The sequence below is a fragment of the Seriola dumerili genome, unplaced genomic scaffold (assembly GCF_002260705.1).
Source record: "Seriola dumerili isolate Sdu_G_001 unplaced genomic scaffold, Sdu_1.0 BDQW01000193.1, whole genome shotgun sequence".
NCBI classification, from domain to species: Eukaryota; Metazoa; Chordata; class Actinopteri; order Carangiformes; family Carangidae; genus Seriola; species Seriola dumerili.
The window spans coordinates 664,038-724,985 of record NW_019174448.1 but is presented as its reverse complement, the minus strand read 5'-3'; the positions used below and the strand labels follow the sequence as shown (position 1 = coordinate 724,985).

At 42.6% G+C, this 60,948-nt stretch overlaps 2 protein-coding genes across 2 annotated transcripts; both read right to left on the bottom strand.

Moving 5' to 3' along the window:
* Positions 1–270: 270 nt before the first annotated feature.
* Positions 271–11,189, bottom strand: fgf5 (fibroblast growth factor 5). The gene is made up of 3 exons (XM_022753769.1): positions 10,979–11,189; positions 7,974–8,077; positions 271–642 (listed from the first exon to the last, which is right to left on the bottom strand). Exons 1-3 carry the CDS (start codon positions 11,187–11,189, stop codon positions 271–273), a joined length of 687 nt encoding a protein of 228 aa, XP_022609490.1.
* Positions 11,190–25,464: 14,275 nt separating this feature from the next.
* prdm8 (PR/SET domain 8) lies at positions 25,465–32,014 on the bottom strand. The gene is made up of 4 exons (XM_022753777.1): positions 31,940–32,014; positions 28,392–28,616; positions 27,588–27,819; positions 25,465–27,348 (listed from the first exon to the last, which is right to left on the bottom strand). Exons 2-4 carry the CDS (start codon positions 28,608–28,610, stop codon positions 26,087–26,089), a joined length of 1,713 nt encoding a protein of 570 aa, XP_022609498.1. The 5' UTR covers positions 28,611–28,616; positions 31,940–32,014; the 3' UTR covers positions 25,465–26,086.
* Between the last annotated feature and the right edge of the window lie 28,934 nt (positions 32,015–60,948).

Below are 60,948 nucleotides of genomic sequence, written 5' to 3'. Positions count from 1 at the left end.
ACATTTTGCCAAAGTTCACCATGTTCAACAAAAAACAATCAACTCAAGTGGAAAGACAACTCCCAACTATGATCATAGCTTCAGCAAAGACAAGCTCAATAGTTGTACCTGGCAGCCCTTTAAGGTTTTCATACACTTCATAGATACCCGGAATGCTTTGAATGTGATAAATGACCATTGTCCGTTCTTTTGGGCACGTCCATGACTTATGGTACATGTCCAATGTTTATCAACCTTGTGTTCCACAGATAGAGCCAAACCCTGTGATATCTATCCAAACCGGTACTTGGGCCAGTACTTGACTTGCGTGCGTCTCGGTGCTGTTCCCGCGTGGACGTTAGCCTTCGCCAAGGGAGGTTTGGGCGGTGCTGGCGGCGGGGATTTCCTCCTCTCTTTGCTCCTGTCTGTGATGGTGAAGCCTCGCTCGCTCCTGTCATGCAGACTGACCCTTGGCAAGAAGTGGGTGGAGACATGCTGGGATTTGACCCGCGGGCTGGAGCCCATTTTAGCTTTCCCCCTCTTGTTGAGGGCCACAAACCACTCGCGACCAGTCCTGTGGTTCCTGTGGATTACTGAGGCGTAAGTGTTGTAGCTGTTCTCCTGGAAACGTTCTCTGAACTTACAGTCGTCTGTGAACCACTCCTGCAAAAGAAGGGGAAAGATAATGAATTAACAGGTATTACCTCTGAGCTTTTTCTTTTAGCTTTAAAGGTCTCATATTGTACAAAGGTAGATGTCCACGTGTAGTGTGATTATAGATCAGGTCTAGGTTCTATATTAATACTGTGAAAGTATCAAAGCCTCAGTCCACAGAGAAATGCACACAGCCTGTATTCAGAAACTGAGCCTTAAAACCAGCCGTCAGGACTTCCTGAACTTTGTGATGTCACAACAAAGCAGTCGCTGCTCTCAGCCATGCCACCTGGACCCACTATCCAACCTTGCAGGATTTGGTTTCTCTGAGAGTTTACATGAAATCTGCTATATTTTAATTAGATCATTCAGAAAACAGTGATCCAATCAGAAGAGAGGCTCAGAGCCTCCTCTCTTCTGATTGGCTCACCAACCTGTTCTTACTAGAGCTCCAGAGAGAAGCCTGAGAGACTGAGAGAAGGTTTTTGGTACTTAAAACCACAAATTTATCTCCTTATGGATATCAAAACTTCAAATAAAACACAGGAAAAAATAAAAATGTGTCCTTTAATGTAATGGATCTGTCACTGAGAGTATTTGTGATTAATTTTTTAATCAACAAACTCTGTCCACGTGTAATCAAGGCTCAGCTGCAGAACATGTGGGAAGTCTGTTTGCACGCTACCATGTAAACTAACCCTTTGTTTCTCTTGTTAGCAGCTTCTTAGATAAATGTCTTTAAGCCTGAGAGAGAGAGAAAACGTAGGGGCTCCTATTCCTTTACAAGAACAAGCATCTGGAAGAAGAAGAGCTCTGCCAGATTCTCCCCACTGACGCAATTTTATTTCCTTGTTAATACTGATCTGACACAAGGGCCCATATACACACATACTGCTACTGTGAGAAACCTTCTGTGATCGTCTAGGTAAACTGGGATGTGTTTCCTTCCCCTGAGGAGGAGCAGGAGACACACTGTGTCGTCCATCTAAGGTCTGCCGTTTGTTTTTTCGCTTTAAAATAACAATTAAAAGCTGGTGATTGGGTATTACTGTGTGCAAGTCAGAATCTGTGTGCATGAATGTCTCCTGTCACCTTTGTTCATCATGTGACAGTGTTTCAAAAATAACAGCAGAGATACCAAAGGGTAACAGAAAGAGAGGTTGATGTTAAACCCATTATGTAATGCCCCAAAGTTGAGGGAATTTCTAATGATGCAGAGCTGGATCATATATGTAATATCATAATTACAGCATTCAGCGTTCAGGATGGGAAAATGTCAAACTAACCAGCACAAGTGCCAGGCAACATGATATCATCTGATTGCGATCTGATTGGACGAGCTCCAGAGTAACCCGAGGGCGGATTTCAAAGTGGTCTAAATGACTTTCCTTATCACAGAGACGCTTTGACTGACAGCGGCAGAGCCTCCTTTGTGCTGGTCAGAAACTCATTACGGCTGGTGCATTAACTTCATCTACAAAGACCTTCTGAGTCAAGACACAGGCTGTCGATCAGTTTGTTTGTTGTAAGAGAGATTGGATTATGAACTGTTTTTCCCCTGAACTGTGTCTGTTCAATAAATCCTTTTGGTTTGTCGATTTAGGTTTTTTGGCTCTTTGTGTCGTAGCAAAAATTTGTGTAAATGTTGTCAGCGAACAAATGTGACACATCCACAATCAGACAGAGCTGCTGTTCATGTTGTTCTGACAAATTTAGATCTAAATATCTGTCTGAAGTCAGCTCAATGTTTTAAAACGAGACGTCGTCTGTGCAGCAGGTTGTTATGACCCGTGGTTACGTTTTGTTGCTAGGCGACAACTAGTGGTTGTAGTGATTATGACAGGGGCAAACGGGGGAAAAGTGTCGGTGACGTAGTTTAAAGAGCGACAAAGGAGCATGTTGTGGCGGATGGATGAGTCCCGTGTGTTCGATTCCCGTGTGAAAGTAACTGTTTATGTTGTTTAAATTATCCATGACCGTTCAACAAAGTCAACCATGCTGTTATTACTGTAACCATGACAACAACGATCGTGTAATGTTGCGGAGGTGCTTATTTTAACCCAAATTTATCTTTTCCGAAACCACCGAAAGCCATGACCGTTAATGCAGTAACCATGGCGCTCTCCGTGCAGTCCGTGTGTTTATTATTTGTAACCATAACAACCGCGGTGAGGTACGCCCGCCGCCGTATAGGGCTCTGTTTCAGGAGACACTCCTATGGGTCGTATCAGAGGGTTGAAGAAGTCGACCCGCATGGTTGTTCAGGTTGGAGGACTTGTTTAAAACATTCAACAAAGCTCTTTTTAAGTCGTTTATGCTTTACAACATCATCATCCATCGCCGACCATTATCCAAAGCATTCGGTTGATAGACTGCAGCTTTAATTTGACTGCAGAACTTAGCTGGAGGATTTTTTTTATGTGGTTACTGCATCTTTCAAATTGTTCTGATGGCATATTTTATTGTAGTCTGAAGAAAAAATGAAATAACCCGACTCAAAACTGCAGTCCACGGGTTTTTGGTTTCAACCCATTTAAGCCAGGATGAAGGGGCGGGGCCACGAGCCTGCTGTCACAGAGAGGAGCAAAATGTGATGAATTATACAAATGGAGATAAAGGAGCCTGCGATTCGCACACATGAGAAGTGATGACAGTTGTTATGTAACGAACGATAAACGAGAGCTTGAGAGAGAAGTTCAGATACAGAGGCTGAAATCTGACAATCGGAAAGGTGGAGGAACTGCAACCATTAAGGGGCTGGCTGTAATTATTTGGCTCACAGAGGCTGTACCGGGCTGAAACAGTTCTGGATGACATCCATCCTGAAAATGTAAAAACAATATGCTTGCGTTACAGCCGTATCTCGAAGTCAGAATCTGGAATTTTTGCTGATATTCATTAAATGTTCCTGTTTTGTATCTAAAAATACCTCGAGTGGGAAACTCTGACATGTACCCAGGGATGCCTGGTGACTTGCTGCAGTACGGCTTCCTTGTATAACCCTCCTGCCATTCTGAAATAAAACAAACTGTTCTGCTTTGCTGAAGAGTGCAGCATAGCAGAAAATGATGCCATTACAGCGTTTGGTAAACATGCCAGTCACAGGAGAGCGCACCGCGGCCGCCGCGGACAACTACAAACGGTTTAAGTTATTCAAAGTGACCCACTGCTCCTTCTGGCTGTTGTTTTTAAAGATGATTAGAAAATTGTACAGAGCTCCCGAGTCGCTGCTACGGGTGGATTGACATGATTTAACAGAACGCCACTTTTGAGCAACATACCAGCTCTGGTACCGGTCGGGGGAATTACACATTTGGAAACAAATCCACTGGAGCACGTACCAATGTAGTCTCTCACACACACACACACACACACACACATGCACGCACACACACGCACGCATACCAGGAAGAAGATTTGGCCCCTGCATGGTTTCATAGGATTTAATGGCTGCAGCCAGATTCCAGAGATCTTATTGTTAAAATCATAATGCTTGTACAGCTGTTTAACCTGGCTCTAGCCCTGCTGGATTGGTCACACTCTTTTAAAGGGACCTTTCCCATGATCCCCGGGGTTAGCTGTACTGAGGGCAGAGGTGGAAAGTTACTGATGACTAACTTTTTTTTTTTTCTTCCTCTACCCAAATAATATTTCCTCGCAAACATGTCTCTTTTTATTTTTACCACTTCTATAGACAGATGGATCTGAGATCACAGCCTGAACTAAGACCATATATAAATATATGCATAAACTTTAGAGAGTTTTACAGTCAAACATAAGACTTTTAAGCTACGATATATCTAGATAAAAACTCTCTGATGCGTGTTGAGAGATTTCACTGGATATATGGAAACGTTGACCTACTGGAGGTATTAGATGTAAAGTCAGGGGATCATCAAAGTTAGTAGGATTCATCCTCTGGGGACCACGGACATCTGCACCAAATTTCATGGCAATCCATCAAGTATTTGTGGAGATATACCTCTCAAAGCCAAAAAAGTCAACGGTAAACACATAACACATTTAATCCGCTACGACCAGAGTATAACTCTCCTCTTATAGTCTCTGAAATTACGGAGCTTGGCTTGTAATTAACCATTTGCAAAAGGAAAACATTTTATCTGACATAAAAAAGTGTGTTCAGCATAAATCATAGCCGGGAAAAGAAACTGCAGCTGAGAAACATCTCAGAAAATGACAGGAACTAAAAACACGAGGTGGTTTCACCAATCAAATCCTTAATATATCAGTATTCTCTGTCGTTTTTTTTAAGTCCTGTATTTCTATCTTGCTCCATTTCTCTCTCCCTTGTCACTCACTGTTTGTTCAACTAATGCAGGTGACCCTTTTCAACCTCTCATAAGATTATGTTTGTGATGCCTCGCTGCGCAGGTCAGGCGGAGCAAAGTGCATCTGTCTCCCCATCATTCAGCCAATAAATCGCCACTGTGAAAACATCGGAATATTAAACACGACAGACGACGCAACAAGATAAGTTTCAGGGTTGTCACCTGATACCCCAGCGTCAAGCCCAAGCCTCCCTGTGCCCCAACACCCCCCTTCCACAAGGTTTACATCCACCCCAAATCATGAAGGCAGTTAAAAAGCGCTGTGCAGCTGCAGCCACAGATTGGAGTTTTAGTTATACAAATATTTCTCCGAGGCAGAGCCGCTCCGGAGGCAAAAATAAGCTCCGACTGCAACGGTTGGAGCCGGAGAAGGAGTCTCCCAGAGTGCAAGGTATGAAATGTGGCAAAGCTGTGCTGCACAGAAAGAACCTGCATTTACTGTATTAAAAAATACAATCCACATACAACAATATATAAATAGTTTAATGGCCTGTTTTGAGCTTCTAAAAGCTGCAAGGTGTTTGAATTTCATTGAATCTAGTTAGCCAGTCTGTTAGCCATTTGTCCTGAATGGCGCTAGTGGAAAGGTGATGGTGTGGTGGTTCATCCTGCAGGGACCGTGAACCTGAACATTGGGGGGAAATATCATTAATTTGTGGCCATTTGTTTTGAAATAACTATGTCATTGGTGGGGTGTCAAGGGGAACTTGACCTGAGGGTGGAGCCAGAGATAAAAAAAAAAAAAAAGCAGCAGGTCCACCAACATCATTAATCTTCTGGGGAACATGAATACACCACATATACCACAGTTTAATTGCAATATGGCGATTAGCTGTCAAACTATTTGTGGTGTGGATTAAAAGCTTTGGTCGACTGCATGCTCCTTCTGCTGCTACGATTTGTTCGCACATTGATCAGCTATGTGACAGCTGACAGCTAACTAGCTAAAGTTTGATTAGAGCCACAAAAATCCAGGAAAAACGACCAAATCAGAAAGTGGTGGGGTATGAAACAGTGTGAAGGACGAAGGGTAAGGGCATCAAGCTTCAGTTTGATTGTGTTGCTTGAGGGAGTCCCGCACACACACAACAACACTACACACATAAACAGCAGATGCTCAGAGTGTACGAGGAAAGTTGGACTTTCATCGTTGACATTTTGACAGTTCGGAACAGGAAATGGAGGCAGATGAGACAGAACTGCAGACAAGCTGGACCACAAGACAGAAAATCCCTCTGACTCAGACCCTGGCTTTAGCATGAGAACAAAAATGATCAGGTCTTTAGTTTTGCGGCGACACCCCGCAGTGCGCTGTGTTTCGCTTTGTCGCATTGTTTTCTCTTATTATCCACGACCGCGTTGTTTTCGGTTCATATGTAAATTCTTGTTTGGGGACGCGCTTTGACCCACAAAAAGTCTGTGGTTTTCCTCTTGTGCGTACACAAGCTGGAACGACAACTGAATATGTATCCGCTGGTGGACAGAGCGCAGTCACCACGGTACATTTCTAACAAGCCGTGGCTGAGAATTCACTTTGATGAAAGATGCCACATCGCTCCCCCGCTGACACGGTTTCATGAAACAATACCGGGAGCTGAGGGGACATAAATCGCCGTCGCGCAGCGTGAACACCCGCAGCAGCTCGCAGACTCTCCGGCTCTCCCGACTGCTGCTCGCCCGGCTTGATTGTTTACTCAACATATTGATTTTCACTTTGTGGCTCACGCCTCTGTATATTATCAGCCGTCCCAGATAGGACTTAATCTGCTCTTCCCATTAACACATGCTAATAGGGGGCCGCTTCTATCTACACGCCTGCCAAGGCTCCCACAGATGACTCGTCGGTGGGGCTGGCCAGCCCTGCTTACAGCAGCAAGGCCAAGCTGCTGTGGGCAGATTTGGGTTTACTGTGTGTGTTTGGGGGGATTTAAAAGTCTTCAAAACTGTGGCTAAAGATTACAGCAGTATGCCATGACATGCTGATGCTTTTTAATGCAGAGCTGCAGAGACTAATAAATAAAACAAACATAGCTGCACTGGGCCTGGGTTTGACGGAGGACTACACCAGTTTCACGGGTCCGCATGAGGTCAGACTGCAGCAGAGAGGAGTATCAGATCAGCACTTAACGAGATGCAGATTCACAGTTTATGTGGCCAAATTAAACTGTGACGCTGGGTCAGGTCGTTGGCAGGAAGTCTGCTCAGCATACAAGAAATGGTCGATTCGAAGTCAGAAGTAAACATCATGAAACTTTGAGCGTGGTAGTCATTTCTTAATTTGAAAACTCTCCCTCTTCCCGCACCTTTCGTCCGTCACAACTGGAAACATCTGCATCTAACAAGATACCTCTGTCATTTTCACACGCGCAGCCAAGTGCAAACACCACTGATGTCTTTTGTGGAGAGACGGGTCCAAGAGAGTCGTCTCCCATCATCCCCATCTGTCCGTTAACTACCAGAACATAGAAGAAGAACGGTTCACAAACATTCACAACATCTAAGTATAAAAAATGTCAAATCAAAAGTCTCAAACCCACAAATGTATGAAACATAGGTGACGTTAATTAAGTCTGAGAGGGTTCAGGGCTTGGGCCTTCAGGGGGTTGGACATTGGGATTGCAGTTAGCGGCTAACAGGTGAACACAGTGGAGCGTTCACTAGCTACAGAGCCTGATATTTTTCTCTGGAGTTTGTGGAGACACCAGTGGGGTGATGACGTCGCTCTGTGTCTGCCTGGTGTGAAAATATGCAGCTGTTAGCTTGGTAGCTTGTTAGCGATAACAACCGTGTGTGCTAACAAGTTGGTAATATGTCAGGATGTGTGCTAAACGAATCCTCAGCATCAACTGTGAGACTGTAAACATCAGCAAAATGCCATAAGAGCCATCACAGCTGCACGACCGGACGACAACAGTCCAATTAAAACTCGTTATCAGTTCAAAAACAAAAGTCAGCAGTATGTGCTGACGGTGAAGTGAGCGGGATACTCACGGTGGCGTGGAGCCGTCCTCTTTTATTCATGGCCAGGAATCTGTTGCTGTAGACCCCTTTGATGCCGATGACCCCCTGAGAAACCGCAAAGAGCTCCAGGACACCTGGGAGGACAAACAACATGCTCTGATGACTGATGGGTGACAGAGTGTATTTTTACTACCCGTGGTCATTTCCTGCAGCTCGTCGCTTCTCCACCGCCGGGGTAACGTAGCGGACACGGCTCTCTGCTCTGCCGCCCTGTCAGCTCAGTTATACACACCTACAGTGAGTTCATTCAGATCCCTGGTGTTTGTTGGTAGAAAATGAATGACGTGACTTTTAAAAACCTTTTTACGGCAACCAAAGTGAATTTCACTGATGAAAAATGGTGGGCAAATGAGCATCTGAGATTAGCATCTCCACACTGAGTTACATTTGATTATTATGACCTTTTTGGCTGAAAGTGTGACTCAGTAGTCAGTAGGAGACTTAACACTGCTTGTGTGACCAGCAGCAGCAGCAGCCTAGAGTTCACAGAGGCGGGATGATGCCTCTGATAGGCCGGTTGATGTGAAGAGTAAGAGGCGAAGCTCCTCCTTCAGTTAACTACTCGTGTGCTCTTCAGAAAGGTCCCTACAAACTGCTTCAGAAGAGGAAACAGGAGTGGGGTTGCACAAATACTGTAACTCCAGCAAGTTTGATTCATTTGCATGTAACGTGGAATATCCATGTACGTCCAATGGCAGCAGTTTTTACCTCAGCAATATATATATTATGAAAAATATCACATATGGCCTGGCTATAGGTGCATGAAGCAGATACAGTGGCAGAGTAATGAGGGATGATGCATTCAGTGCACAGTATAAACGCAGTATAGTGCGCAGTATAAACACCCTGTCTTCTAATTTAATTAAAAACATCATCTGTGCAGCATCACTTTCCTCACAAGACCTACATTTGTGGAGAACATACCCCTAACCCTGAGGTTGGCCTTAACCCAAACTCTAACTCAGTGATACAGGATAATACCGAACATGAACGTGAAAGGTGTGCACTGAAAACCAGAGTGATGGCGATCAGTAGCATCCACTTGTTCTTCCATGGAGGTTGATATTCGCGCGTTCAGAGGCGCTCAGACGTACTTTAGGCCATTAAACTGAATGAAATACAACAAAATCACCATAAAAACTGCAGGGGGAACAAAGAAAAGAAACATACACAGGAGGAGAAACCAAAAAGCCATAAAACACTGCAGGTTGAAAAGGCTGATTATAAACATGAGACCTGCATCTTTGGCACATGAGAGGAAGATATGTGAAGCGCCAGCGTCTGTCCAATTTCTAATAATTAAAGAAAAGGTATAAAAGACAAATAAAATGCATCTTAAAGAGAAGTGTTTTCCCAGATCACTATTGTCTCTGCAGCCAGTGAACTGTGTTTAAACTCCTACAGCCACCACTGGTAAAACAATCTTCATATTACAAATCTAAGACGGCCAGTCTCCTGCTCGTCTCCAGTGCTGTCATGCAGGATTCAAAACCACACGGCTGCTGCGGTGAAATCCATGTAACCTGACAACTCTTCTAAAGGAGGGAGGGGAGGGGGGGGACCATGAAATGGAGGCACAAGTGCACTTTCACGGTGAGCTTCGGCTGTATTCTTTGTCGTTCATGTCTTATGTTTAGTAGTCGATTCTGATTCCTGGGGAGGATAGAGGTGGGGTGAGGGGGGTGGGTCGATTGTGTGAGTTTATAAAAAACTAAAAAATCTTTATTTATGGCTTCAGTCATTCACTGGGCCCCGGACGACGACACGGGACAAGACTCACATACAGGACAGTTGTAACTCTGGCATTTGAAATGATACTGCTGTATTTTTTTATTTTTATGAATGGAAATAAACTCATCAGGCTGAATAGTCCTGTCTGGACGCACCTGAGTTTGTGCCGCAGCTTAGTTTTGAATTTTTCTTATATTCTACTTGAGTTTAGAGATCGGGGTTTTCAAATGAAGAGAAATAATTTTCAGTTTAAATATCTCGTAAAATCTTTTTGTCTTATTGTAAGAAACTGTCACTTTCTTTTATCCATAAGTCATGTTTGAATTTCTCCACTTTTTAGAGGTAGACTGACCGATAAATCTGGGCCAATATTAACTTATTACCTATGAAAAATGTTTGTTTATGTTGTGTTTATGTATAAAAATGAATATTTGGGGATTTATAATAATCAGATTTATACTTTAAAATAGTCAAATATTGATATCGGTGCATCAAAAATCCTTTGTCCATAGGATGATGCTTCTGAAATGACTGGACCCTGCAGAAATGCATCAGATTAACACTATATCTGCACTGCAAAGTAACTCTTAAATCAGCTGAAAACTTATCTCACCACACACCACAGAGCATTTCACATCAACTTATTATTGCTCTTTATTTGTGACATATTTCTTTTCTTTTTTTAAAGTCAAATCATTGAATTTACATGTAAAACCAACGATTTTTTTCCAGCAGTTTTGAGGAGAAACAGTTTGAAGGTGCAGTAACAGGCAGTTAGGAATTTTGAAGCCGGATATTTTTTGCAGTGTGTGGAGTAACGTTGTTGTGATGACAATCGTGCTGATGGGCAATCCAACACATCCTGGTGTCTCGCTGCTGCACCTGTCACTTCCACAAATAGTCTACCTGCCAACATCCCGGAGAGACACAAACAAGGCTCGTCAACCAGATGGCCGCTGCTCAGATATTTCACAGGGTCATGCAGCCTAAGTTTAGGGTGCGCGCTCCTTACGATCCTCCCGTGTAAATCATTATTGTTAAAAACTCCCAAGGGGGATGGGGGACGACGACGACGACAATTTTTAAAATAGTAATAGAAGGGAATCAATTAGAGCAAATGCTGAGACGTGGATCCAAGTGCGCATTCTCAGCGGGACGCGCTGGATTCATCTGGCGCGTCAGACGTGTATAATTTAGTAGTTGGAGCGCTCTGTGCAGCCGTGAAACCGGAGTGAATGACTTACTCAGCTGGTTGGGCTCATGGCTGCCGTTCACTCTGCCGTCGGGATGAATCTGGAGGTGGAAGCCGATGCCAACCCTACAGTAGAGCCTGCAAGTCCTGCGTCCCGATCTGATCCCCTCCTCCAGAAGTTGGCGCTCCAAAGAGACGTGCTCCTCTCCGGCGGCGGCGCAAATCAAGTGAGCGAAGGTCAGAAGGTAAAGAGGAACATTCATTCTTCCAAAGAGGAGACGCTCGCTAGGCCACTTCTGGCATTTTTGGTGTCGCTCCTGAGGTCTGGGCACCAGAAACCGTGCGCACACACGCGTGCAGCGCTCCTGGGCATTACCCCGGCTGCAGTAGCTGGAGTTGTTTTGCTGGCACGGGGATATTTATAACGCCAATGATCTCATTACTCGATGCATGCCTGAGCTCTAAAGGACGCTCTTTCATCCAGATTTTGTCGCCGAGATGCCACTCCTGCTCAGCACCGATCCACGACAGCGGGGCGTGAAGGAAACGCGACTGACACCGCACATTTTCCAAGGAATCGTCCGCGCCAGGACGCACTGAGCGCGGCATTTTACGCACAAGGAGACATCGTTTCAATAGATCCGAGGGCGCGAATAATTAATTCATGAGAAGAAAAACAAAAAACAAAACAAACAAAAAAAAAACACGTGAAGAAGAACGACTGCTCTCAGGCGCCTCTGTCCATGCGGGAAGAGTTGAACCTGAATAATGAAACGTTCCGGACGCAGGAGGCTCAGACAGCGCAGATCCTCAGGTGTCGCAGGCAGCAGAGTTTAAGCAGTGGCTCACCAGGAGACTCGGGCAGCCGTATTTATAGGCTTTAGTCCACCTTATCATCTGATACGTCCACATGCTGACAGGAGAAGCTGCCTCATGCTGAGCTCTGGACAGGAGACATTTTATTGATCAGATTGTGGATTAATACAGGAAATGACAGCAGAAGAAGTGAACTATCTACAACTTTAAACACACAATGTTTCACTTCTTTTTTCTGTGTCATTTTATTTTCTGTATTTTTCCACACAAGTTGTATCCTGCCAGAAACCATCTGAATTACTCCAGGAAAAATCCCCAGATATGAAAGTTTCACCCAAAGTCACAATCAGTCCAATCGTCAAAAAAAGGTTCAACGCACTAAAATATTTTACTTATTCAATTCAACTCCATTTTATTTTGTTTAGCACTAAATCACAATCACGTGATCTCAACACAGTGAGCTCAAAAAAAACCTCACAACCATAATAAATCTGTCCTATTAAATGTGACTTTCCTGCTTCCAACTGTGGAGAAAAAAGTGAAGCGATCATTTGTGGTGATTCTGTCATAAAGCAGCGAGGTCACAGGTTCGATTCCCTCCTACAATGATGATATCCAGTCATCATCCACTCTGACAGACATGACGCTGCGTCGTCTTAAAACTGACCTGACAGAACTTCTTCCATCAGTTTTCTCTACGCCTTCGCACGGTCTAAAGGATAAATTCAGAGACCCAGTTTAAAGTTCGGCCATTCAGTCTGGTTTGGGTTTCATCCAGAAATGATATTTTAACAGTGTCAATGCGGTTCAAACAAAAATACCTGTTGGATTCTCCCGATCTCCACACGCCTTTCTGATGTCAGAGGTCGGCGGGTCAAACAGTGTCCAGTGTCACACTTTGCACAGCCACTGGACAGAGTTTTTCCTCAGTGGAGGTATTAAGATCTGAAAAACAAAAAAAAAAATCACATGGAATAAAATAATTCACACGTTTTTTTTTACTTGTAATATTTCACTTCACAGTTATATTAATAAAAAAAAAAGAGAGAAACCATTTCAAAACCATCCATCTGATGCTGCGGTCACTGTGGCACATGTCCAGTGTTAAGCTTATTAATTTTCTATCTTCACATGCATTCATTGTAATCCCGGCCCTCATTGTTTTCGGGGGCCCTGCTATGTTTGAATTTGATTACCTCGCGCCCGGCGGTGGATTACGGCCTGTATAGGGGCCTAATTGTCTCTGGCACACAGAGCCCGAGGCCGAGCCCACATCACCTTTTATGTAAACAGCGGGGCCGTGTTTAGTCCCACTGTTCTAATGGCCAGTCATTCCTGTGAGGCCATTCCAGTAACAGTGAGGTAATCCTCCTAAAGTCGTATAAACACGGATGATCCTGATTGATTCTCCCGCCCAATTGATCCCAGCTTTTAGCAGCTTTTTAGTCTAAGCAAACTGCAGACAGCAGGTTCTGCCGCGGCCCTGAAACGTCTGAGCCCGGAGACGGCGATCAATCTGAGGGGGTCGAGGGGCAACGCTTCTGGGAGCGTCCGACCGGGCCGAGGTCTCGACCAGCAACGGAACGACAGCACTCCTTTGTGGCGTCCAGTGGCGCTTACATAGTCCGCGTTGTCGTCATTGCTAGAAAAAGTAATTTGTGCCAAATGTTTAACACAAGTAAAACCTACAGTAGGAAAACTATTTTCAAGAGCAGGTGTGGAGAACATGATCTGGATCAAAGCTCAGACAATGTTTGTAGTATAAATGCAAGTATGACTTCTCAGGACTTCATGCGCACTGTGAAGAAAGTCACATTTAGAAAAGAACTAAAAGTGTCCATATCAGGGTCGTGTTCATGAGGGTAAACTTGAGACTGAGAGTTTATTGGACGACCTTCGTCACCTTCAGTCGTGAGCGTCAGGTGTGAGATTGTGCGCACACGTGGACAGAATGAGCTTCCCCTCGTAGGGTGGCTCCATTCACCCTCAGTGAAACATCCGATCGTCTGTGGAAGAACTGCTCTCTAACACAGGTGAGGACAACCCAAAAAATCAAAAGGTGTCGACCTGTAAGAACCTGCGGTGAAACCCGTCCTCACGAGAAAAAACAAAGCCCCTCTACTGGTCAAAACGAATTCAAGGTCCCAACTTTTACTGGAGATACAAATCTGAAGACGGGAAACTCACCTGAAGCAAACAGACGAGCTGACAGAGGGGAATAGAGCACAGGTGAAACACATCAGGGCCCCGCCCACAATCACTGAGGAGGGAAACAAAGACAGGAAGTAAAAACAAACACGAGACACACAGGGTAAACAATTTCAAAGTAAAACAGGAACTAAACAAAAACAGTCAAAGTCCAAAGAAAGTGTCCAAACTCAGACATATGGCAGAGGGCAGTGGCTGCTTTGTTGTGACATCACAAAGTTACAGGAAGTCCTGACGGCTGGTTTTAAGGCTCAGTTTCTGAATACAGGCTGTGTGCATTTCTCTGTGGACTGAGGCTTTGATACTTTCACAGTATTAATATAGAAGCTAGAGCTGATCTGTAATCACACTACACATGGACACAGACCTTTAGACTGGAGGAGCTTTAAAAACAACATTTAAAATGCTGATACTGTAAGTTTGTGCGTTTATAGTAACACTTCTTTATCTCCTTTATTAGAAGTCAACAAATTCACTGCAAACACATGATTTACCTTCAAAGAACTGAACTCTGTTTCTTCCCTCTGCAGCATTGACAGTGTGCAGGTTCCCGGTTTCATACTCGCACTGACGCAGGCGAATGAATCAGTATCAGCATTTGCTTGTCCTGAACGTATGGGTCAGAATTAACGAGCTGTGCCTCAGATGGTTGTATATTATTTTGCTCTGCGAGCCCTCTCGTGGGACTCCAGTAACTCGAGCACGCTCAGCCAGTGTGTACATATTCGTTGGCCACTTAATATTTTAAGATGGTTCATCGGGCCTTTCTGTGGCGGCCTGGACCAAACAGGTCAGCCAAGTTCCCTTCATATTCCTCAACCCTGCCTGTGTGTGATTTACAGTGTTTATACGAATGCTTTGTCCAGGAATGAAGACATGCCCCGCAGTGTGAAGAGGCCATTTTCATCCACACACACACACACACACACACACCCACACCCACACACACACACACACCCACACCCACACACACACACACACCCACACCCACACACACACACACACCCACACCCACACACACACACACACCCACACCCACACACACACACACACCCACACCCACACACACACACACACCCACACCCACACACACACACACACACACACACAAACAAATGACTGCCAGCTGATTGTGTTGACTTTGAGGATCGTTACGTCAAGAGTGTCACTGAATCCACAAACACATCGTGGGTCGTCCCCCCGTCAGCGCTTCCCACACACACCAGCGGCCGCCGTGGCGCCTTGCCGAGACGTGTCAGCCGGCGGCAAATATTGTTCCCCGCTCCGCCGACGGACTCTGAGCTGCAGCAGATCCCCGTTCGCTCGGAAACTTCCTAGAGGCCCCAACTGAAAGACAAGCTGCGTCTGAACGGCTCAGAAGTCGAGCGTTTTAACTAAACTTCAGACTGAGATAATAAGCAAAGCGCTCTGGCGCTAATTAACAGGACGGAGGCGCTGCTGCTTGTTTGTTGTTGGGGTTTTTTTTTCTTTTTCAGCTTGCTGTCTCTTGGCGGAGCCACAAAGAGACACCTGTTCACTTGTTACAGACAGACCACCTGTTAGCATGGAGATGAGGGAGGGTGTGTGCGTGTTGTGGGGTGTCTGAACCACAGTTAATAAGCATCACTGTTTATGGAAGAGCCTGAAAGAAAAGGGCCCCGGACCCTTTTATGAGTGAGAATCGTCATCGTTTCTTCTGCCGAGTCGCCGTGAGTTTGTTCTTTCTTCACTGAAAACAAAGAGATGAAATGAAGGTGAAAATAACAACGACAGCGTCGAAGCAGGAAGTGATGCTGTCAGAAGAAGAAGAGTTTTTTGATAATCTAATGGTTTTAAAATGAGGTGCAGTAGGTGATTTGATTCTTGGACGTCACCCATCCATTTCACTAAGACACAGGAGACCGGTCTGCAGGGAGGTAGAGGCGGTCGTGTGAAAAAGAGAGTAGAAAAAGGAGATGTTGACAGAGTAGTTCAGTGGCGGATGGTTCCAAAAACTGTCGGATGCACATGAGGGTTTCAGACGCCGTTCAGCCACTAACACTTTTAGTTTTGGTTTTATTTTGACAAGACTTGCACCTAAAAACCTCGACCAACCTTTGGATCAAATAGGAAAAGAGTTGAGCGTGAAACTGCATTTTGATCTGAGAAAATCAACCCAGTGTAAAGTGTTTTATTTTAAGTCCATATGATGCAAGAAAACTGTGCATTCCTCCACATACAGGCTGAACTATTCTTTGCAGAGGCAGGAGTTCAGGTGCAGTGGTTTTCGTCCTGGACTTGGTTCTGGTTCTGGTTCCTGCAGAGCTCCACCGCTGCTTGGATTTCAGGTGATGAAACGTCTCTTGCGGAGGCTTCGCTGAAGGTCTTCAGCTCCCGGTGGAAACAGCTGAGAGCAGCTGATCGCCCGTCCTAACCCTGGAGCCGATCCAGCGCGGAGGAATGGAGCCCGAGCTCGTCCGGACGCTGTGTTTGTGCGGTTCTGCTGGAATTTGACTTTGTGACATTAGCGCTGCAGAATATCTGAAATACTCGAAATACCGTTCTCTGCCGGTTTAAATATAAATATGAAACACGACGTACCGCAGAGGTTCCACGAGGATACAAGAAAACAAAAGAAACGCTACAGGAACCTGGACGTAGAGCTGATCTTTACCACTTCTCCTGCAACGTCTTGTCTTTGTTCTGTTCTGGTCGACTCGTGACGGTCCCTCAGTGTTTCCTCTCAGAAAATCCCCTCTGAAGATATTTACACATCAGACTTAGATCCTTCTGCTCTAAGTGGTCCCTGGGTGGCCGCGGGACGGACGACAGGAGATAAATCTGCTCTGTTTTCTCTCACAGGAAACAGCCAGACCGAGCAGCACTGATCTGCACTAATCCATTATCCACCTCCGCATCTGGCCCGACCCTGGGCCACGTACCATACGTCTTCATTGGGACCTTTCACTGGGCCTGAACACACACTCGAACTCCTGCCATATTTTGTATCTCACACACACACACACACACATGCGCGGATCCACAAAACAAAGGCAGAACAATCGGAGATGACGATGCAGCCTTTTCACTTTTCTTTTATTTTGATTAATCCCTCATTTTTACAAGAAGAAATTTCTCCTTGATTGTCGGGTTCATATTATTTTCAAACAAATAAAGTTAAAGGAAAAAGTGTTTTTGTGCTTATTCCTTCTGTTCTTGCCAGTAGATTTCTCACTGTGGCTTCTCTACCTCGCTTAAGCTGATGTTGCTGCATTTACAGAAGTCAGCAAACAGCAAAGCGCACAAGGCAGATGATCACAGATCGAATATTTGTAAAATAAAATCCAAAGCTCAAACGGTGTTTGGACTTTTGACGGCCCAACAGAGAACCGGTGCCTCGGATCCAGGTGGACTGTCATCTGTCTCCTGATGTAGGAAAGATAAATGTGTTTTACTCTTACAACCAAGGTGGTGCCAAACAAACCGAGCAAAGCTGCTGAGGAGGCGGACCGCCGAGCCGAGGCTCAGGAGCAGGTTCAGCCACTGACTCTCTCACTCAGACAGATTTCACACACAAAAACTTGTGTTTTACTGCAGTGACGCCTCACGAAGCACTACATGAAAAAACAAAATGGCGCTCGTGCCGACGTTGTCACAAGAATCCTTGCTCACACGCTGTTTCGTGCAGTCGCTTCCACACCCACGGTTTTATGTTTTCTCCGTCCATTAAAGAACGACTTGCTGGTGATACTTCTGTGCTCGTGTTAAAACATTTTTAAGGCGGCGCTCACGTTGCGTTTCCTCCACCACTGTCCGCCGCCGCATATCTACATCAGATCTGAAAGTGAGTCGCTCTCAGCTGCGTCAAAAAAGATCTCTTCCGTCTAGTTTTACCATGTATTTCCTCTGCGGTCTCTGTGGAGTGTGTGTGTGTGTGTGTGTGTGTGTGTTGCGAGCTTAAAGTGGATGGCTGTAAATAAGTAAGAATGTCCTTATGCTGTTTTAGCTGCCGGTCCGGAAACACGGACACATGATGACGGGCCAACGTTCAACCCGAGCCGCGCGGCCTCGCGGAGCGGCGGCGGGCGCTCGCGGTCAGAAATTGTGACTGATGAAGTTGGACCGACTTTTATGACACGAAGCCTCTGAGAAGACTGTACGCCACACGGCTGTAGATACTTCGGGGGGGGGGGGGCTCAGCAGTGGAATGTGTAACAAAGTAATACGAGCACATTTAGAGCCATCAGCTCCTGCTGCGTGAAACACAGTCACTACATCACGGATGTCAAACAGCAGCCGACCTGCTGTAAATACAGACGGAGCCGGAGTCAACAGGTGGAGACATGTTTCCTTTAAAAACCATTTACAGTGAAGTTTAAGTACAAAATTACAAAGGTGTGTTGTCTGTGAAGAGTTTTAACGGCTTTAATGGACGGGGGCTGAAGCGTTTGGTCCTGTACAAACAACTCAACTGATGGATGAACGTTCACCTTTACTTTCTTTAAGTCGAATTTAAAACGTACATGGAATAAAACTTTAATTGCATTGACATAAATTCTGTTTTATCACTGAGAAAAAATAAAACATTTGTGGCTGAAAAGTTACATCATCATCAGTTATGATTTTAAACATCAAGATTTATTTGTATTTGTTTTTATTAATATACAGGTTTTATTTAGTGTTTCTTGATGTTAACACACAAACATAAAACTATTTAGAATTAAATTATTTGTTTATCATTATAAATACCTGAGTAAATACTTGTGCTCATGCTTATAATTATTTAATATTATTTATTATGTAAAGTAATTTTTTAAAAATATAATTTGTTGCTTAAATTATTAATTTGAAACTGTGTCTTATGTAAAAATGTGTAAAGCATGTTAGCTCATTTCCAACCTGTAATTTTTACAAAATAAGTTCTTCCCATTTTTCATATTTATATAAGTGAATCCAGAAATTAGTTTATACAGTAATAAACTAGAACTAGGAAATTCCTGAAGAAGTTTTGAATGTTCCTGCTGCATTCATGTTGTAGAGAATTATCTGAACTCTGACCTCTGGTGTCCCTCAAAAAGCTCTTTGAAACTGTGAGGACTGTCCCAAAGTGACGTCACACTGATGGTTTCCAACCTAAACGTGTCCCCACAGCCACGGCAACACGTGTCCACACACACGTACATGCACGTACAGAAGCTGGCCTGCGGTAAAGCTGCTGTGGTTTCTCCTGCTATAGAACAGAGCAACACGGACAACAGTAAAACATTCCCTGAGTTAATCAGTCCAATTAAACAATCAATTAGTAAATGTGCATGTGTGTATTGTTGTGTGTTGCAGATAATATCTACAAGGTGGAGATGGTGTTTGTGTGTCTGTCTAACTGCAGTATGCAGGATAGTAAAATATGGCTTTAATGCTCTTTCACTGCAGGCACATAATAATATAAAGATATTGAGTATTAATGAATCATTGATTATTTTATAAAAGAAGCTTCTTGATACTTTAATACTATAAATGCACAAATGTACAAATTACAAAAGGAGGAGGAAAAGTCTGATTTAGTTTTTATTGAAACTGTTACAGAGAGGTGTTGACTAAGTTGAGCTGCTGTACCTAATAAACTGCTAACGGAGTGTATATGTATATATATATATATAGGCTACTGTATGTAAGGCCTTGGAATGACTCATTAAAATGTCACAACCCAAAAGAAAAAAATAGAGGCAACAGAAAACCTTGACATTTCACGAAGAGTGAGACGTTCATCCTTCTGGTGGAACGTCCAGCGAAGCGCTCTGAGCCGTTCTTCATCTTCCTCCGTACGAGGCAGAGACGCGCTTGAGGCCAGGAAACAGGTGTAACCTAAATATCTAACCTCCAGAGTCTTCGCCTTCGCCGCGATGCGAAGAATCCAAGACCCGGTCGTGCCCTGAATACAGGTAGAGTCCCGGAGGGAGAGAGGCCCGCGGTCGCAGGCATGTGGACGCAGGGATCATCTCCGAGCGGACATGATGTGTAAATTTGTCCCTGTCAGCGGACCTGTAGATTGAGTGCATTGTGGGACAGAAATAGTGCAAATGCACAGGGGACTGTGCTGTTTGTGTATATTTAGACCTTAAAAATTAATGACGTGACAGCGATATCCTAATCAGACGGCAGCAGAAGGAGCCGGCCCTGTGTAAACCCTGGATTATGACTTTAAAACAGATTGGGAGGTGTGCGAGCTGGGCTCCAGGCCAGGTCTCTCTCTCTCTCTCTCTCTCTCTCTCTCTCTCTCTCTCTCTCCGTGTGAAATTGATACTTTTGATCTGAACTTTTTCTTTCACAGCCTTGTTAGCTCGCTGTCTAAAACCCTGTGTGCACAGGGCTCGTCTGTTCGGAGCTCGCTGCACCGAGCAGACACTCGGGAGACGAGGTTAGTGGCTTTTTGGGAAAAGAAGCTGATTTTGAAGCTGAAACATTTTTTTTTTTTTGTGCAACTGGAACTTGTGGCACTGCGTGAAGAACATCCTAAACTTTCATTAGCATATCCACTGACAGTATTGGGTTTATACTTGGCACAAAGGGTTACAGGCCGTCCTGCTGTAGATGCCACGAGGTTTGATTTATAGTTCAGCCACTGATAGAACCAAAACAGAAAAAGTAACACCAGTGGTTTCCAACCTTTTCCAACTCACGTCCCACTTGAAAACCCAAAACTCAGCGAGATCACTCGTCCATTCACCGTCTGTCTCGTGACTCTCCTTCCTCTCAACTCTTCTTGTTGCTAACCAGATATAAACCATTTTGATTCTCCAGTTTTTGCCATGGATGTGATACAAGTTTATGCTGTCATCCGCCCGGCGACAACATAAACAATCACTGGTTGTAGTAGGTCTTAATATGAGAAAAAACAACAAAGAAAGGAGTTTTTAAATATTTAAAAACACTTTTTGAAGATAGTTTTAGTTTCAAATGTTTAAGCACATTATTTATATTTATATTTCTTTATAATTACACGCATCACTTCTTGTCTTGTTACTAAATATGAGACTGTGTTCTGTCGTACGTCGCAGTGAACAGAGGTTTCGCTGTGGAAATGTTTTTGTTAAATACACGTGAGTCACTGAAATAAAAGATCAGAAAGTGTTTGAAACTGATAAAATGACCATCACACTCAGTTCATAGAAAACAGAACAAAGGTTTGAGTTATCACTCATGTTTTTTCCGTGCAAATCAAAACCTCGTCATTTAAATGTTCATCTTTAGATTTGATAACCTTCAAGAAGCTGTTCCACAAAGGTGCGTTTGTGTGAATAAAGCCGACACAGTTCTCTGGGTCCACCGGGTGAACTCTGTTGAGATTTCAGCGGGACGCTGCTTCAGACGTTTACGACCTCCGTCCCTATCGGACTGACACTGAACGGTTCGGCCACCTGCCCTGAAATCTCACTTATGTCTTACCTCGGTGAAGGGGTTCGGCGGTGAATGCCACACCGGGCTCAGGTTTCTCAAAGTCATTGACCGAGCGTGGCACAAAACATCAGCTGCCCCCACCCCCACCCTCCGCGTCACTTTCCATCTTTGTCTCCACCCTGTGGCTGCAGGTCCAAGTGCTTCGGTTCCTCAGTTACATCCGGGGTACAACGGGGCGTTCGCCCTTGATTTCAGGCAGCAAAGAGAGAAGGTGCTTTCGTGACATCACTGCATGCCACCCATGCTGCAATCGACATAAGAGAACTTTATAGCACCGTCCCTCGATTGATTGACGGCTCATTGGCAAAATAATCATTTGGTGTCGGGTGCTGTGGAACGTCTGTGAATTTGATTTATTGCGACATTAACTTCCTGTGTTTCCAGCGTGGGCAGCTCTTACCTTCAACATGGTGGATGAAAGCTTCAGTCCAGTTGCTGTAACCTTTATTTATTTATTTACTTTATCCTTTTGGGGATCCTCACAGGTGCAACACATTAGGGGCGGGGCCAGGTAATCACACAGGAGGGCAGGAAGTGCAGGGACCTGAAACAAGACGACAGGTGAGTATCAAAATAAAACAGGAAACACAAATAGGATGAAAGAAGACGCTGTTTTCCCACAATGCAACGCAATTAGGACGTGGAAGTTCTTCAAGGTGTTTGTGTGTGTTTATAGTCGTAGTAAGTAACGTGTGTTTGGGACACAGTTGACGTTTTAGGTGCTTGAACAGGAACCAAAAAAAGCTCCCCTGGTCCGAGCCAAGCCACGGCGGCGGTTTCCTGTCAGAGGAAGAAGCCCCTGGATCTGTCTGAGGTTTTCTTTACCTGCTCGCTCATTTGCTTCGCTGCTCGTTCGCCCCCGCGGACCAGCGGCGTCAGCTAAATGCCTGAAATGTAAAAATGTAGTGTGACCCGGGGGCCGGGGGCCAAATGGAAGTGCCAGCTTAGCAGAGATATAAACTGTCCCACGCCGCCGCACGCTGAGTGATGCAGCGACAAATGTGTTGTGGGTGGGTGTGTGTGTGTGTGTGTGGGGGGGGGGCACAAAAGGGACGATGACACAAGCAGCAAAGCATGAGGGCACTAAATATCACGGGAGTGTGTGTGTGTGTGTGTGTGTGTGCAGAGGGAGAGAAGGGTGATGGTTAGCAATGCCTTCCTCTCTCCTCGATCACATGCCTTGGTGGTGAGATCGACCCGTTAGGATTGCTGACATGCGAGGTGCGTGTTGACGTGAGATCAGATGTAACGTGCGGACATGTGCACCGGTGCCGTAATTAATCATCATGTGAGCATCACGCCCGCCGCCGCTCTCAACCTCCACCTCTTTGTGTGTTTCTTATCTACCTATCTACCGGCTGAGCAGCAGGGACGTCCAGCACTCGTTTGTTTCCTTTAGTTTCCTTCTGAGTGCATTTTTTTTTTTTTGCTCTTAGTTCTTGCCGTCTCTGTCTGACGTCGTTTTTTCCTCATTGTTAGCTTGGTTTGATAATTGACCTCCAAATACTACACTACCCAAGAGCCTCAGCTGCCAGTGCCAGGGAGAAGAAGCTCATCCATTGTCCCAGGATGTGAAAGTGTGAAAGTTTAATCTTTTGTTTCACAGTCAACGCTGCATGCAACAGACTCTTAAGTGACTGAACCAGGTGAGAGTCACGTCCATCCGAGCTGCAGAACAGAACCGCTCCCACAGTGCAGGTGGATTCAATTTTATATGAGCAACATCTAAAAAAATAAATAAACATAAAAATATCTTTAAAAAAAATATCTGTATAGCAAGAGAAAAAAAATTAAATGTGGTTGAACTGACCCTTTAAATTCACTCAGTAAATTCAAGCTCTGTTTAATTATATTCATCATTATAGGATGAGATCAAGATTAAAACATGAAAGTTAATTCTTCACCCTGAAAATAACATTGTCACAAAATGAATCCCAACTCAAGATCCACTCACCATTTTTGTTTTTCTGGATTAAATTACTAATCCACTAATAATATCACTGATGAATCTCAAGCAGCACAGTGGAGTTTGCTCAGTCGTCATGGAGAATCAATCTGTTGACGCGCAGACCTCGGTAGCTACAACGCAGTCGATCCATCCGTCGCGCTGTCCTCGCTCCGATGAATACCATGTGATGTAACTGAAAGCACAGGAAACAGCTTGTAGGGGATTGTTTTGTTAAACTTGTATGTATGAGATGTGTCACATTCAGAAATGAAAGTGGAATAAATGGAGTGAGCGCAGGTTTAAATGATGTTTGAAAGCACTGAGAGCTGAAATGATCTAAGAAATATATATATAACTACAGCTGTGACCTTTGACCTTTGACCTGACTTGTAATTTTTTTTGTGTTATGTTACCTGCTTCAGGACTACAGGTGTAAATGACCATTTTTGCCACAATCTGTCGCGTTTACATTGTGTGTTTTGTTCTGATGTTCATTAATATGTATCAATTATATATATATATATATACCCTATCAAATAAACAAATAAATAATAATTAAAAAAAGATATTGATGATGCACAAATTGCAGTTTATTTATTTATCATGTCCTCGTGGAGGAAGAGCTTGGCTCACATAATTCTGCCCTATTACTTAAATAATAAAATATTTTTTATTTCAGTGTCTGTTGGTGAAGATGAGTTTAAATTCACTCCACCATAATCAATAATATTAGTCACGTGATGATTCTGATGACTTCGTAGCTTGTATATATCATTTTATTATATTGAAAATACAGTATATAATAGTATTTTCCAATATACTACTACATAGTTTTCAGCTGTAAAATCTCTCGGTCACTCACTGAGCTCCTGTGTCGTGCAGTTTACGTGTCGACCACGTGATGGCGCTGTTGAACCATTTTCCACGTTTCCTGTCGCCTTCCTGTCCGGACATATTCTCCACCCGGGTTTACTGATTCTTTTTTTTTAATTTAATTTTATTATTATTAATCATACAGTTATGTCATTAGCAGTAAATGTTGATTATTGATCCACAGACACAGACACGCTTGTATCGTCTTTGCTGTTAATAGAAAATCAATCAGGAAAGTGTTTTGTTGATTTTGCTCCTGTCTCGTGGCTTTCGTTTTAAAAAGATGATAACACACGTTAAGGTCACAGACAGACGGCTGGTAGATTATTCTTTATATTTATCACAGCGGCTGCACAGTACGGAAGCTCGCGGTGCTCAGCGCAGGTCGGAGGAGTTCCTCCATCAGAGCTTTTCTCTTCTTTTCAAGTGTTTGTGTGTTTGTTGAAGTGTGACCGGCTTTAAGACGTTGTTTGTCTGCGGTGGTATTTTTATGGGCTGTTTATTCTACAAGTGAGAAATAATCAAATCTGTTAATTAGAAATTAATCCCAAATGATAAACGACGCATGTTTTATTCTCTGTCATTTCTGTATTTTGTACTGAAAATCTGAGCGAATTACAAATCAATTTCTCCTCTTTTTAAACCTTTATTCTGAAAAATACCGGACAGTATTGTCTTTTATTTTTTTTTAAAGATTAAACTTATATGAAACACTAAATCTTCAGATATGGGAATGTTTTTTTTTTCTCTCCCTCTAATAGAGATAATTTATGCAGCCTGTCAGGGGAGGACTTCATTACGTATGTGGTCCACGTTTAATAAATCCGTATGTCAATAATAATAATAATAATAATGATAATAATGGTAATAATGGATCTGGTGACATCCAGTGTCCGTTTATGGATTATATTTATATTTATATATAACAGCCATATTTTTTATATTATATAATTTTTTTAATTATATTTCTTGTATACAATTGAATTTAATTAAGAGTGACTGTTGGCACTATTTGAAATTTATGTTTCACATTAAAATAATCAAAAATTAAAAAATTAAAAAAAAACCTTGATATTTGGAATTTATACACGTAATATTACCCTAATAAAAAATAATACTGATCTTATTTTATAAAAGCAAAATAAAGACGAATGATGATTATAAATAAATTATATATTTCAGCTCCAGTTGAAAAATAAACAAAAGATCCAGGAAGGCCAGAGTTGAAAATAAAGCTATTTTATTGTCAATGCATTCAACATGATTAGATAAACTATCAAGTAGTAAATTTCCGCAAAAGGAAGAAACACTGAAACTATTCCCCACTGACACAAAATATTACACTTTGTATTTCAAATAAAACAAATTATTTACATTGTAATGTATAGACTGCATCTTAAATCAATATCATTTAATATTACATGCACTCTGAAATATAGTCTGACATAATATCCCCAATTTTGTGTCCATATTTAACGTAGACATGAAAAACCTTGCTGCGTTGTAAACCATGACGTGTGACTACATTTGTATTTCTTCTCTATGTTTTGCATTTATATGATATAAAATACAACTTACTGTACATTTACACATATTTAAATCTTCCCTTATTCTCAAACTTTTTAAATGCTTCATAAATAGATTCATTTTTGAAGTCAAAACGCATTTGCATACACCCAAAAACATGACAATTTGTACAGGGGAGAGAAAGTAAACCGACCGAAAAGGAATTAGAAGATTAAAGTCCAAAGTGAAAACAAGTGCAAAGGGTGTTTTTAGTATTTTCATGTGGCCTATCTCCAGTCGGAGTGCTTAAATCCAGGCGGGGTCACAGTCCCTCTTTGTAAAAACAAACGCTCCTCCCTCGTCAGTCTTTAAAAGTCAGTTGTGGGAGGTCATGTGACGTGACAGGTGATGCCGCTCCCGGAAGGACTCGTTGCAAATCGGGCACTTGAGTTTCTCCTCGCGCCGCCGCTTGACCAGAGGCTCCATGGCATACTCCTTTTTGTGGTGGGACCGCATGTGGTAAACCAAGTCCGAGGTCATGCGGAAAGAGGCGTTGCACTTTGCGCACCAGTTCTGCGCCGGCAGGCAGAGGGAGGTGAAGGAGGGCGGCAGGAGGGTGAGCGCCGAGGGCATTTGAAGCTGGATAGGTCCCGAGTTCTTGGGCCAGAAGGCGGTGGCGTACACAAAGGGGTTCTGCTTGGCCATTCCGCCCGGCACGGGGCAGTTGGCGCCCAGTTCTGCACCCTGCAGCTTGGCGGCAAGGTGGTCGGCCTGGTAGAGTCTGGAGGAGGAGATGGTGTCGCCCACCGCCGGGTGGCAGTCCAGCAGCTTGGGCGGCATCACAAGCGGTGAGATCTGGGAGAAGGAGGAGCGAGATGGTTGACTGAAGGCGCTCTTCCGCTCTCCACCACTGGCGCCACCGTGCTGGCTGACGGAGGTGAACGCGCTGCCCATGGGCGAGGTTTGGGGCGGCTGGGTCTCCGACAGCACCTGCCTGATGTTGAGGTGCTTCTCCGACGGGTTGCTGCTGGGGCGACCTCCATCTTTGTTTTCAGCGTTGGAGCTATGGAGGTTTTTGCTGCCGCTGTGGTGTTTGAGGTTCTGGGGTGACTTCTTGACCTCGGTGAAGGCGCTGCGCTTGCCCTCGCCAGGTTCTGTGGAGCCCGGTGGGGAGAAGGCCCGGTGGTTCTCCTCCAGGCCGTACACTCCCCTGTAATTCTGCGCAGACGTCGCGAGCTCGTCTTTAGACTTGGTCGGAGGAAGGCTGGGCCCTCGGCACTCCCTGTCCTCTATTTCCGAAAACTTCCTCTTCCCCGAACTCTCGCTGCAGATCTCGGCCTCCTTGTCGCTCGGGGGGCTGGTCCGGTTGTTCTCTAGATCCCTGGCCAGGTTGTGAAAGTCTGTGGAGGGTTTGTTGGTGTCCGGGGGGGCGCTGAAGCCGTCGGAGCGGCCCAGCTTCGGGCTGGTCCTGGTCGGGGTTGTGTTTGGTCGCTCTGTGCTGCTCTCTTTGCTCGGCTCCTCGTCGGCCCCCGTGATGCTCTGCAGTCTCTTGGTGCATCGGAACCGGAGATGGGCCAGGAATGGAAACTCAAACTGGAACCGCTGGCTGCAGTCCGGACACGAGTAGTGGGACGAACCTGGGAGGAAGAGAAAGATGGAAATTAGATCGTCCAGCATGTATTTGTCCTTGGAGCATCATTATATCTAAATATGCAACAATACAAGAGATTACATCCCAAACTGACCAATAATGAAACCAATTCCAGAACAAATGCATTTCCAAAGAAGCTTCAGAGCTAAAATGTATGTTTGTGTGATACTGTGATCACTGTGGTGGTTAGAGCGGGGAGCCATCACAGCGAGGGCATGAGCTCACCTTTGCTCTTGGCCGGCGCTCTGCTGGAGCTGAGCAGCAGCAGGTCGATGAGGTCTTTGCCGTACCAGACCAGCAGCTCCTCGTCCTTCTCGATGCGGCGCAGCGAGCGGTAGAAGAGCTGGCCGTTCTTCACGTAGGCCTCCAGGTTCTGCTCCTCTTTGTCCCGGGCCGACTGGACCAGCCGCAGCCACATCAGGCCCTCTGAGGTGCTGTTGGCCGCCGAGGTGTCCACCTGTTTGCAACACATACAGACACATTTAGAGACACAACAACCACAATTTAATGAACAAAAATACAATTTCCGGCAAATTTCCTGCTTAAAAATGTTATTTTTCATATTGAAATAAATGAAAAATACAGAAAATAAACACAAAACATCTCATCAGACCAAATATTATTAACAACATAGCTTTTTCTTTTTTTTTATTTAATTTTTCCTTTAAAGCATTTTCATCAGAAATAAAATCATGCCTCTGTATTAGCAGATCCATCTGTAGCTGCAGAAATAATAACATGATTTTCAGTAAATGGCTTGTTGGAGTGAGATATTGTTGAAGTCTAGAGTGAATGGTCTTTTTATTTAATTAAAAAAAAACAATCACATAAATCTACCAGCATTATATTATTGGGGTATCGCTGCTCATGTAGAGGAATATATTTTTAATTCAGCTACTTATTGCTGCAACATTTAAAAAAATAATAATAATAATAAAAAAAAAAGCATAAAGACCGAATACAGTGGATTTAAGGCCTGAAAATAAAATATAAAAAGATGATTAAAATGAAAAGTGAAGAGCTACTCACCCTGAAGATGTACGGTGCGGTGCGTTTGTCGGTGGACTTCAGGGCGACGAAGGCGATGCTGTCGTACAGCGACGTGTGGCTCAGCACACAAGGCCCGAATATGGCGTTTTCTGGGATGTCGCACGTCGTGTAGACGCTGGTGAAAATGTCCGTGAGACACTGCTGCACCGCTTTGGCGTCCCCATCCCACACCAACTTCTGAGAGCTGGACTCCTCCATTTCACACTGCAGGGACACGGGAAAGACACGGAACCGTCAGAGACCAGGAGCAGAAGACACTCCAGGAGATCCACAGACAAATACACCGGGATATATTAAAAGAAAAAGAAATTTTTTGTCTTTTTATTTAATTTTCTTCATTTTTTTTTTGTTTTTAAATCAAGCTGTAAATTTGCACCTAAACGTGTGTAAACTGGTAGTTTAGTGGTGTCACCCTCCACTGTGTCTGCTGATAGGAAATAAATCTCTTCCTAGACAGATTGGCCAAACCAGATGTCGAGGGCGTCGTTTGGGAGCCTCTTTTTTTTTTTTTTTGCCAGGCTTTCTAATTAATTCAAACCCCATAATAAGTTCATGACGGCTTCACCTTCAGCATATTGATGATACGGTTTCCCAATGTTGTCAATTAGTGGAGCAAATAAAGAATTAAGCAGATCATGGTTCACCAAAAAAATGGCAAATATTAATGATACAAATTATTATTATATAATAATACGAATTATTATTATTCGGCAAATAATACTACTAATGCAAATTATTATTATTGTTATTACTGTCCAGCTTTATTATCATATATTTGAAAAAATTTAAAGAATTTGAACCTTTATTTTTAATTATTCTTAATAAACTGTCGATTACGACTGCATTTGCCTTTTTTCATTATTATTATGAATACTGACATTAATATTAACCTCCTAAGACCCGAACTCTTGCATGGCGTGCATTTTTAATTTCTCTTTGCTATTTAGGCTGATTGGGACCTGATGAGTGTAACAACAAAGAATTATGTTTTTACATGATGTAGTTTCTGAGAAAAATGATGTCCACATATGAGGACATTCGTCTTCAATTTAGNTTGGGATCGGGAGTGGCCATTTGAACATCTGGGTGTGTTGTCTGCTATCTAGAATCTAATCTGTAATGTGTTACACTCTTCTCCCACCACTAAGTGGCAGAATAATGTCCTCTAATGTGGTCACCAGGCCCTTGTTGAGAAAAAGTTAGTATTGTGGTCTAGAGAACCCAAAATGTGACGTCCACATATGTGGACGCCAGGTCCTAGGAGGTTAATATTATAAAACATTAATATGATCATTAATAGGCCTCTGCGGGCTGCCTGTGCCTTGTCTCTGCAGCTGTAAATGTCATGATTGGCGGATTTACAAACGATAAATTCCTATAATATTCCTAAAGTGACTTGTAAAGCAGGAGCGATTTCATAAAGACGTGATCTTGCTTTATAGGATGTTTTTTTATTATTATTATTATTATTATATATTCTATAGAGTTCATATTTATCTCATGTCAGGAGTTTATAGGTTTGAAAGTGACATGTCTGAGTGCTGGAAGTCGTTTTATAGAATCGGATAAAAGGGTCTGATAAAAAAAATAAAAACAGAGAGAAAGAAAGAATCAAAATCAGAGTGTCAGTAGCTGTGAGGTCTGTGCATGTCCAATGAAGAGAGCATGTCCAATGGGTTTCAAGTGGACTGTCAAAGTCAGTGATTTCATGTCAGCCAACCTTTCTCTCCTTTCTACAAGCGGCAGCGTATGTCGCCTCATTACCATAATCCACCACTTTCCCCTCTGAGACTGTAATTAAAGCAGCACGACCAGTTAATTATTTCTTTTCTCCCTTTTCTAACCTCTGAATGTGTGTGTTTAGACGGCTGCGGCTCTTTCTCTCGCTCCTCTTCTCCTCCTCCTCCTCCTCCTCCACCTGCACCTCCTCCTTCTCCTTTTCCCTCTTTCTCTGTCGTTCAATTCAGCAGAAACCGAGCGCGGAAACCTGCACCTGACACACACGCACGTTGAGCCGTGAATTACACTCACTGAGCAGTGGGAAAAACATTTAAATTAGATTTATAAAAGACTAAAAAATAAATAAATAAAATGGAGCTGAGCGCCGCCAGCTCTGCTCTAATTTACTTTATTTCCTAAAGAATTAATTCCTACATTGTTGAAACAATAATATTACTGTTGCATTAAATGTTTTTTTGACACTTAACATTACAAAATAATAAATCTCAGCTCTTCACTGTCGCTTTTTTTTTGGGGCCTACAGCACGAGCTTGTCTCATTTTAGCCATTTGATTTTTAATTCCCCCTATTTAACAGTTTATCACGTGCAATGAACCACTCAAACTACTTCTACCGTGACGCAGCTTTTGCACAAAAATATAAAGCAAAACATTTTGCAGAAAAATAAAAAATAAATAATAAAGAAATTTACAGTTGAGGCAAGTTTTATTTTTCCTGTGCGCACAATCGGGAGGAAACCGGGTTTTTGCGCGTCGGAGCGAAGCAATTCAGAAATAAATAACCCGATATAACCAACTACACTCATCATACTAATGAGGACTAGAGGGAAGAGACGAGCTTTTCATCTGTCCATCCACGATAATCGACTACACGCGCAAAACGCGAGACTCCTCGGTTTCAGCGTCTCGCACAGATTTTCTTTTCAACGTTTGTTTAATAAAAAGGAGGGAAAATCTGATTTAAAATAATCTACAATAGTTAATACGAGTCTTTTTTTTCTTTTTTTTTTTTTTAATCCCGCTGATTTGGAGCGTTTATATCTCCCTAAGAGGCTCAGCAGCAGCAGGAAGGTTCTCACTGGATCATTTTGCGCGCGGTGCAGCGGAGAGCCTTTCCCGAAGTGGCTCCTCGCGCTGCGCCCGCGAGCCCTGAACGATTTATTTTCCGGCACCGCGCAGAACACAGAACCGCTTTATGCTCAAGGGGTGAGGGGACACACACACACACACACACACACATCACTGGACGAGGAGAGAAAGCCTCACGAAACATCCGCTGAACGAGCCATGTGTCGCGGCCACGGGCTCGGGTGAGAGGAGAGGGGGAAGAAAATAGGAGATAAAGAGCGGAATGTTTGCACATCCACAAACTGCAGGAAAGCAGCCACCCTCCCATTCAAACCCACTGCGGGTGGGGTTAGGGGGTGAGCAGGGATGTGTGTGTGTGTGTGTGTGTGTGTGTGTGTGTGTGTGAGAGAGAGAGAGAGAGAGAGAGAGAGGGGAGGGGGGGTGTTTAACCCATCTGCTAAAGCCGTGCCAGGCTGAAAACTGTCCTAAATCAGCGCTGGGACTGAACTGCGGCTTTTTTTTTTCTCCTCTTTTTCTTTCTGCGCCTCTTTCAGCGCGTGCAGGTTGATGTGTGGCTGCATGTGCCGCGCAAAACAAACCCAGACCCACCGTCCCCATCCCCTCTCTCCCTCCCTCCCTGCCTCCCTCCTTCCTTCTCTCAGAACTATCCACACCACCACACACCCGGCTCTGCATCTCACATCAAGAAACCTGCCTTACCTTTCCGTCGATGAGCGGGAACAATAATCCACAAGCGAATCGTGAGCGATGTTGCGAATCAAAACCCGGGGAAAAAAAAATAACACACACACACGCGCTCACCAAAAAAAAAAAAAGCCCCGAAAATAAGCAGGGGGATGAGGTGAGGCTGATGGAGGTGATGGAGATGGTGATGCGCTCCCGGTCTGGTCCGTAGTGTCAGTACATTTCCCCCCCCCGGTGTGGTGAAAGTGACAGTGCTGCTGCTGCTGCTGCTGCTGCTGCTGCAGATACTCGCCGACACTGGCAGTGACCGAGCGGGGTAGAGAGAGCTGCACGGATAAAGGGAGAGAGAGGGAGAGAGGGAGAGCGAGCGAGCGAGAGAGAGAGAGAGAGAGAGGGAGAGAGAGAGAGAGAGAGAGGCGTGCAGATGGGGCCCGATGCTCTGGCTGACTGGCACACCGACACACACTTTTTGTTTGCGGCACATAATCTACCCAATGAGGCGTGTCACTCTCCGTCTCCTCCCTTTAACTCTTCACTGGCCGACTGTCATTTGATGCGATTTATGGACGTGCACGAGGGATAAAGACCCCCCCACCCCCACCTACCTACCCCATCCCGCCGTCACCCCCTCCCATTATTATTGTAATTCTAATCACAATAGTTGGTGGTTGTATTACAATAAAGTGGCATTTAAGGAGTCGGATGTTGAGGGGAAAAAAAGCACGGAATTAAAATGCAGCTTCAGCTAAATGACATTCTTCTTCTTCCTATTATTATTATCATTATTGTTGTTATTATCCGTATTATTATTATTATTATTATTATTATTATCATTATTATCAGGTCCTATCAGTAGTAGTACAGTAGTATTAAAGTGTCACGTTAAACCACAAAGTGAACCACGGCACTTTACGCACAGTGACGCTGATGATCTATTTAAATATATGCTAATTGGACGGACTTCACTTTGTGGTTTTAACCCACATCTCAAGTACTTTGTGGACTCGGACAGGACCGGGGCACCGCGGTGCTCCCTCTCCGCCTCCCCGCCGTGCCAGCCGGCTCTACACGCGGTCAGAGCGGCTGAGCATCCCGGGCAGTGTCACAGGCAGCGGACCTCTGCCTCTGCTTGCTCTCTGTACTGTGTTCAGGCTCATTTAGGGGGCGCCAGTGTATAATTTGCATCGAATGAATGGAGGATATGTTTGATGGAAGGGGGAAACGAGAGCTGCAGGTCAGGTGCAGCCCAGCGCTGATATTGGGAGTTTTTTTCCCCCCCAGAGTTTAAAACTACACATTTCTTAATACTTAACTCTACTGTAGGCTTAATTAAATGTATCTTTAGGCTTTTATTTTCAATTTTTAGATCACTTGTGTTATTTACATTTCACTTAAAGACTGAAGAGAACAAGAAAATGTTTGCAATGATTCACAAAAGTTGATGATGTTAAACTGGTAACTGACCACAAAGGTTTTTTTAAGTCAAGTTGAAAGATTTATAAGCCACATTTTGTGTGTGTGTTTGTTTGTTTGATGCATTTTTAAATGCAACATGGACAAATAATTACCTCTTTTTGAATAAAAACTAAAAATCAAGGGCCTGTGTGTAAAAGTGTAAAATTCTGTTTTGACACATGAACTGCAGGAAAAGTCAAAACACTGAATAAATGATGCCAAAATAATATTTATCAGTTATTATATTCAACTAAACACCACAAATCAATGTGTCAGTTCCTCTGAATGAACTCACTGTCTGAATTAAGTTCAACTGGCAAACAACCAAAAATAAAAAATCTGTGATACAGATATTTCATCAGTGTGAAAAGACACTTTTGTTAGTTGTGCTGGAGAAGAAAAAGATAAGTGTCCATTCAATACATGCACAGGAAGGGTCAAAGGTCACGGTCAGCCATAGAGCAGGAACCATAAGCAGGAACACAGCGAACTTCCTCAGAAAGGAAGTAGCCTAATACTTCAAATTACACTTCTGTCTTCCTCCTTTCAGAGGTGAAGCAGGTCAAGTTGAGCTGAGGTGCAGATCAGCTGACGCCATCCCGACATGGACCTGATGCTCAGAAGTCAAGGAATAATTTCGCTCAAATACACTTTCAATAGAAAACTGCTGTTTGTCGTCTCACACTGTGACTGGATCAGTGTGTTCGTGGATTTATGCTCAAAGTTTTTCCCCTTGTTAATGCAAAATGTGTTATGATACAACACATCATTACAAAATAAAAGTATCACTGGCTCCTGAGAAAATGGAAAAAATTTTTTTAGAAACTTTAGATTTTGAGATTTAGATTTAGATTTAGATTTTAATTTTAATTTCAGGGCATTTTTCATAATTCCACATTGAGATAATTGTCAGAGCCTAATTTCAACATTTAAAAAAAGAAAGAAGTATTCATGCAATGTGAAAATACGAAAGTGTGCAATTTTTTTTATTCAGGGAAATTTATTATTCAAGTATTTGTTAGTATTTATTACAGTAAAATCTGCTTTCCCCCCCCTTTTGACCTCTGCCCTATAGTGTGGACCAGTTCTTTTTTAATTCTAATAAAATTAACGATTTTTGATTCTCTGCTCTTTTTCAATTTTGTGTTAAAGTTTTAAAGTTTCAAAACTGAAATCAAGAGAAAGAGAAGAAAATACAACAAGCACGTCAGAATATTTCTGATGCAAGAAATGTGAGTGAAAATGAGAGGAAAACGTGTGTGTGTGTGTGTGTGTGTGTGTGTGTGTGTGTGTTGGCAGAGTGAGAGAGGGAGTGTGTGGTGTTGCTGGGAGGGTTTGTGTTTGTGCGTTTGTGTATCTAAAGACAGAAGTGTGACCGTGTATCATCTGGATAATGTGACAGCTGTGTGTTGTTTCCTGAACCCCCCCCCCCCCCCCCCCTTCAGTCCATATTCACATGTTAGGCGGACACCGGGGAGAGGCCGCGCAGCCGTTACTCTCAGATTTCATTTTCAGAGGAACGGAACGTGTTCACACAGAGATGACGAGATTTTCAGAAATAAATAAATAAAAGAGTTTTGCTAATCCAATGAATCTAATCTAATGAATCTAATCTAATGAATTCCATGTTTAGATGTGACACAAAAGAAGATTAATAAATGACACATTGAGAAATAAACTCCGCATTTACAGTTTAACTGATAGTTGCCTCCATCAAAGTCTTTATGTCCTAATGGTGGCTTTTACGTAACATTAGCTAGGTGCTAAAGGTAGCAAGCTAACATTTGCATGTTAATGTACATGTAAGTGGATATTTAGCATTGATCATTTTAGCAGGCTAACATTTAGTAAAACTCACTACTACCTTAACTTGTTAACATTAATTATAGTAGTGTGACAACTTTAGCATGCTAACATTAGCATTACAGTTTGAATAGCATCTCAAAGTTAGCATGTAGTATATACATACACGCTAAGCTAAGTCTTGCATCGAGCCGTCATAGCTTAGATCAACTCAAATAGGTCTGGTGTCAGAACCAATCAGAGCTTTGCAAGGATTAGAAACATGAACGTCACTGTCCTGTAGCCATGAAGTAATGATAATAATAATCGACTTTCTATTCTGGCACTACAGACAGATACTTACATCTACTGTATGTAGCCTTGGTCATGTCCTCTGAATCTCCCAGATTTCCCAATGGCATTCTTATGGAAGGCCGCTCCGTCAGTCGCAACAACAACCAGGTCAATCAGGGCTTTGTTGGACGGATTAAGAATATGGACGTTTTCTTCCTGTGTCAGAACCACAAAGATAACGACAGAACGTTGTGAGTTAAATTAGAGACATAGCAACTCTTAAATTCTCATATTTTATCGATTAACATGACAAAATATACATTAACTGCTCTTAGCAATCAATGCAGGAGCTTTCACGTCAACTGGAAACGACTGGAACCAGCAAGAACAACAGAACGAGATCCAACCAGGACAATTAGCACAAAACTTGTCCAACTGAAGATCTTATCAGGTCAAATTACCTGCTGAATAAATACTGTATGAGGAAACGCAGGTTGGTGCCCACGCCATGATTAATTCACCGTCATCATGTAGCATCTTGTGGGAACAATCTTGTGCTTATCAATGCCCCACCGTCAATTATAGAAGGAGTTTCTGACAGGATCATAGTTTCATCATGGATCAACAGGCGTTCTTGAATATTTCCTCACAGAAACCCGCAGCAACTTCTGAACTAAACTTTATGTTTAATCTTCTCCTTGTGATGCAAAATTCTCTACTAATGATAAGTTAATTCCCCCTCCCTCTTTTCCATTCGGCGCGTCACGGGGACGACAACAGAAGCTTCTGCAAAATGGATTTCAGCAGACAGACACTGGCAGCGCTGCATCCCAGACGTATTGTCTTCCTGTCACCGCTTCTCATCAAATATTAGGCATGTTTTGTGCTTCAGAGGAAGAAAAAAAAAATTAAAAAAAAGCAGCTCGAGAGAGTAATGCATTGATCTTCGATGGGTAAACACATCACAGGAAAAAATGCAGTTATTCACGCAGACGTCAACGTCCTCAGCTGTGGACATGTTGACAGTTATTGTTTCCAACAAAGCTGTTTAATAAATCTCCCTCCACTTTGATACATGGGGTTGAATATGTTTTTTGTTGGTCAAACACACCTGTACACACAGATACATGCACCCACACCCACACACACACAAACACACACATAAACACACACATAAATAAAATAAAAGATTTGTTCCTTCATAGAATCCTACCTGCCTGTCCTGACCTGCTATGACTGATGTGCCTCAGTCATTACGCACGTGTCTGCATGAATGTAAAGCAGAACTTTGCTGAGAAACTGCACAAGTAAAACAAAATAAAGAAAAAATCCACATATTGTCGATAGTCTGATACTGATATTTAGGATACCGTTAATCTATGTAAAAGTTGTGTTGCTAATATTTTTACATTTACCCTCTGCAGGTGTGGAGGATGAAGAAGGTGTCCGCTCATGACACGAAAACTGGAATAAACTTCGATATTATTGCATTTCTCTGATGCCATTTAGATTTTATCAGGGTTTATGTGCCTGAAATAATGTGTTAGAAATAAAAAGGAAAAAATAAATAAAAAGGTCTGAGATATAAAAGACTGAAATATAACAGACCACAGTCCAATTGGGACAGAGGTCTTTTATATTTCAGTTAAAATGTTTTATCCATCACTGGAACAGGCTGGTGTTGCAGCTCTGACTCTCGTTTGTACTGTTGTTATCACAGGAATTTAAGCTCATCTTACTCAGGTTGTGTTTGACATCATTTCATATCTATTTTATGCCATTTTATTTGAGTGTCCGGGGTCTAATTGTGAAACTAATGAATAATAATAACCTCACAAATTGTCTCAAAGGAGAGAGAAATGTTGTGTACACTCTCATCATACGATACCATTCTTTGCATGCTTCAGAGAAATTAAATAACCAGGTGTGAGACTTTTGCATGTATAGCCCTGTGTATTTATCAGTTTTTGTGTTTATGTGAAGCTCCTTGAATAAATGACGTAGGCAGGAGCTCCTTGTTTATACTGGTGTCGTATTGTGTATCACTAAAAATAAAGTTGTCAAAAACAAGAGGGAGTTTAACAGGGAGTAAAGTGAGAGTAAGATGAGATGCTATTAATGAAATTTTGCTTAAAAATTCGTCTTATGTAGACACAAATAAGTCACTGTCTTTTTAATATATCAAAAACGAATCACAACCATTTCCATCATGTGAAACCGTTTAGTGGCGGCACTAAGACTTTAAGAAACATACATATTTCTGCTTCACAAAACTCTGGATTTACCCCTTTGGAAAGGAAAAGAAAAGAAAAGAAAGAAGAAGAAATCAGTCTGGTAGAACAGCCCACATGAGAAGTCATTTCATTTTGAAGGGTCATGAACCTAAAATGTTGGAAACCCACTGGAACAAATTGTTGAGTGTTTATAACGTGATGACAGAGCGAACAAGGGAGTGACTCTGGACTCGGGCCGTGCATCTCTTGATTATCTATCAGTGACATCATCACTGTTCAGATGAGTCAACGAGAGGGACCCTGGCTCCGAGTGGAGTTGCTGTAAACACGGGGGGAGACGCGGCGAAGAACATCCAGATTCCCTGAGTGACGTGGCGGTGGACGAAGAGAGACGACAGAGAGACGGGACTGTCGGTGCAGGAGTCACTGCAGACCTTCCAGTCTCCTTCCAATGGAGGGCAGAAGAGGAGAGGGAAGAGACAGGCAGCCACTCTGAGGCAAAAGCAAAGAGGAAGTGTGGGATGTTTGTGTGTGTGTGTGTGTGTGTGTGAGTGTGAAAGAGAGACAGACACACACACACACACACACACACACACATGAGGAGACAATCCCTGTGATAGTGGAAGAGGAATGTGAAAGCTGTTCATGTGAGACAGGGGAGGGAAGAACAGGCAGCGGTAAAAGACCTCTCTGTGTCCAAGAGGTTTTGGCTCATTTCATCACACATTTATATAAATAAATGTCAATCCGGCTCCTCAGTGTCAGTGACGTAACACAAGTGTGACTCCAGCCAGTTCTGCCACTTCAGGACAGCTCTTAAATTTGCTGTTGAAGTCCTCGTCTGTCACACAGGAAGTGATGTGATTTTGGGTTTTTGGGGGCTTTTTTTGGCTCACATGAAAGAATAATATAATAATAATAATAAAAAGAAGAAGAAGAACTGGGTGATTAAGCAAGAGCGAGGCAAACGGAAAGTCAAGTGATCCAGTATTGTGTTTGTAGCCAAAGCTACATATCTAATGATATATCTTATCCCTCTGCGCCACAGAGCTTCACTGTCATCCAAAATCTCTTCATTATGATGAGCATGGGCACTGTAATCAGCTCAATCCCACACACTCTGCCCTGCTGCTGGATAAATTCACTGTCTATTAATCCGCTGCAGAAAATAGTCCCTAACCAAAGCACTATTTAGTCCTGTTACAGTAGTATTTGCTAAAAAAAGAAATCCATCTTCAGTAGGAACCAATGGGATTTGGGCTGAAGAAATGGACTGACAACAAATTGTAGGTTTTGTGTCTTTTCAATAGACACTAGAAATATAAAGAGGAACACTGGGCCTCGATTTAATTACTGCTGCATGTTGGCTCAACACATAAAAGTAAATTACTTCAAGAAAAAAGAAACATATAATGACTTTCTTTCCAGTCATCACATGTCACAAGAGTCAGGTTTGTTGTTAGAACGCACCAATTTAGCTCTGATGTAAAGCATTTAAAAGCTAATTTGTGCTATAGTGGTGCAGAATACAAACAAGATTAATTGATGATGGACTTCCGCTCTGGCAATAATCCCCACATTTAGCTTTGAATTAACCAAACGCTTTAATCCCCGTACAGCACGTTAAATTAACTTGTCGTTCCTGTGCTCATAGACATCAAATGGACCTGGAAAAAAATGAAGGAAAATGATTTTTTTTTTTTTTAAATTAAAAAAAAAAAAAAAAGAGAGAGAGAAAAAACACAAAGGGGAACTGAAAAGAAAAAAAAAAAAAAACTGGGAAGGAATGAATTAATAATGAGCCACTTTTATACCGGATCCAGCGATTATACAAATGGGGGAAACGGCCAAAAAATATTCTGTATGGCATATGGCACTTCAGCTGCCATATGTGCCAGTTTTCACAAAAATTGGCAATGACGTTCATGATGGTCAGTAGTAACTGCCAAAAACACAGCAAGGCCTGAACAGAGGGAGAGAGAGAGAAAGACAGAGAGAGAGAGAGAGAGAGAGAGGGAGAGAGAGAGGAAGGAGGGGGGAGTAATGCTTCAATAGCTTTGTTGGCTGGCTTGGACTCTTCTCTCCACAGCTTCTGGTGCTCTAACTACAAAGAGAAAGAGACAGAGAGAAAGAAAGAAAGAAAGAAAGAAAGAAAGAAAGAAAGAAAGAAAGAAAGAGGAAAAAACAGAAGAAGGGAAGAAAGAGGGAGAGAGACAAAGAGAGACTAAGGCTGTGTTCAGATCAAGTAACATTTCCATCTTCTAAGTGTGAACAATGCCCGTACATTGTCACTTTAATGCTCATACTCAGGTGGCGCAGAAACACAGATGCTTCAGAACGTCCCTCGGGTGCCTCAAAATGTCTCCGATCGTCCCTGTTTGGGCCGGCGGGGGCAGCAAGCCACAAATTGTGACTCTTCCACCAAACGGTTCCAGGTACTAAAGAGCCGCAGGAACCGAACTGCTGATGCACGTTTCTGTTTGCATTTTCCACAGCAAAACGAATGTGCAAATACCTTTCAACCAAAAGGCAATTCAAAGTACCTGCAGTATCTACACCACTGTAATCAATACAGACTAATACGTCACTCCAATCCAAATGAAAAAAAGGCACCTGACTGTCTCTGCCAGCACATAAAATCAAAGTTTACCCTCTAAAGTCACTCCACAGCCTGCTGCTGTTTGATTATCAGGTGACTGAGATTCACCGTCACACCTGTTGCCTCCTATGTCACGTCCGCTCTGTCCATGCAGGTTTTCCCCGGCTTTGCCACTGTGCATCAGGTGGCACACTGGAAAAAGGAGCCCCCGACTTGGCTTGTAACTAAACTGACTGATGTCAACATTTGCAAGGTATCACAGGAGCTAGCTACTGCTACATAGCCGGCGTTAGCATTAGCAGCCGTTTACTCGCCGGTCTAGAAGAAATGCTGAGCTCAGCATCAGGCTTCGTTTCTTTCAGTGGTGGAAAGCAACCCTCTTTGTTTTGCTTCTATTTCTATAACTTCCTTTCTTCTGAAGTTAGCATGCTAACCAGTTGTCACTTTCCGATACCGAGTCACTGTAGCGTCCAGTCTACGCTGAAGAAGTAGCGCTGCTCAGAGGACGTATTATAACCTTTTGTTTTGTAAATACAACGATGGCTGAAGCTCCTGCAATTACTGGTTAATACCAATGCTGAATATGTAGCAATAGCAAAACTTACAGCTAGCTTCTTTAAGCTATTCAATGTGCTACATCATATTATTCCCCCAGCGGACGTTTGTCTGGTAACATGCTCAGCAAACCACGGTGTCTTCAGGCTTGTAGATAAGAATGAGACATTAGCGGGAAAGCTAACGAGGGTTGCAGTTCGAAGTCTGAGACTGTTTGTGTCGTGTTTTTGTTGTGACCATCTAACCTTGTGGAACGAAACTCTTATTTGGTCTTTAAATGACTTTGTTCTTAAGCTCTAGTTAGCATGCGAGAACCTAAACGGATCAAATACACACACATGCAACAACGTCGTCTCTTCCAAGAAAATGAAATGTGGGTGTGATGGCTCTCTAAGGGCGTTTTCACACTTGGGCAGACTGAACCTGAGGCTGGTCGCCCTGAGAATTTGGGACAATTGTTTTAAGTGTGAAAGCTGCTGTCACACCTGGGTGCGGTCCAGAAGATTTGGTCTTGGGTCCGTCACAGGGTGTTTTTCGCACCAGAAACTAGGTTTGTTTCTTCAGTTGTTTAGGAGCGGGAGTCATTGCTGCATCGTCAAGGTTCTGAAAACATATAGAGTATTGGATATTTTCATTTCAGGTGCTCAATAATTGACAGAAATATCCCAAAAATTATTATTTTTTGACCATTTGTATTGTGATAGTTTCTTAACCATATACCACATCCACTTCCTGGCAGCCACTGCATGGAACGGTTGGCTTTCACATTTGGTGCAGACTCTGTGACAAAGCTCACACCACTGTTTTGTGCAGAACCCAAAAACGTTTCTTTGGACTATATAGTTCTTACAGACTTCAACAAACGCCCAACAAACTCTCTGGGGAAAATGGACCTGGATCTCGAAAAACGAAAGTAAATTAGGGACTACAAGGAGATGCTGTCATGATCATCCTCCCAAATGATTAAAAAAGAAGAAATCTTGGGTCTTGATGGACGGCACTTTAAGCAAACCTGAGATATTAAAGCCTGTCGGTCATGTAGCTGAGATATAAGAATACATTTCAATCGTCAGCGTTCAGATCTGCTTCTCACGTTCGAAAATAAGCGATGACTCTTTCACAGTGTCGCAGATGTGAGGTTGATGAAAAAGCTCGACAGAAATTCACAGAAGCTTTAAAAATGACTTGGCTGGTGGAGGCTTTTTTCTCATTATCTCTGCTGATTCGGTAATCAAACGGCTCTCTCATACAGCTCCTGTTTGTACTGACCATGGAGCTCATAAACACGGCGCTGACTTAGCTTCCTTTTGAAGGCCCTCTGTCATGTAAATCCTGTTTATTTGTTGCTTTTCAGCTCAGTTCCCAAGAGCCGGGAACAACCTGGCATCTCATCCAAAGGTGATTATTACGGGCGTTTTCAAAGGGACGGTGACACATTTTCAGTCTGCATCATCAAGACTGCCCACCTGCCCAATACGACTTTGTAATTTGCACCCATCTTTCAAAAATGTTTTGATTCTTGCTGCTCTCTGTTCTGGATGAACGCGGCCAAACAAAGGCCACGTAGGCCAACCCTCCCTTCTGTGGCGTACGTGATTCCAAAAAAATTAAAAAGTGACAAAAACATCACCACCGGCTCGGACAGGTAGCGGCGTCGTGCGTCCCAGAAGAGCGACGAGGAGCGAGCCGAGGGGGGCCTTTTCCGAACCTGTGCCACCACCGCCACCACCGCCACCACCGCAACCTCCACCCCAGGCAAGCTGCCAGAGCGGCTCAAGGCTCAGAGCTGCACTGAGCTGCCATGGCAAGGCTTAATGTTCCAGGTTCCTCTGCCCTCAGGGCGTCCTCCCATACAGAACCCAGCACACAAAAACACACTTTGGGGAGAGAGCTGCACGTCTGCCTCTGTCAGGGCAGGGCAACATCCTCCAAATTCTTCAAATGCTCTGTTTGGCTTTGCTCTCCTCGTCTCACGTAACCAGGGTAATTCAAACAGAATGAATTCCCCAATTGAAAAAAAGTTTATTACTAAAACACTAATTTAATCCTTTTCAGATGTGATTTGAGTTTAAATACACGAGAATACGGTATATTGGCTGTTTAAGTGAATACAAACAGTACTTTAAATCATTCTGTGCACAGTTTATTGCGCTGTGTGTAGTCTGACAATGGCAGTTTTATTTACACTGCCTGAAAACCAGTCACCCATGTGAACCGTTACTAAAGTGAAGCTCACAGAGGGCTAAAGGGAATAATCACAATTAGTCAAATCTAGGTACGTACACATTTGAAATTACTATGAAGGATTTTAGGTTTGATTTTGACAATAAAATAAGAAATTTGATATTAAATTATGAGAATAGTGACAGTAAGATTATAAAGGTTTTGTGTGTTTTCCTCTGGCTGTTGAAGATTGATGCATTCAAAATCATTTAGGAAGAAAACAGGTTGTGTGAGCGGCGTGATGCCCAAGAAGAGGAAAGTGAGTCCCATTTTCTTTTGTATTGTACATTTAATGACGTTTTAAGAGAGTCAATCTTCCATGAAGTAGCAGACAAAATACTGTGGGACTCAGGATTATTATAAATTAACTCCTATAAATATAGATATTTTATATATTTCCCCTGCACGTAGATGTAAGTTGATAATCTTGTGCATTATATTGTGCGTCTTCTGAGGATGTGATTTCTATTTCCCTCCTTCAGTGATAAATGGAGGCCGTAGTGGGGAAAATCCAAACTAGGAAATCTTCGTATCATATATTATCGTGTCCATTTCAGGCCAACATCCCACATTTCAGTAAATAATTACTCTGTGCACCGTCTCCACATCACACCGGCCCCCGTGTGAATAAAGTTTATGTCACTAATTTTAATGTTAAACCTCTTTTTGAAAGCGTTTCGGAGGGAGGAGGGGTGAGGACTGTTTTGATGTAGGAAAGAGCAGGAAATATAAAAAATAATAAAAAAAAAACGTGCAGGATGAAGATGACAATTGATGTGGAATGCCTTGAGGAGGGGCTGTCAGCACCACCAACACCCCCCCCACACACACACACACTCCACCCCTCCGAACCCATGGTGGTCCAGGACGGCTGCAGGAACGCCGCACAAAACACAAAATCAAAGCCAGCAGCAGCAAACACACAGCGGGGTCCCGACGGGTAGCGGCAGGCGGACGCCGGCAGCGAGCAGAGCAGCGCGTGTGTGTGTGTGTGTGTGTGGGACAGTGGGACACAGCTGCTGAGTAGAGGGCATTCGATCTGTGTCTAGATATGTGTGTGTGTGTGTGTGTGTGTGTGTGTGTGTGTGTGTGTGTGTGTTTGGGGGTGTGTGGCCCCTCTCAGAGTCCCTGCACAGGGAAATCTCTGCGTTCCATAAGTGCATCAAAGTTTCACCTCAAAGAGACAAAAACACACAGAGACAGAAAAGAGAACGAGAATTCAGAGCAGTTGAGGGTCGGCTGACGGAATAGAAACACTGAATAAAATAAAAAATAAAAAATAAAATCTATACAGAACTGAAGACAATGAAGACAATCGTTCAGGATGGGAAGGTTTTTTTTTTCGAAAACCTGTCCGGTGAGAAATGTTCAAAAGCTGGATTTTAAAAAGTGCCTGTTTCTGAGAGCTAGCAAGTTGTTTTGACAGTGACATGAAAGAGGCCTCAGTGAGAGGGAACCTCCATCACGGACATTCATCAGCAGCGAGTGCAAAACCGCCAGCGAAAATGTGAAAATGCACGTGTCCGCAGAGATGTGCAGCACAGATGCAGCTGCAGTGGAAGTGACACGTTTTCACCACGCTGCTGCTCTCGCTCCAGTCTTAACACGAACTTCTGCAGAACCATTCCTCTCATCTAAAAAGAAAAAAAAAAAAAAAACAATGCAAGAAGTTACCAGAAACTGGTTGCTAACAAATTAAAGGAATTCTGCACAGTGATTTTAGTCTATATGGCTTCCAGACTTACTTTGTCTGCAGGATGAATGCAGGATAAAATGACATTGCATTGGCAGACACTATAATCATGTGACCATTTTATACATACATTATTTCTAAAGATTAAAAAGTAACATTTCAGCCCATTAAACCTTAGATAATGTGCGTTCCCTGCTGCAGCTGTAAAAACTCTGACATTTTACTTGAAGCTTATGTGCCGCAAATATGTTGTAACACACTGTAAAAAGGATTTTACCGCTACAGTACATCTGAATATAATGTTTTACATAAACATTTTCTCATGTGTTATGTTTCATTTTATGACTCCGCACTATCCGAGGGATCCCAAACCCCAGGGCGAGAGCCAGAATAAAAAGCTCACTCGCTCCTTTCTTACAAATTGTTTTAATACCACACGGCTTTGCAGGATCTGAGTGGTGGCATTAACGGAAAAAGAAAATAAATCCCTGAGAACTTCCAGTGATGCCTCGCAGGGAGCTGAAGGGGGGCGGCGGGGGGGGGGGGGCACCATCCCGGGACATGCCAGCAGTCACCAGGGATCCTTTAACTTCTGACCCCGGTCGACATGGCTAACTATGTCTGACTATAATCGCTTTGAAACCCCCCCCCCCTTCTTTCAAGACATTTAAACCAAGGGAAGGATCCTGGTCTTAATGAGTGACCTCTGGTTTTAACAAAGCTCTACCATCGCCCCCGGCACCTTATTCCCTGGACTTAGTCAAGGGTCATGCACCCGGGGTACATCGCCCTCATTCTTGTCACGTTAGGGCTAAGCCGACGGCGCTGTCCCGTGCACTTTCTACGTGGGGGAGATTTCACAGCAGATTTACCTCATAACCACCACCATCATCATCATCATCCACCTCCCTTCTGCTCTCTGGGGAATCCCCTAATTCCCACTGTGATCTGCTTTTGTCTTTGTTGTTGCGCGTCTGAGCCTGGCACGCACCCCGAGCCACCGGTCCACGATTGTCTTATGTGGTTTTTTTTTTTTTTTGGGAAATGGGGTGGAGAGCGAGAGGCTTTCTGGAGCAAAGAATGTGCAACGTGTTACCAGGACGTCTGCCAGGAGAGAGGATGGTTGTAGGACCCTGCTCTGAGTTTTAATTGGTCTCATACTCTTGGCCCGAAGCGTGCAGAGATTGAAAGAGAGTATGCAAAGGAAAGAAAGAAAGAAAGAAAGAAAGAAAGAAAGAAAGAAAGAAAGAAAGAAAGAAAGAAAAACAGAGAACACATTCTGATTGTTTTATAAATTAATTAAACCCATCAAATTATCAGATAAAACAATTACATAATGCAGAAACTGTGAACATCAGAGCGGGGGTCAGATGCTCTATACAAGATTTAAGCAAAAATTGAATACATAATTAATAACAAATCCTGAAGAATAGTTGTTACACTGCAGGCATAATAGGCTTCCTAATTTCATGTGCAAATTAAGCAATCTGCTGTAATTGCAGCAGGGATGGATGAGTCCCTGGTTGTTTAACTGGAGTTTAGAGCACTGAAGCGGCACTCAGGTGCATCCGCTCAAACTGCCCGAGGAAACTGGAGCGAAAGACTTTGGGAAGCAGCAAATGTTTTACTGCTAAGCCAAGTATGTGACCCATTGAAATGTTTGGCCTCGGTTCGAGTCTAAGCTTCTAATGGAGCGTCTCTGTGACACACACACACACACACATACTCACACACCTCCCCACCCCCTAGTACTTGAGTGGCGTTTGGTGTTAAGCTAACATGACTTGAGGTTCAGGCACTGCAGCTCAACGTCCGGCTAAATATTGCTGAGATTGGCCTGAGTTTACTGGTATTGTAAATGCGCCCATTTAATCCAGCAGCCTTGGACCACACATCCGCAGCACTCATTACTGTCACAGCCCCTTAATATTAGATTAGTGACCCTTTGGAAATTAGAGGATGACCAGAGAAGGAGGCTGGAGTGATTGCCAGGAGGGAAGTGCAGGGTATTTGCCCACCATCCATCCAAACCTCTTATGTTTGCTTTGGGAAAACGGACGCCGTGGCCTGGACTCGTGTCATCCTATGTGGCCGGTAATCGCATTAAAAGTTCACACAGTAGTCCGCGATGTAAAAACTGCGCTGTGCTGTGGCTGTCCTCGAAGGGAGCCCATGTGAAGGGAGATGCTGCAGCTCTCCGGTGTGCGTTACAGGAACATGGCTCCGGGCTGAGATGGAGCTTGTCAGCTGATGGTCCTATAGATGCTCACGAAGTGATGTTAAGACGCTGATGGGACTTTAACAGAACATACAGCTGCCTGCTGAACTGAAAATCTGACCGTGTCAAACTTTGAAAATAGCCTTCACTTTCTCATAACTCAATCCCTGACTAAAATTTGACTCCTCTGATACAAGCATCAAGAGCAACAGCTAACCTAAACGGAGTAAAAAAAAACAATATGAAAAAAAGATTAAATACAGTTTTATACTCGACTTTCACTGATCAAATTTCTCTTCTCACCTGAAGTCTGAAGCTGCTCCAGCTGCATTGAAATTTTTTATAAGTATGTGAAATAAACAATTTTTTTTATGTTTATCTTGTTTGTTTAATTGGTACACAAAGAGAAATATAAAACATGAGAAAATGTCTGGTTTAGCAGGGAGTTATGTGTCCTAACTATTTCCTAGCTAACAACAGCTGGTTGTCTTGTCATCAAAGTGGATCATCACAGGAGCAGAGAAGCTGCAGCTTTGTCAATTTGCAATTTTGTGCATGAATTATTGCTATTTTGGACTCCATATGTTCTGGTGTAATCAGTGAAATACCTCGCTCTCTGTAACACTGAACACAGATAAACAGTCTGTTTCAGAGTGGAGTGGTTTCCTGAAGACAAAGAGAACTTGAGATGAATTCCAGAGAGGAACAAGAATTTCACATCATTGTAGCTAATAAAAAAAACAAAAAACAAAAAAACAAAAGCTCCCGAAGAAACAAACAAGATGATTCCCGTCATGCTGCCTCCTCCTGAACTACAGACTCTGGCTGAGGGGAGGTACTGTTTGTCCTGGTGTTTGCCGTTTGTTTTGCTGCTTTCTAGGATACATGAGCTGACATTGGACGAATCTTTGTGCTCTTTATCCTCCAAACAATAACTTCCCTAAACAATGGCTGAATTCACTTCAGCTGCCTGGCCAGGGATGATTATTCATGAATGCTCTGATACTTCTACACTACCTAACATGTGTTTTCTCTCACTCAGACTTGGCGAGGAGGGAATGTGCTGAGGCTATTGATTACACTTCTGAGAACTGCGGGGAGCAGAGATTCACTTGTGTCTCAGCCAGTGTATCTTAGCTCATATACGAATAGTGACGCTCCTAATCAACACTGTCAGTTTGTCACAGCAGGGGAGGTTTCTGTCCAATTTTGTCCAATATTACACTCAATTCTTGGCTTGGTTGTTATTGAAAACAGAGACACAAATGAGTATTTCCTTTCAAAGCTGCAAGTTTCCAGCTCATTTATCAATGAGAAACGTCAATGGCCCATGTGTGAATGTATCCCGGCCAAATGAAGTCCTTTGGATACCACCGAATTTACAGATTCTAAAATATGAACATGGAAGTACTTTGAAAAAACAGGGCCACAGATAATGCTGATGGTGGAAACTGTATTTAACAAACCACCAACAGCTCCATTTAGTAATTGTCCTAGCAGTGGCAGCTGGAGTTTTGTTGCGAAATTGTAGATATCCTAATGTTCAGACAGAAGTGCCAAGCAAATTTTAGATGAGTACAAAGTCATACTTTGCATAGAAAGTCAGTGGAAAGACATGATTGGATATGATTTTGCCAAGGGTGGTACCAATTTATGCCAATCTGCTTCATAAAAAGGACATAAGACAAGAAGAAAAGTCTGGAGAGAAACAACAGAAAGAAGTGGAGTTTCTAATGAGGCAACTCCATAACAACAACGCAAACTCCATCCACTAAGGAAGATTGTTTGATGCAATCAAAAGATCCTTAATAACTACTAAACAAACCTTATAGAGACCATCAAAAGACTCCTTTATTGATCCTCTGTAGTAGTTTTCCTGTTAATCTAATTTACTTTATAAAAAAAGGATAAACTGGGAACTCCACTCTTCCTTCCATCCGTAATTAAAAAGCCTCATTAGCTTCAACCTCATCATTACCTAGCCCAGAAATTTCAGGTAAATGTAACTCAGCATTATAAAAATTCACATTAATTATCGCGTCTAGATTTGACAAAAGACTCACACCGTCTGTTGCATTTCAGTTCTGCAGCCACAATGTTTTTTTAACCTCCGTGCCAGTCGTCATATCAACATCTATTCAGCATCAGGGAACCCAACCCTCGCCACCTCAGCCTCATCTCGCACTTTGCACTTTCAGGATGTTTTTCATTACATTTTTCTGTCTTCTCCAGCTATCACTCTCGGGTGGAGGCCTTTTGGCCCTCATGCCCGTGTTGCTAATCTTTGGCGACACAGAGCTAGCTCCCACCGCTGTGGCGTTCTGGAAACTTGAGCAGGAAAAAGGCGGCGAGAAAGCAGAGTTGATGGGGACTTGGCGGTCGGCTGGCGACGAGGGTGAAGCACGGTACTGAAAATGGCAGCTGTCAAGAGATGTGACGCTGAGGGGGAACAGGCGAGGTCCAACCCCGCCCCCCCACCCACTCACCCACCCACCGCCGCCCTGGTCTGTCTGAGGACTTTGTCACATGTGTTAGATACTTCTGGTCATCAAAGTAAATGCAGACCGGCAAGCTTGTCAAGTTGAGTGAGGAGGTATGTCCGTGCGTGAACTCAAGTGTGACTGCTTAGGTAAATCCATTAAAGCCCTGAGAACAGGGGGGATTGTTTACATTGATTCAGCCAGAGCTGGGGGAGCAGATGATATGTATATCTCATCACATTTAACATCACAGTGCATATACAGACTTTGGAGACATGCCCAGAATACTAATGATTATTTATCAGTAACATCCACTTTGAGATAGAAGGCTTTGCAAAAGTTGCACTTTTCAAGCAGCCCCCTGTTTGAGGGATGTTTTCTTAAGGAGAGAGGTTGGATAACTGAGGTAAGAATCTGTATTACCGCCTTAAAGCAACACAATTAGAAGAGGGTCAGGTAGTACAATCATGACAGAAAAAAAGATAATATATTCACTACTAAACTTCGTTTTGAAATACGTAATTTCACACTGGAGCTGCATTAAATACACAGTTATAAAAAATAATGGTTAAAAAATGGGGGATTTTTAAACAATTATGCCAATTAGAAATTATTGAAATGTTATGAAACTCATTAAAACTTTACACCAAAATGAAAGCAATTATTCCGAGCTGAGTAAGAAGTGAAATTTTCTAGTCTTTGGAGCGCATTCAGGACTTCTTGTTCATGTAGGCTTTAAATGTGAAAACACTTTTTTCTAAGGCCGAACGTTCTGCTGAATTGTATTTGAATTAGAGAAACTAACAAGATTCTCGGGCAGGCCTCTGAAATTGGGCTCAAAAGTTAAAATGGTAAAAATGAATAACGGTTTTTCAAGATCAACAATATCTTCATAAATTTTCAGTCTGGATCTCGCTCTGCATTAGAATACACACATATTGAAAGAAAATAATGGGATACATGTGGCAGATTAGGTCATAGGAAAAATATAACGAAAGCTGAAGGGACCTCCTGGATCGGCCCCATATTCTGATCCTTTGCTCCAAATGGTCCATCATTCATGACAGGAATGTGTTATTCTCATGTCCTGTTGCCAAACAAACGAATGGAAGTGAAAATATAAACTCTGTGTAAGAGGTAAAAATGGATGGATGAAATGGATCTTATATTTCTTGCTTATGAAATTGCAAATTGCTCAAAGAAAGAGGATCAACCAGAAAAATCAGAGTGCTCGACGTAATTAACCTGCCCGCAGATGTCAAATCACAAGTGTACGGTCATTGAAAGGTTACACATAACCACGCACGTGATCCTTACTATACATGCATTTAACTAATGTAAAAGTTTAACGCAACCGTTCACGCCACCTCCTGAGAGGTCACGTGACGTCAACCGCTCTCCTGAGCCACGAGAAAACAACAATGTGCCAGCAAGTTTTCTTCCAACACTGGAAAAGTGCAAAGACTCCCATGACAGGCTGGAAAAAACATCGGCAAGATGAACTGTGAACACGGCAATTGCTCTACGCTATCTTGCTCCAAACGCCCGGAGCAGTTTGAACTGGGGCTGGGGGAATGGGGGGGGGGGGGATTGTGGGTTGCACTGGAGGTGACGAGGTTGGACGGATTATTTGCTGCCAACTTAAGCGACAGCAAGGCTCGTAGACTTCCTTCTTCTTCTTTAAAAAAGTGTTTTTACCCCGGGGGGGACAGGGCGCTGTGGGACAATCATTAAGCTGTAAAAGGGATGGCCCTCACCAATCAGCCCCCGTCAGTGTTCAGCAGCGCCACAGCCTGACATGTGAAGCAACAGCTACTCGAAAGCCTCGTCCATTTTGGTTTCACATGAGCGGCTGCGCTCTTGCTGTTCACTCTCTTTGTCTTTATTTGTTCCACTCACTGTTTCCCTGCCTCTTATGCACTCATTCAGTCGAACACACACTCGGATATTTGTAAAGTAACCATAACCCCAATTTTCCATTGACTACTTTCTCTGAACTGACATAGCAAATTTTTAACTCCTTACTTAAAATCCTACATTTTTTTTTTTTTTTTATAAACACAAACCTTCAATCCAGTGATATTTTTGGAATCTAAAACTTAAGAGTCAAGAGCAAGATCTTTGCTGCCCTCCAGCAATAAAAACACTATTGACAGATCTGGCCGGGGACGTTATACCAGCTGGTTGCAGTTCGGTATTGATTTTCCAGCTTGCAGTCTCATTCGGAACAAAATTACAAATCTCGCCAGGGGAGGATGACAAGAGTTGTACCAGAGGAAATTGGGTCTGACAATATTGTTGCAATTGCAAGTGTTTGCCAACAGAGGCTGATAAAAGGGCATAGGTTACTTACAGTGTTTTTCCAGTGATTCTATTGATTATATATGTTTCTATTTTCTATTTCTCATCATTTGAAAAGCCTTTGAATACACACTAATACTTACAAACAGATGAACAAGCCGTGATGATCTCATACATGCTATAGCTGAGAACATCATGAGATATTTTCTACCTGGAAAGAGGAAGTCAAACATTCAGGAACCACAAACTTAAGGAACTACGAATTTTGCTCGAGTTGATTTTGTGTTTCTTTTCTCAGTCAGACAGCAGTCCTTGTCATCATTGTGGTCTAGAAATGGTAAAGAAATGTTTCGCATTAAGAAACAAATGCAGCTGACTCAGACTCTTTCTCAGGCTCGTATCCTTGCGTGTACACCTTGTCATCACGCCATCCCTGTGTCCAGACTGACTATATTTTCAGCAAAATTCCTCGTACGTGAAACGGCGCAAGACAACGTGCCCGAGGCGTTGTAAGGAACACATCTGTAACCACATGCATTACACGTGTTTCTGTGCAACATCCTCATCCGTTTACTTTGGAACCTTTCCGTATACATCATTCTACGTTTATGGGAGTAGTAGTGCAATGCTCTCAGAGGCCTCTTTAATAGACACGGACATGAACTTAGAGTAAATCTTAATTAAGCTCGCATTTCCAAAAGGGAATGGCGTTGGCATCAGTCTATATTTGCATGAATGTGATTGTGACGTTACAAGTCAGCTGGTGAAGGATGGATGAAGCAGCTGATACCAATCAGCTAATGCTGTCAGTTAAATGCCACTGCCAAAACATAACAATTAAACTATAGGCCTATGATGAAAAGATGAAATGAAACATTATCAGGATTTATTTTCTGAGACCTGTATAGTGAGAGGAGAAGCTTGACATCAGAGGACGTCTTGTATCTGGAAGTTCACAGGATCAGTCCTTGCAATAATGAGCAGTGTGTCAATCAACAGTCATACATTATGATGAAATGTCCTTGAGCAAGACTCTGAACTCCCAAACTTACGCACTCATGAGAAGAGTCTCGACAACTTACTCCACCAAAAATGTGGTTGAACGTACTGAAATGATGAAATTCAGTGACTTTTCCAGAGACAAACATGCCTCGGGACGCCGCACTGACCTGATGTTTGCACAGGCGGCCCGTCAGCTTTTCATGAGAGTGTGGGGGGGTGGGGTGGTGAGAGAGAAACACTGCTGACACTCATCTGCAGTGCTCTGGACAGGAAGGTGAGCAAACAATCACCAGGAGCAGGTGCCTTTTGATGGACAAAGCTGCCAGCGCGAAGCCTGCATGTCAGCCAAGTAAATAAAACACAGAGAGGAGGGGAGGGAGGGAGGAGGGGAGGGGGAGGCCAGTGGGAGTGTGAGACAGAGGAATGAGGTGGATGCAAACTGATGGTTGTGTTTTTACAGACCAGCGGCGGTGTCTGTACCAAGAGGAAGCAGGTAGTCAAGTGTTTGTCAGTTTTGAGGAAAGCAGGTTTGAAACCGGCTCTGGATATTATCCATCTATCAAAATAAAAATCACCTACAATTTAAAGTGTTACAATTCAGTAAAATCATTCCTTCTTGTTGCACATACATCTTTTCAAAGTCAATGAGCTATTTATTTTCCCATTGCCAGGTCAGTCTCCATGTTAGCTATGTGCTAGGCTAACAGAGCAGAGCTAACTGGTAGAACTCAACGTATTCTATAATTAGAATTAATTATTCTTCACAGAGAAAACCGTGGTTATCTTATATTAACAGTACAATGTGTTCACACAGTGACCCCATTTCATCACAGTCTCAAATGTGCAGCTTCCATTCGTCGCAGGTACAGTTAGCTGTTCATGTCGAGCCGTTAGCTGTGTCCTCCATACTTAGACAGACAACAGAGGACGGGAGTATGTTGTATTAGTGGTTTGTTAGGAGTGACTGATAGATGGGTCAAAACATTAGATGCTATGACAGGAAGCCCCTAAGCCCTGTTTATTATTGTACCCTAATGACAAAAGTCCTCTAACCTTTACAAACTACTTATTTTAAAACCAGACCATAATCTTCCGCTTAACCTAACCAAATAGTTTTTGTCTAAACCTAACCAAACCTTTACTGCAACACAGGCACATCATAAAAGGGTTAGTTTTTCCAACAGTGATTATTTATCAGTTTATCTGTGACTTATCTCCTGCCACCATAGGGGCACTTATTCAGGAAGATGCTTGTTTAGTCTGGAGGATTTGTTGCTGTGTTGACTTGACAGAACTTGGCTGAGCTTCATGTGTCCATGTAATGTCCCTCCGCCCAAAAAGCCAACCACACCTTTAGCTTTCACTGCTTTTGCCAATGAATCTAAATTACTTGGCTTTTCATTGCACATGGGTGTAACTCATACCAGAGATATGAAATGTTTATTTTTCCTTCAGATTTTAAAAGTACAAGAAAAGATTTTATGAAAGAAAATACACTGAAACTTACTATTTTAAGAAATCAAATTTTGGCATGTGATATTTTGCCTTTGCCAAACATTCATTTTGAATTTATACTGCATTATCCACAGTCACCTGCTGGGAGCGCTAGATAAATTTAGTAAAAACCAAATTCACATACTGCAACAGCAGACTTTGAAAACTGATTACTTTGTCCCCCACTGATTATTCCACGATGGAGCCAAAGGAATCATCAAAGCTATCAGTCAACCATCTAACACTGTGTCAGGAACCAGGAATATCATTTGTATTATATGACTATGAAATCTGTCTGATGTGTTTGGCCCGGACCTGGCCATGAATTCCTCTGAGTTTCCAGTTGCGGACTTTTGGAAACACTCTGTGGAAACCTGCTGCCCAGATCGAGTGTTTTATGAATCCACTGAGAAAACAAAAAACTTATGTCAAGTATATAAAATGCTTTTGCTGCTGCCACAATCAATGCACGATAAATGTTGTACATTTATTTTTTTTCTTTTTAAAATTCTGAAAAAAAATTCCTATCCTTCAAGTAGACAAAATTTTCCAAACCAGGTATAAATCATATTTATATACTGAATGTGTGAATGCACATGTGAGATGGTAACATGCATATGAAGCCAGGCAGGGAGAGCCAAAAGCAACTAGAAGCAACTGTGCTTCAATCTGGTTTGTTTTCTTTCTCTCTTTCTTTCCTTCCTTCATTTCTTTGCTCCCTTCCTTCCTCTCATCTTTTTTAACCCAAACAGGATGAGACGAGACTAGAGATCTGACCGTCGCTCCGTATTGTCCTTAATGAAGCCTTGATTCATCCGTCACAGCATGAGAGACGTGGAAATAAAACTTCATTACTAACAATGTCTTGGAGGAGATCAACACAATGTTTGTTGGCATGAATATAAAACCATCCATTTATATTTTATTTGCATTTATCTATTTTACTAGTTTATTTAACACAGACATGAATATGAAATTTGTTGTGTGGTGCTTCCACAAGACACTAATTTTTCTTTTCTTTTGTTACATGATCATTATATATATAACATTATATTATAATTAACAGACCAAATCTGTTAAATGGGAGCATTTGAGATGACATACAGTAATTACATGTATTTTGAGGTCAAATTTCATTCATGTAGCCCCACACCACAAATTTGTCACAAAACGACACCCTCTGATCTTAGACCCTTGAATCAGATGAGGATATTTTAGTCTGGGCTTAACTGATTGACCGACTGCAAGTACAGCTAAAAACATAGACCACTCATCGAATAGAAACATGAAAACGGTCAGGTTTGAAAGATAGTGCTTCTAACTAAACTAGAGAATTTAAAAGAACCTTGCACTGGCCCATCCCCACTGCTGAACATCAGGAAACCGCTGAGTGCTCCCACTTTGACATTAATCGGTTCAGCCTAATGTTTCCCTAAATTAATCCATACGCCCTCACACAGGCTTTCACTTGCTCCCATGATACTCCACGCCAAAGAGATCCTTGACGTCTCAACAACGCAGTGAAAGAAGTTGAAAAGGTAATTCTGAAATGACTTCATCACCTGTTTTCCCCTCGTCCGACCCTCCCCGATGCACCGTCTGAGACTGTATTAATCCCGACTTCCCTCTAATCCAATTAAACGTGGGAGCAGAGGTGCTGTCACTGCCAAACATGTTTCTGCAGAAGCAAAGTGAAAAAAAGCCTCAAGACAGATTAAGGCAAAGAAGATCCTTAATTTGTTAATCACTGAACTCTGCTGTCACTGATAGGGGGAACGAGCACGTCTTCATACACGCGAGCTGATATGAGTGGGGAGTCAAGCGTGAAACACAAAGGGGGAATCAAGAACAATTACCAGGAGACGACGAGAGGATCAAACGTGGATTCATTTCATTATCTGGACGATGCATCACTGCCTGTCCTTCTCTAAATGCTACCGTCTGCCTCCTAGGACCATGGAGTCTGTTGCAGATGTGTGCTTTAACCGAGGCACGTCGTGCAGGGATGTGGTGGAAGGTGAACCCACAAGAAGTCAGTTGAAACATGCATCTTTATATTGTTTGAGGCATACGTAGTTCTCAAACTGTTGTTAACTGCGTGATGACAGGATCTTCTTGCATTTGGCAAATACTAAGCATGTAAAAAATGAACATGCTAGGCATCTAAACATGTACCTGCATGTACCACATGTAATTTCCTTGCAATTATAGCTTCAACTTTCTTCATGTTTTTATACTGTCTTAATTTAATTATTGCCTATCCTAAGTCACAAAGCAAAAATACAACAGACAGGTATCGAACAGAAGACTTCAGTTTGACTTGAGTCAGACTTGAGTGAAAAGAATTAGGACTTGAGATGCAACTGATGTGAGATTTGAAAGCAAAAGCATTTAAGTCTCAGGTTCTGACTCGGTGCCATCACAATTTAAAAGAAGTAAGACAGGTAGGCCTTGCATGGCCATACATATTGAATACTTAATTATTAGGTCTATCCATTCAAAGGATTTGTTCTCATCTATGCAAAAAACATAGCTGGGTAATTTTGAGTCCTAACTGTGGAAGATACCCACTTGGTCTGTCTAAATTGGGCTACTCTATCATGATACTAGCTACAGCTAAACGTCCTCCATCATTTGCTGTATAATCACACAATGAAGAGATTGCTTCATGGGTAGTATAAACAGAGGAATGATTACAACGCTCAGCTCTTTCAACATAGATACATAGCCTGTGATAGACTTGACAAAATCCAATTTAAATCCAAACTTTATTGGTCAGCTTTCAGAGACTTTAAAGTCTTGTGGTTTGGCTTGTAGACTGCTTGAGAAGACTTATATCTTGACTGAGGTTTGTCCCAAAGAACATGGGGAAGGAAAAGAGATACTAGAGCACACCCTCCACCTAATCTAACTGCAGGTCGACCTTATTTGTCCAGCAAGAGACAGATAGCCACTGACCTTGGTTTCCTACTGTCTGGTTGAAGGACGTCTGACTTATAAAGTTCCATTTTTAGTTATCTCTCACTGAATTTCTCATGGCCAACATCCAAAGTTACCCTTGTGCAACTTGAATGTTTTTTTTATGGAATAGTTGCTCATAATGTTTTGTTTACTTTACAGTGGTCTTGGGTCTAAAATTTGCTGCCAAATTATTTAGCACTACAACACCACTACAAACTGCAATGGACAAACCACTATGCTGAAGGAATAACTGATTCAAACCTGTATACAGCACAATTAGAACACATTACAGCCACATAGTTGAAATCTTCCAACATGAAGGTTTGTCTTCTACAGCAACAGTAACTGCTGAAATTGATGTGGAGCAGCTGAAGAGCTTGAGTGCTATGAAATGAAAAATGGGTTGTTCAAAACAACACAAGGTGGTCACTGTGTGCATAATTACCATTTACACATAGCAGACAGGTGTAGGAGCTTCCTAAGCCCCGCACACACTACACTTATTGTGTGCACACACAGACACACACACACACACACTTTTGGCTTTTGTGTAGTTTGACACTTGGCCTCAAGTCATGATTGATAGATGCTGTTTACTTCTGGGCAAGGCACTCAATTTCAACTTAAGATGCCATTAGTGACAAACAATGCTTTCTCAAAGGAGGAAAAACAAGCTAAAATAACAGTTATTAAGGTAATTATGAGTTATAGATGCTATTAGGGCTCAATGGATCTTTGTTATTGTGACTAATACTTCTTTGGTTGGTTTTCTTGAGGTGGCTTGATTTCCTGACGCCTCTCCAATTATCAATAACGAGTTTTTTTCTCCTGATGAAGCATCGTAAACACGCAGCAGTTCTGAATTTCAAGGACCTTCAGAGGACGAAGCTGTACAACGACTGCCTATGGGACAGTAAAGAAATATTTAAACCACACTGAGTCACAGAGAGCAGGAAACTGATTCAGCAGTGCTCTAAATGGGTTGGAACCTTTGATTATTTTACAGAACTACACAAATGCTGCCACAGCAAGGGTTTTTCCATCAGCTGTTGAAGAAAACACAACTGTGTTGTCACTGAATTGTGTCTGGCCAGAAGTTCAATATACCCGAAAGAGTAGTGCCTCAGCGGTTTGCACTCTGAGAGTCGAAGTGGGCCCAAGACACAACTGGATAACAAATTTTAGCCAAAAGTGCAAGTAAGAAAAACAGTGTGACCGAACAGTTGGTGATGTCATTCAGGCCCAAAAACATCTTTGAAGCTATTTAAAGTTCTTTCACTTATTATAAGAGTTGAGCTGGTGCCAAACCAAAATGACAACAACAACCCAATGGCTGGAGCTCCATCAGAAATGATCTATACATTAAACGTGTTATAAGTAAGCTTTTGCTATTGCTACATTACCTACCAACCTAGAAGAAACACTGCAAGTTCAGCGTCAAACTGCACTCCTTTACTTCCTAAGAGATGTCTCAAGTGGTGGAAAGCAATGCCAATTGTAACTCTTGTCTTGCTTCCGTCACTTCTTTTCTTCAACTAAAATTAGCATGCTAACCAGCTAGCTCCATCCTGTCTCAAAATACTACTTCGTGACAGTCTACCCTCAGTTCAGAATGAGAGGATGAAGAGGTAATACTGATCAGAGGGTGTGTTCTAACACCTTGTCTTGTAATTGCAACGATGGCTAACGGTTTGGCAAGTGACCAATATCATCACCACCACCCGCTCCCGTTAAGAAACCAAGAAACCATGTTTGGCAGCGGGGAAAAAATACACATAGCACCTTTAATAGCCAACAAATATCATTCATAAATCACTACCATTTGAAAAACAAAAAATAGTCATATTGAATTTAGCTTAAAAACTGTATTTTCTACCAAATATACTGAATCCGTCCTATCTCTGCCAGATTAGGCACATCCCTTCAGGAAGTCCCCCAAAAAAGTAAACTAAAGTCACTGGCTCTCTCTAATCAGTGTTGCCAGATTGGGTGGTTTTCCACCCTATTTGCATTCTTATTTACTTAACAAATGTATTTAACTGGGTATTTAAAAACTGTTTTGGGTGGGTTGTGATAGTTTGGGCGCCTGTTTTGTATTATTTGGGCATTTTCCAAGAAGAGTTAAGACTATATTCCAATGACTGAGTAATATGATTGAGAGGGACCGGGCACTGAGTTCACGGAGAAAGTGATGATTTTAAAGAAAGAGGTCACAGGTTTATTGGCTTTCAATGAATCGCTATGGTCCATGATGTTTGAGGGTAGATTGTTGACAGAAATGTCGGTGCGCCTCTTTCTTAACTATTAGAAATATTTGTTTGTTCTCGCAATTTTGCATTTTGTCATGGGTTTATCTCTTGATTAGCTTCAACACATCACTGCTTCCATAAATTAGTGTTGTTGTTTTAACTGTCACTTTTGATTTCTCCTCCAGCTCAAAAGCCCCATGACAAATTGATGTACTACAACTATTTTCTCAAGCCACTGGATTCTCATATACACATACATTTCGCAAATAATCGTAAATACATGCTTGTTGTTTATTTGTTCTCTTTGTTTTATGGAGCCCTGATCAGGATACACCAAGTTAGGTAGCATATACTGAAACCAAATGCCGTGCAAAAGAATTAACATTCTAATTAAATTCTAATTAGGCTTTGATTTGCCAGATAATTATACTCGTGTGTTGCTGTTCTCTGGACTATTCAGATTTGATGAGGTGTGTTAGTGGTAATTACCTCGCTGATATGGAGTTGTGTGACAGCGCAGTTTCCACACTGAGGCAAAACAAAGGAAAATAGATTTAGTTGCTTTGTATAATCCATTTTTAGTTGAAGCTGTGGTGTGCGTAATTGGTTCTTTCACTTTATAATGTAAGAGTATTCTGTCTGAGAGCAAAATACGAGCTTAAGGTCATCAGGATTTAAACAAAATGTGGTTCTGGAGGCAGATGTGGACAGTGTTTTTGTGTTTCTTTTTCAACAGTGTAAAATGAACTGGAATACATTAGAATGTTGCATTCCCAAAATCATCTTGAGACCATGTTTGGCTCACATCTGTCCATCACATCTGTATTTTAAGAACGGTGATGTGCAGGAGGCCAAATTCACTCTCAACGCAGGCAAGCAGACCAAAGTGTGCACTCGAATCGCATGCATTTGACGAACTTAGACTTGACAAAAATGAAAAAACTTGCAAACCTGACCTGACACTAATGACTACTGACTTCACTCTGACTTTAGCTTTTTCACTTGGAATCTTTAAAATGATGTTAAAAAAGTGTGTAGCATATTAACTAGAGGAAAGGTCTTTGGCAGTGCAGACTAAGTAGCTGAAAGATTCCAATTGCTTGTCATTGTGTCAGATGAATAACGAACTTAGGCAAACCTGAACAGTTTGCTTTCAAATTTTAGGATGTTTATTTTGAAGTAATGAATGCAAAATTGTTGTTCAGCTGCTTAAACTAGAACCACTGCCTGGTTGTTGTACGCCTCAGCCAACCAGCCAAGGAAATATGGTGACCATCTCCTCTTCCTGAGTTACAGCATTGAATAATGGTCAGAAGTGTTTTTGCAGAACATGTCAGTTGACCTTTGACCATTTGCATATAAAATGGCATCCCTTCATCATTTTATCCTATTAGATATTTGTGTTAAATTGTGTCTTAATTAGCGCATGAGTTTGAGATATGTTCCAAACCCTGTTTTATGAGGTCAGAGTCACCTTGATGTTT

Bases quoted from the DNA above. Each gene is read 5' to 3' on its own strand.
- fgf5 (XM_022753769.1), bottom strand. From the start codon at position 11,189: ATGAATGTTCCTCTTTACCTTCTGACCTTCGCTCACTTGATTTGCGCC. The intron at 8,078-10,978 runs GTAAGTCATTCA...TTGTCCTCCCAG, and splicing joins CCATGAGCCCAACCAGCTGA to GTGTCCTGGAGCTCTTTGCG. The intron at 643-7,973 runs GTGAGTATCCCG...CTTCTTTTGCAG, and splicing joins GAGGACGGCTCCACGCCACC to GAGTGGTTCACAGACGACTG.
- prdm8 (XM_022753777.1), bottom strand. From the start codon at position 28,610: ATGGAGGAGTCCAGCTCTCAGAAGTTGGTGTGGGATGGGGACGCCAAA. The intron at 27,820-28,391 runs GTGAGTAGCTCT...TGTTGCAAACAG, and splicing joins CCGCACCGTACATCTTCAGG to GTGGACACCTCGGCGGCCAA. The intron at 27,349-27,587 runs GTGAGCTCATGC...TCTTCCTCCCAG, and splicing joins AGCGCCGGCCAAGAGCAAAG to GTTCGTCCCACTACTCGTGT.